The sequence below is a fragment of the Heliconius melpomene genome, chromosome 11 (genome assembly GCF_056956725.1).
Source record: "Heliconius melpomene rosina isolate 202511_hmr_F chromosome 11, ASM5695672v1, whole genome shotgun sequence".
NCBI classification, from domain to species: Eukaryota; Metazoa; Arthropoda; class Insecta; order Lepidoptera; family Nymphalidae; genus Heliconius; species Heliconius melpomene.
Window position 1 is genome coordinate 1203795 of NC_140399.1, and position 60948 is coordinate 1264742.

The 60948-nt window shown below is 33.2% G+C and overlaps 2 protein-coding genes across 2 annotated transcripts; one reads left to right on the forward strand and one right to left on the reverse strand.

The window, feature by feature from the left end:
* Window positions 1-31686: 31686 nt before the first annotated feature.
* LOC146534243 (uncharacterized) lies at window positions 31687-43260 on the forward strand. Its single transcript, XM_085193258.1, has 6 exons — window positions 31687-31842; window positions 39504-39584; window positions 40588-40847; window positions 41038-41083; window positions 41166-41351; window positions 42996-43260. Exons 1-6 carry the CDS (start codon window positions 31687-31689, stop codon window positions 43134-43136), a joined length of 870 nt encoding a protein of 289 aa, XP_085049384.1. The 3' UTR covers window positions 43137-43260.
* A 989-nt stretch (window positions 43261-44249) lies between these two features.
* LOC146534244 (uncharacterized) lies at window positions 44250-47924 on the reverse strand. The gene is made up of 3 exons (XM_085193053.1): window positions 47778-47924; window positions 44876-45028; window positions 44250-44427 (listed from the first exon to the last, which is right to left on the reverse strand). The coding sequence occupies exons 1-3, from the start codon at window positions 47836-47838 to the stop codon at window positions 44294-44296; spliced, it is 348 nt and encodes a 115-aa protein (XP_085049179.1). The 5' UTR covers window positions 47839-47924; the 3' UTR covers window positions 44250-44293.
* Window positions 47925-60948: the final 13024 nt, after the last annotated feature.

Sequence of the window (60948 nt, forward strand, 5' to 3'; positions counted from 1 at the left end):
CCACAAAGACTCATTTATTTAGTATGTAATGAGGCCATCATGGCTCTGCGGTACATCCTCTAAAGTAATTTCATGTAAACGCGGCGATTGCCAGTTCGATTTCCATGTGGAGGAAATAATTATTTTACCTTGGTAACATGACAAATCGTGACTTTGAGATCTCCTGTCCTGAGAATTAAGTGGTGCGTGGTTCCCTGTGTTTACCCTGTATTGTGGGATACAGAGGGAAGATAACTGCAACCCTTCTAATACAAAGACAAACCGAAAATATAATTCATATCAATCTACTTAAAATATACACCACCCACCCATTTAGAACGTAATAGATCACATTCATATCTCAAAATCAACTGGAATTGCGGGTCACATCGTAAAACAGTCCAAATTTTGTCGCTACCTCACCTTAATTGTACCATTACGTCGTTTTCTCTGCTATCTGCGGTTACCTTACTCTAAGAAATTATTTCCATTGCACTTAAAACGGTAAAAGATATCATTAATTTTAACGTTGGCCCAGTTGTCCGAGCAATTGTATGGTTCCTAAACCTCGCTCTGGTACGAGGCAGGTACGAGGTACGAGGCTAAGCGTGGCGTTGATTTACACATGATGATTCCATAATTGAAGAGGAAAGTGAAGAATGGACGTGTCTTAATAAGAAAGGAGTTTCTTAACCGATCAGGATAGGTTACCGGGTGCTTTTGTCTATTCTGCTATGTACAGAATATAGTATGAAGGTAAAAAGTATGCAGTTGAAGAATATAGAATATTCTTCTTTTTACAAAAGAATACTTAAAAAATTAAAGCCATCATAGGGTATGGTCAACGTCCGGCTGGTAATGATTCAGTTACGTTACAGAATGTCTCCTTTTTGGGCGTAGCGCAAAAACCAAGTGTCTCTACACTAGATTCCTCTGCCTATCCCACTACATGCGTGATTCAGCGTGAAAGAGAGAAAAATAAAATACAACAGTACAATGGAAACAATTTCTTTGAAATGATAAAATATGGCTGTTTCAAAGCCTTACGTAGAAGTATTTTCTGGTTTACCACCTTATTTGTTGCGTCTCGCGCTCCTTCACTTTTCCTAACAAAGCTCAGTAAAATATAATTAGTGTCATAATTTCATATTTTTCATTGAAAACTAAATGTGAACTGTTTTTCTTGTTCAATTAAATTTTTTAAATAATATTTGTATACAAAGAATTTGCTTTGTATGAATTCACTTATATTTCCTGATTCTCTCTAGTGCAATAAAAATAGTTAATAGAGATAGAGATAAGTAAGATTGAGATAGAGATAGAGATAAGTAAGTAAGAACAATTAAAGACACAAAAATATATGACCATAAAACCACCTTCTCTTTAAGAAGTCTTCTTCATATAAGTGAACTAAAGTGACATATCCATGTCCCTACCACATTACTCCTAGTTAGATACTAACCAAAACAAATACGGTAAACGTTCATCCTTACCAGCAATATACGTAAGCGCCGATAATTTTTTATACTTACCAAGGTAAAACTGTGCTTATTATTTAAAAGCTTGATAGCTTTAGTAGATTTTCTTTTCTTATTGTAATGATATAATAGTCCAACTCTTGAAAGTTAAAATCATTCATGGACTCAAAGTGGAGCAATAAACTGAATAGAAATGATAATAAAAATGTTTCCTTGTCTTCTCGTCGTATCCTATACATAGAAAGTAGGTAGAGGGTTCGACACCCTAGTGTTCGACACTTCGATCACCTTAAAACACTTTCTCTCGTTCTCCATTTTTTTCAGTGAACTTTACTTTGTTACTAAAGCGAGGAAACAAAGATATTTAACAAGTAATTTCTCCGAGTGGGAATTGAACCCACAACCGTCGCGCTCACATTACGATGGCCTCTAATAACTTTAACCAAACCTATAATCTATATATATAAAAGGACTTGTCCTCACTGACTGAGGTAAGACGCACCCACAGCCCTAACTGCTGGGAGTAGAAACGTTAAATTTGGACAGATGTTTACTTTCGTAATCTGGACATCCACTAAGAAGGGATTTTGAAAAATTTTTACCCTAAAGGGGTGAAATAGGGGTTGAAAGTTAGTATGGAAAAAAATTTAAATCGGCACCGATTCTCATAAAACTTGAAATTCAGACTCTTAAAAGTATTTAATTGAACACGTGTTTCATGGTTTTCTAGAATTCTTTCCATAAGGGTGCAAATAAGGGGTTGAAAGTTTGTATGGAAAAATTCTTAAATCGCCACCGATTTTTATAAAATTTAATATTTAGACTCTTAAAAATATTTAATTGAACATGTGTTTGATGGTTTTCTAGAATTCACCCCCTAAGGGTGCAAATAAGGGGTTGAAAGTTTGTATGGAAAAATCTTTAAATCGCCACCGATTTTTATAAAATTTGAAATTTACTCTTAAAAATATTTCATCGAATACATGTTTCATTATTTATTAAATACGCAAGCGAAGCTGTGCGCGTCCGCTAGTATAATATATGATGTAAACATGTAAATATCTATCCGAGATCTAATATCAGGTTTCAGCAAACATTGAGATTAAGATTGCACCGCTAGCGATAATTTCAGAACTGAAACGGATGTACGGCTTTAGCGGAGAATTTTAATATGTTCCACAATTTCCTTAGCGAGTAGTGAATTTATTAAAGTTAAAAATGTATTTTGAATAGAAAATGTTTTTAGCCAGTGCTAGTCGTGCCGCAGGGGCACAGGTTATGGGTTCGATACCCATTCGAGGGCATACAGCGGCGTTGAGTGCCGATACTTAACACTCCCACTTTGGAGGTATTGTGCCTCCAGAATTCGACGGAAAATGGGGAACGGAGTGAAGCTAAAAAGAAAGTTAGGTTAATGGTGCAGGCTTCCTAAATAGGAAGCCTGTATTCGAATACGCTCTTAATATGTAAGAATAACTATAAACACATAATCAAATAACATTTACTATGTACTTATATGAGAAAATTAAAGTTTTATTCCACTAGAATGCAAGAAAAGTATAGAATTTTCTTATACTATAAAACGCATACATAATGAATATACGACTATTGTTCTTACCTGCATATGTAATAAGAATCTAGATAGAAATTGGTTTTTATGTGAGCCTAGGGATTTACATTTAAATAGACTTTATGGATCGCACGTATGGAGATTGTAAGAAAAATTCTCTAGAATAAGTACTTACTACAGGCTATAAATATATACTGTTTCTAAGGTTAATTTAATATTTTATGATAAACTAGTTATCAGCTGCAACTTTGCTTGCGTAGAATTTAAAACGGAAAATGGTAAATCCCGTTTATTGGCATTTCCGTAAGTATTTCTTGAAATCCTTTCTAGGTGTTCCCTTTCATTGTATAACAAACTTACATACCGTGATCTACTATCTAGTTAAATATGAAAATCAAATATAAAACCAGATCATTTCTTCGCGTGTGAATCGAACTCACAACTTTTAGAAACGCACGCTTGTTCCCTATAAGTGTTAAGCTTATACAACTTTTACAAAAACCCAAATATCTCCCCCCACTTCAGAAACTGAAATGGTAAAAATAGACAACTATTACCACATTATAAATCATTAAAACCGTTTTACCGAACCGTTTTCGCCCTCCCCTTTGAAATAGAGGCAAACTTTGTAATGGCCCGATTCGAAGATATAAATTTGTTTTACGACGTCCAGGGACTGCAGTTGCCACAGATATGAGGCGTTATGACGAATCGCCTAAGAATTTGGTGTTTTGTAATAATATAGTGGATCTTCTTTCGAAATATTTAATGTTCTAAGAATAAAATACTATTAGAAACAGTATAATAATTCTTCTTATAGAATACGGCCTCTAGGCTTGAACAATTCAGCGTAGAGTTAAAAAAAATCATATATTTGAATTTGAAAATTTCTCAGCACAAATAGCCGCTTTCATCATTGTGTCATAAACCCGGAAGGACTTTGCATCTCGAAACTTCATTATCTTCCAATTACCTGCAATGTGAGAATTTATGAAATTCATTAAAACTTGCTTAATTTTATAACAAAATATTAAGACGACCATCGCAAACTTGGAGACGTATTTTGAATATAATAAATATACCTATAGTTAGGCCAGTCTCAAAGTGTGACTGTGAAACCGACTGGTCGTGGGTTCGATATCCACTCGAGGAGATGAAATATTTATTTAAATGTATATTTCCATTTCTTTGCTCTGGTGTCGAGGCAAAAGCGCAGCATTGAATTCTGCCGTTCTGGCGGAAACTGGGGAACGAAAGTAACTTAATAAGAGCGGAATGTCTTAACTCTAGTTACCCTCTGCCTACCACTCTATGTGCAGGATATAACGTGAACTATAAAAATACCTCATATAGATACTAAAACCACTTAAACCAGTCAATAAAGAAGAAAATTACAAGACGACAATACAATTCGCTATATCTTAATCGTACACTCCGTAATTACTGAAAGCGACGCAATTCCAGCATAAAGCTTGGAACGCGGTGTGAATAGAATATAAATTGTTAAGTATCGTTTTCTTTTAAAAAAGGGAATGTATTTTTTTATTATAAATAGTTTTAAGAATTATTTGATCGTTTGGAATGTTTGGTAGATATGTTGGAATTGCAGGTTTGAATTTAAAGTTGATTTGTGTTTTGAAGGTTCCGTACATCAAAAGGTAAAAACGGAACCCTATAAAAAGTTATAGGGTTTAATTTCACAGAAAGCATAAAGATACTTTCTGTGGACCGACCTATGATATTTGGTACCATCCTAAACTCGGTGGACGAGTCCGATTCACACGGAACTAAGCGACGCTTACACGTTATTTTGGCTATGTAATAGCAAGGCCAACAGACGAAACTTGGGAACTTAGTCTTTTGACTCTCCGTTCCTATTGGCACACCTGTTCCTCACTTTCCACAAGCAGGAGGCATTGCGTTTTATGTGATGGAACTCAACGCGTTTTGCCTCGTTACCACAGCTAGGAAATGAAAATATGCAATATTTAATTTCCTCACATAGGAATCGAACCCACTCGTTTACAGTCGCATGCTTGTTCCTGACCTGATCTGACCTCTGTCATAATTCAAAAGAAAAAAGCTCGAGGAGAGTCAATTTATGTATTCCACTGGTAATGCAGTAAATAATTCAAAAACAATTTTCCCCTCTCTTAACCAAATTAAGCTGTCGTCGTAAATAAGTTTTTAATTTTCTCACGTTCGCAAAGTAACGGGGACGTGATTTGTTATTGCTGTGTGACTTCTCCACTGTATTGGAACAAAATAAATATTTAAATATTAATATTTATAAGTAACTACACCTGAGGCCAGTTAAGGCGCTGGGGAACAAGTGTGTGACGGTTTTGGGTTCGATTTCCACCCGAGGAAATTAAATATTTAATATTTTAAAAACGCCACATTGAGATTCGCCACTCAACACGCAATTCCTCCAGAATGAATGAACGGAAGTATAATAGGGGAACGAAGTGTCTTACCACTAAGTTATCTCTGCCTATCCTGCTTAGTGCGGGATACAGCATGAAGCTAAAGATAATAAGTTTCCAAGCTGCATAGCGTAGAAATAAAAATATTAAATATTTCATTTCCTCGAGTGGGAATTGAACCCATGATCTGTCACGTTTATAATCTCATATTTGTACCCATGCGCCACAACTGGCCTCATATAATATTATATTTAAAAAAAATCTAAAAATACTTACAAATTCACAAAAGAGACGATTTTAATAGATAATTTAAGATATTTTTCCAAATAAATAATTCTTCGAACCCTTTTAATGAAACCCCTCATTCCGGCAACTTTGCGGATAACATCAAAAGAAATTAACTTCTTAATAATCTCGAAATGAGATCGTTATAAGTCTATATAATTTTGGTTTTAAAATGCTCAAATAATTTTCATAAATTTTTAATTTTGATATTTCAATGGGAATAAAATATAAAATTATATAACTGTTAATCGTATAACGGTCATAATCAGAAAAGTGGACATTTTCGAATTCGTAACGTAACTGATAAGTAACAACACTGATAATGTTTGTTACGAAACTGATGATATAAGGCATTATACACAACAAAATAACGATATTATATGAATAAAACTATTGTTTTTTTTTACTTAATGAGACACAGATTAAAATTTTAAAGATTCAATCGTTGTATTAACAGATTACAAATGTAAGAAGAAAACATAACAAACTGACAATATTAACAATATAATAATGCTAGTTCGTAACGTAACAAACTTATATTTCTAGTTAGATATCACAAAGTTAATGATAAAATTAAATCCACTTTAAAATATATCAAAATTTGAGTCGTTATCACTGGAATTAAGTTTAATTCTTCGTAAGGGTTTATTCCGCATATCTCCATATTTAATAGGATTGGTCTTTTTAAGACGTTCTCTATATCTTTTATGTTTTTCAGCATTTGACATAGGAGCCATGACGCTTACTGAAAATAAAAATATTTATCAAAAAATAGTAATCATGAAATCACAACTAATTTCAGGAAGAATAAAAAAATGTTTTTAACTAAATCGGTTAAGCTGTTTCTGAGATTAGCGTGCACAAACACATAGACAAACACGCAAACAAGCAAAAAACTTAAAAATCTTTATTTTTGGTTACTTTACGTTATGAAAAGTCACTAATATTTTTTTTCATATGCCAGCAATTTTTATTTCTTATATACATATCTTCCATATACAAGCACCGGTTCGTTACAACTTTATTATAAACATATATAAGAAAACATTAGTAACGTAATTGTGAACTAGGCTTCATATTTTCTCAGTTTCGTTACGTAACGAAATATAACTAAATTGAGAATAAAGTCTGAGAAATTCTAAGCTTTTTAAATATTTGCTCATAAGCCACGTGTTGCATTTGCAAGCACTGAAGTTCTTTTTTGAGATTTTGTAAAAAGAAGCAAATAACATAAACAAGAAAACGAAATTATAGAATACTTACCAAAATAAAAGCCGTTTATAACCCTGAGATGTAATTTCACGCATTCCCTTTTAAACATTTGAACCCCTCTACTGCTGCGAGAACACTACTGGTTGTAGCTACGATAGCATTGACTTTTACAATTATGGTGCCACAATAAAGAATAATATTAAACACCATTCAAAATAATTGCGTTCATAATTTAATTGTACGTTACTAGCCCTGAGTAACGAAAAGACAATATTTTGGGACAAATTTACTTAACTAATATATTTTATTTATTAAATAATGTATCAATAAAAGTACTTCTATTTAATATTATACATAAAGTAAAGTAATATAAACATATCTGAAATCAAATAAAACCATAAACATTCGTAACAAATCAATTCTTAAAAAATAAAGTGGTGAATGGGACACGTAAAATTGTATGGAAGCATTTTGAAAGGTTTTTTGCAACTAACAAAAAATACTATTATTTGCCATAATACATTTAAAATATTACAAAAATCTTTAAGTTAATAAGTAAATTTATCTTAAATGGCAACATATTTCAAATATCTTTAAAATTGTATTTTTAAAACGCATTCAAAGTAGCGGGACAAGAAAAGACACAAAATGTACACTTTTTCTGATTATGACCCATTAATTTTTTAATTTAATATAATTATTATATTTAATATTAATTTACTCGCTCCAGTAAGGAAAAATTCTTGAGGCTTTGCATGTTGAGTATGGTCTCACTTCTTGACAATTCATTTCTAAGGGAAATATCATATAGATTTTGATTACGCTGTGACTACAGTATTAATATAAAATAAAAAACTTTAAATATACGGAACTGTAGAAACCATAAGTTATATAAATAACAATGAGAAAACCAATTACATCGATATCGACCTATTAATTATTATTATATTCATCAGAGCAAGACTTCAATATAATTTAAAACGATAAGAGTTATTATTAAACCTGACTTTAGCGTGGACATAAACATAAAAAATGGATTTTCGGTTCACGTAGGAGTTTGTAGAGATCATAATATCTTAGTGCTTCTACACTCCGTAGATAGGATTTCTGTAAGGAAAGTTAGGGTAACTACATTTCTTTTATCTATCCCGCACATAGCAAAATAGTCTGAGGGAATATGGGAACCTATTAATATATTCTATTTCCCATTTTCTGTTGAATTCTAGAAGGATCGAAGGAATAAAAATATAAAAAAAAATCATTCTTCCAAGTGGGGAACTGAACCTACAACTTTCGCGGTAACAATTTCGTTTTAATTTTCCTAGCCTAGTTGATTTTTTTATGCGTCGTCTGGTGGTCAAATTGTAACGAAGGAGTTTTATATATTAAGATTTCCCGGCTCTGGTAAATTGAAACTAGTCATAGAGTTGAGACACTTCATTGTTCATACGGTGTTATTTATTTCCTTTAAGTAAAGAATAAAGTTTCTTGATACTCGATTATACAATATTTCTCTTAAAACTCTTTTTCACTATTCCGTTAATTGAGAAAAAATACATTTATGCAAATATAGATTTACACTGTATCTCACATATAGCAATATAGACAAAGGGAAACTAGTGTAGAGTCACTCTGTTCTCCATGCACCGGCAAATTTTAAGTCATTGCGTGTTGAGGTGGGGGCTTTGGCTTTGTCATGTTACAAGAATGAAAATAAAAAGTGGTATGCGAATCCATGGGCACTGTGCCCCAACGCCACGATGTATATTATGCCCATTATAATAACACGGAGTAACTATATACATATATTTATTATTACGGTCATCCGTCGTAGAGCCCATTTCCTGGCATTCCGGGACGAAACGTGATTCGACCGTTACGTTAAAATATCTTTTGGCAATTTTTTTTGGGAATAACTCAAGCTAAATATGAGAAATCATTTATTTTGATTTATATCCCTCAGAATTTGCATCAGCTAATTATTTTCTATTAGGTTATTAAATGAATCTACGTAGGAGTATGAGGCTAGTGGTGGACGAGAGATCGATTGTAAATGCGACGTGTTGTGAGCTCAATTCCTACTCGAGGAAATGAAATTTAATATTCTCATTTCTTCGCTGTGTCTCCAGAACTCGGCGGAAACACTAAGTTCCCAGGTTCCCTATTCTATTCCATATTCCTCAAAAAAATTGCGAACTATGACTAGTCTATTAAACAACATGTGGACAAAACTTCTTTAAATTAACCATTCTTGATATAATTTCGATCTACTCAAAAAAACAGAGAAAAGAGAAAAGATAAACAATACTTAATTCAGTTTAATTGACTTGAACTATAAATAAAAAAAACGGATACGATAAAAAAAACCATTTCACAATGTTATCGCAAACGATGCGGGTGGTTTCATATAAATGAAATAACAAGATAAACAAATGTTTATTTATGCTAGTTACATAGTTTAGTGCGGACGTTTTGCAATATGCTGTTATATATTTGTTTTTTTGTTAATTTATTTATTTATGGACAATGCAATGAAAATAATAATAGTAAGTAATATTAGTTTCACGCTTTATCCCGCACACAGCAGGTTACGCAGAGGGAACAGTGATAGACAATTCGTTTGCCACGACGATCTTCTAATAATACGTATTTAATAAGATTTTTTTATAGTGGAGCTTTGGAATAGTGTCTTACTCTAGATGCAATGGTAGTTGGTTCGATTTCCAATAGTGGACATAGAGGTAAAGCTGACACTGAAAGTATAATTGGTATTTTTTTTCTTTTATAGCTACACGCTGTATCCCAAACAAAGCAGGGTAGACAGAAATAACCTGGAAACCTAAAGTTAAGATACTACGTTCCCAAAAAGACACTTCCCACCGAATTCTCTCTCTTTGCCTTCTTACCAGAGTCACACGTTTACACGGCATCTCGATGAAAATGTCTCGAAAGAAAATGTCTTATGTAATTTTTTTTACAGAACTAGAAGTTTACAGCAATGAGTTACCATGCTCTACATATATTGGCGACTGTATAATGGAAAAAGACTGCCCATCAGATCGACTCGTATCTACGAAAGGGTTGTGCCCCACGCAGCAGAAATATGGGGTAGAATGCTGCTATAGATGTAAGTAATGCTAATCTCTTAATCCATGTGTCCATGCAGGGGCACAAGCGAGTGATAGTCAGCGCGACAGGTTGTGGGTTCGATTCCCACTGGAAGAAATGAAATATTTTATATTTTATGTAGCGAGGCAAGGCGCGGCGGTGAGATCCGCTCCTCAACACATAATTCTTCTAGAATTCGAAAGTGGTGAGCGGAGTGTTTTAAAACTAGGCTTTCTTTGCCTATCCTGTTACATACGGGATAGAGCGTGAAGTTGAAAAAAAAAGAAGAAGAAAATCATAAAATCAAATCTCCGCAGCCATCTTCAGCTAACTTCAGAGTGGCCAATATTCGCCTTCCGCACTGCACTCACAGTTTATTCAATTTATATTGCAGACAGTGATCCCGTGTCTAAGTGTTATCGAAGGGGAGGTGAATGTTATCCAAAACCTACCAAATGTCCGGATTTCCTAACAGTTAGAGGACCAGGTGTTTGTTCTGATGACGAAATATGTTGTATTTTAATATAATAAAGTATATGCAATTAAATTTTTCTTTGCTCTTATATCTCTATATGCTCTTATGGAAAACTTAAAAAATTAATGAGAAGACAAGAATGTCAACACTATCTTTTCTATTTCTGCATTTTCTTAAATATATTCACTAAAACAAACTTGTACCAACATTTAGCACAAAATAATCCAATTAAAACCGTAAAACAAACATTCATTCCATTATAATTTCTAGCTGTTGTTAGAAATGATTGCACGCCATTACGTTCCTCCTAATGATCGCACCAAAAACACGATATTGAAGCTTTATTATAAAATTAAAATTATAATAATTTTAATGAACCCATTGTTTTAAAGGGGTCGTGAGACTTTGTTTTATTTGGGTTTATACATTTTGGTATAATTATCGGTTACGTTTACGTTGTGGTCAGTTTCAATGGTTGTTGATCATGACATTGTTAAAATAAAACTAGCCAAGTACGAATCAGACTCAAGCAAGAAGGATTCCGTACCATTATCTTATAAAAAATCACATTTTATTGTACGGGAGCCAGCTTAAATATAAATTTTATTCTGATTTTTTAGTATTTGTTGCTATATCGGGACAAAAAACGCAATAAAATTATCACAATTCACGAGATACAGCCTGGTGACAAACGGATAGATAGATGTACGAATGCACAACGGAATCTTAGTGATAGAGTCCTGATTCACCCTTTAGGCACGGAACTCTAAAATTAATGAATTAATGAATAAGCAGTATGACGCCTTTTTTTCGCAGAGTAGACAAAGAAAATTTAGTGACGTGACACTCTATTCGCTGCTTTTTACAATAAAAGGTTTTAACAATCATGATTGAATGTCTTAATCAATTTTTTTGTTCCGAGAACAACTTCTCCCTTGATTTGCTAATTAGACAAAATAAGCCTACCGGAAATAGTAGGCTCTTTTTACCTACCCTACACCTACAGAAGTATTCATATATTTGTTCATATACGTACGTGAAGAGTTCTTGAACAGACATCAACATTGAAGGCCTCTTATTTAATCTATTAATTAGGGAATATTATTTGCTTTATATTTTGGATCAAATATTATTAAGATGAAATATAAATATTTCGCATGAGAGCAGTGAATACCTATTTTGATTACATTATAAAAAACAGAGGATAATCAGTCTGTACTATACTTATTTTATATTATTGGATTGCTTAATATTTGAGTGTGATGGTTTAATTAGGCTTCCAAACAAGTGAGCTGAATCGTGTGTATGTTTGTCTGCAAATTTCTCTGATACTAAAAGTTATGTCAAGATTATGCCTTTTGATGTGAACAAAATCGGCTCTGATGTTTTTAAGATATGGATATTAATATATTTCTAGAGAGCACATATTTTTTACTATACGAGTAGTATAAGTATATACAGATATTTTGATGTCCGATTAAATCTTTAAATCCACTCTTAGTTTTTATTTACCCAAACATACGTACTACTTTTACAAGTAAAATATAAAATAAATCATATTATTTTTACTTATTTTCTATTCTTATTCGATTACACCCTATATTTATCTTGTTTAAAAGAGAAAATCACTCGAGGTTTTACTTCAATTAACACCGTATACCAATACAAAGCGCAGTTTGTCAAAGTCAACGAAATAAAAAAGTTTCCTTCCAACTCCCTACTATAGTTTTCGTAATTTGTTAGCGTTAACTTTAAAATATTATTTTTAGATTGACTTTGTAGTATGTTAATGTGTATTTTAAAGGGGCCCTATAAGGCTACTCTTGTGTCACAAATCCCAGGCACTGCTTCGAGCTCCTTTCCCTACAACACAATGGGAAACACGAAAAATCCATGGAATCCTAAGAAGTTTCTAGAAGAGTATAAGATATTTTTTTAACTTCTCACTGTACCCCGCACAACGCAGGGAAGTAGAGTGAACGTAGAAACCTAGTTCGAAGAATATTCACTTCGTTCTCCTGAATTTTGGAGACATTGAGTGTTGAGTTAGGAAACTCATCATCACGCTTTGCCTTGTTACGAGAGCGAGAATTGAATAAATGAACCTTTTGCCTACTCTGCAAAGAAAAAAAAAATACTGACATATAAAGCAGAAGAGTTGAGAGATACAGCGTAAAGCTAAAAACAACATATACAAAAAAAACATCGTTACAAAATTAATCCATAGTAATTTTGAAGTATAGAAAGATTTTAATTCGAATAGAAACATTCCTCTTGTTCCTCCGAAGACGCAGTTCTTGATTAATAGAAACTAAGAGATAAAAAACTTTGGCACCAAAAAAGGATCTACGCTAGTTCCAATTTGACCTCGTTAGTGTTTTTTTTATCTTTGACTTCTCGTCTCTTTCCTGTTTAATAGGGCGATACTTTAAATAAGAAAAGTGAGTTACATTGTTAGAGATAATATATTTCTAGAACATATTTTTTTTATTTTTTTGGCATCGTGGCGCAGAGGCAAGGTGATTGCACTGAAAATGAGGTAACGTGTTAGATTTTGTACTCAAATAAATGAGTTATATTATATCCTTGCTCTTATATAACAAAGCAAAATGCATCGTTGAGTTTCGCCATTCAACACGAAAATTGGCAAATGAAAATATAAAACACAATTTCGTAATATTAAATTCAATCTGAGTATATGTGAGATAATTCCAGAGCTAAGAAGAATTCCAGAGGCATTGCGTGTTGAGTGGCGGAACTAAATGCCGCTCTTTACCTCGGCACCAGAGCGAAATGTAAATAAATATTTAATTTCCTCGAATGGGGATCGAACTTACAACCAGTCGCGCTTAAAAGCAATCTTTGTGCCCCTGCATCACGACTGACCTCAATAATAAAAAATAAATACTTTTCAATATATGAACCTCACCTACACCCATCGAAGGTAGAGTACCAAACGATCACTTCAATAAGCAATAATATAATTTTCCATACAATTTTCTTATTAATTTGTTTTCTCAAGAATGTTCGAACACCTCAACCGATCGTATTAAATGTCGTTCGTGACAGCGACAAGTGTTCTCTTAAATCGAATCCGTAAGTAGTTCCTGCGAGATAATTGAAATATCGATAGTACCTACTTCGACTTAACTAATATTTATTGGTTCTATTATTGCTCTGAATGGGAAGAAAATGAGTTGTTTTTATAAAGATAATATTATAGATAAAAAATAAAAAGCTATTTTTATCTTTTATATATATTATCACACTTTTTCTTGAGTAGTAGGGTAGCCACTTGTACTCTAACGTTAAGACATTTCGTTTTCCAATTTTTCAATGACACGATCGCCTCTACGAGTAAAAAATGTATACATGTACCTCATTCCTCTAAGTCCAGATTGAAACACAACTACTGAGGTGACAGTCAAAATTCTTCCCTCTGCAGCACACTAAAAAACCCATTATTAATAAATTAGATATTACATTGTTCTCAATACTGATATGATGTGAAAAATAGCACATAGCTTAACACTAGAAGCGCCGCCGTCCCATTTTTGTCCCAAACGCAAGTTTGATTGTATATAACTTTTTTATTTGTTAATTTATGTTGATGAAATTTTTTTACTATTACCAATTTTACACCTTTATTTAATTAAAAATATAAATAATTTCATACTAGTCATACTTTTTGAAAAAAAATTAGACATACCTAGAACTGCCGCTGGGTCATTTTTGTCCCGCCATTATTATTTTATTATTTGAGGGTATAATTTGACATATTTTCATGCCTCGGGGACGAGGTGGAGGTGAAAGGGCGATGCGGGGACGGAAAAAATTTGAATAGTAGGTTTAGCAGTCAATGCCTAAGTTTTTAGTGTTCTGTAGGTTTTAAGGAAATAAAAAACCCTTATAAGATCATTTTTCTGTCCATCCGTCTGTCTGTGCCTTTATCTCAGGAATGCTTGGACAAATCGAGTTGATATTCATATCGATCTACAATCCCTTGATTTCCTGAAAAAGCGCCCTTAAAAAAAGATATGACCATTTATATAGTAAAAAACGTGTATTTCGACACTATAAAGGGAATCAAATTAATAAGGTACTTTCAGTTAACTTAGAATTATGAAATTTGGCAGCTAGCATCTACATGTAGTACTAGTACAAGAAAAAATAAAAACTATACATTTATGTATAAATCTTAAAAAATAATAGCCTGAAAAGTAGGGTAAAATTGGTGTCAATACGAAATTTTGCCGCTAGTTCAAGTGAGGTATCAGATGAAGGGATGACTAAGTTAGGCTTGAATTTCAGAAAAACACTCGATACCAAATGTGAGCAATTGTAGGGTAGGTAGAGGGAACCTGGGAACCTAGTGCTATGCACTCCGCTGGCATTTTCCGCCGAATTCTGGAGGCATTACTATGCAATGTTATAAATCATCTGTGATGTGTCACTGATGAAGAATATATTAATGCATTACTTGGCCTAATAATAATATTAACTAATTTCAATAACTTAAAATTTTGTAAGAGTTATTCAGTTAGTTGTCACGACCTTAGAACGTATTAGAAATATTTGATTCTTTCTTTATGTTTTGTTTTTTGGTACTTTTATGCTTGTTAAAGAATAAGAATTGATTATTAAAGATGGTCTACATATTTTACGCATTATTTTAATAATATTTTTTTTGTATTATACCAACAATCAACATAATAAGTAGAATGGGACAAATTTGTCACGACGGCGGTTCAAGGGGGGTCTCAATCTTCGGCACTTCTAGTGTTAACCCAAAAAAAACTCTTTTCTGAAAGAAATTTTTCATCATCCAAACGCCAATTACAATCCAAAACAAAAATCAAACTCGCGACACATTCAACCCTAATTTCAACGAACCAAAGGATCTTTGTACAGAATTTAAGTCTAAAGCTGCCTCTGCGTATCTATGCCTCGCAACGAGTAATTACATCCTTGATTTCGAAATGAAGGAAAAAAATGGCTAATGAGACCCATTGAAATGGAACCCACCATCCAACTAATTGTCTACTGCAAAATCCTGCGCGGAAATGTTCGTTACGTACAATTTAGTTGTAAATGGGGAACGCCGTTTTGTTTACTATGTTACTCAGACTAAATAATTGGGATGAATGATGGAATGGGTTTGCTTAACCCTTCTTTGTAATGGTAGTTTGTATACCTCATGTAGCAAGGTAGGCAGAGGGAACCTAGGGTTAAGACACTCTGTTCTCCAGTTACCGACGAATTTGAGTTATTGCACGTTGAGTGGCGGAACTCAAAGGCTTTTGGCCCTGGTGCCAGAGCGAAGAAAATGATAATATTAATAATAAATAATTCATGCCCCCCAATGAGGATCGAATCCAAAATAGTTGCATTGCAGTCACACTCTCGTGCCCCAGCGCCATGGCGGCCTCATAATCTATATATATAAAAGGACTTGTCCTCACTGACTGAGGTAAGACGCACGCACAGCCGTAACCGCTGATGGTAGAAACGTTAAATTTGGACAAAAGTTTACTTTCGTAATCTGGACATCCACTAAGAAGGGATTTTGATAAATTTTAACCCTAAAGGGGTGAAATAGGGGTTCAAAGTTTGTATGGAAAAAAAATTAAATCGGCACCGATTTTTATAAACTTTGAAATTTAGATTTTTGAAAGTATTTAATTGAACACGTGTTTCATCGTTTTCTAGAATTCTTCCCCTAAGGGTGCAAATAAGGGGTTGAAAGTTTGTATGGGAAAATTCTCAAAACGCCACCGATTTTTATAAAATTTGATATTTAGACTCTTAAAAGTAATTGAACATATGTTTCATGGTTTTCTAGAATTCACCCCCTAAGGATGCAAATAAGGGGTTGAAAGTTTGTTTGGAAAAATCTTTAAATCGCCACCGATTTTTATAAAATTTGAAATTTAGACTCTTAAAAATATTTCATTGAACACATGTTTCATGGGTTATTAGAATTCACCCTTAAATACGCAAGCGAAGCTGCGAGCGTCCGCTAGTAAGTAATAAGTTGACTTAATGATTTTTCTGTGACAACCATGTCCATATAGTCTGGTTGTGGACTACAGGACTATTGCTATTTTTGTTGGTTCTTTGTTTCTTTGTTGGGTCACTTTCCGTTCAATTTTCAATAGATTAGTATAACTGAATGATGCGTCTTATTTTACTAGGGCCAGGAAATTAAAATATTTCAAATGTAATCTTTCCCTAAGTGGAAATAAAATATTACGATTTTAAGAATTGTTAACTTTTATAGCTGTTATTTTTTCGAAATCTAATAAAATTCATTCCATATTTCATAAATACCAACAATTTTGCGTATCGAAGGCAGTATTTTCGTTTGAAATTCTCGCTACAAACTGAAAAATTAATACGCAAACCGCACACGTTACCTCTGAAAATGTGAAACGTTAACTAAAAAATCTGAAAACAAAGTACGAAAAGGCTTAAGTAAGTATTTTACATTTTACTTATTTTGTCTTTTGTTAAACAAAATTCGTTAAAAGTATTAAAGATATAAAGAAATAATGAAATGTAATACAAACTTTATGTATTTTTTTTCAGGTTCTTGGAATTAAAGTTATCCAACCAAAATATAATAATACTAGCGGACGCGCGCAGCTTCGCTTGCGTATTTAAGGGTGAATTCTAATAACCCATGAAACATGTGTTCAATAAAATATTTTTAAGAGTCTAAATTTCAAATTTTATAAAAATCGGTGGCGATTTAAAGATTTTTCCATACAAACTTTCAAGCCCTTATTTGCACCCTTAGGGGGTGAATTCTAGAAAACCATGAAACATGTGTTTAATTATATACGTTTAAGAGTCTTAATTTAAAATTTTATAAAAATTGATGCTGATTTAAAAAAAATTCTATACAAACTTTCAACCCCTTATTTGCACCCTTAGGGGGAAAATTTTAGAAAACCATGAAACATGTGTTAATTTAAATTCTTTTAAGAGTCTAAATTTCAAATTTTATATAAATCGGTGGCGATTTAAGAATTTTTCCATACAAACTTTCAACCCCTTATTTGCACCCTTAGGGGAAGAATTCTAGAAAACCATGAAACACGTATTCAATTAAATACTATTAAAAATCAAAATTTCAAATTTTATAAAAATCGGTGCCGATTTAAATTTTTTTCCATACAAACGTTCAACCCTTATTTCACCCCTTTAGGGTTAAAATTTTTCAAAATCCCTTCTTAGTGGATGTCCAGATTACGAAAGTAAACATTTGTCCAAATTTGACGTTTCTACGCACAGCGGTTACGGCTGTGCGTGCGTCTTACCTCAGTCAGTGAGGACAAGTCCTTTTATATATATAGATTATAATATCGGGCCTAGTCGTCTTTTTTAAAACTATAACCATCATATGAGTAGCCAGAGGGAACCTTGTGCCGATACACAAAAAATATATTACGCAGAGTAAAAATCGAACCTGCTACCCTTGCGTTTATATCTAGAAAAACAATATTAAAAATATAATCCTAAATTTCAAAATATAATTATCGATATGAGTATAAATTTTTCAATCTGTTGCATCATAGCGAACAGACTCCGGAAGGAAACGTTGGAATCACGTGAAGTTTTAATGAAAAATTCTTTATTAAAATTTTATTTAAGATAAATCTGTCGGACCGAAGCTGAAGTTGAAACTGGAGCTGTAGCTGTACCATATTTTCATACGTTCCATTAAATTGTTCTTCACGAAAAATTATTTTTTTCACTTTTTTCTTCTATAATGAGGTTATTGCTATTAGAACTCTCTGCTCTATGTCTTGGTTCGATGGCGAGAAAATCAAACCAACAACAGAAAGTAACCAGCTGAGCTATGACAAGCAATATAATAATTATTTATTTATTCTTTATTATAATAAATTACAGGTGACTTTACGTATTTGATGAGAAAACGTTTGATGTTATTCAAAAGGCAATATTTCTGAGAAGTAAAACGGTCTTAACATTTAGTTTTAATAGAACACCCTGTAGCTCGTTATTTGTTTTAACAGTTATAAAATTACAAACACAAATTATGAGTTGCGTATTTGAAGAATGCTTTAAGTGGATATATAATAATGCTGAATTATAAATTTTAATAACCGCTGCGGGACGAAAGCTTCTTAATGGGAACGGAGTGTTTTAACTCTATGTTCCCAGATCCCAAAAACATCTCTTAAGAATATTAAAAACCACAAGTAAAGACGTGAACAGAAACATATATCTAATATAATATATATATAACATAACATATATATCTAATATAACATATATATATGTATTTCTAACATAACATAGAATTCTGCATTGCATACCGTTTGTGTATTTAATTAACAATATGTTAGATTGATTACTAGAGATAGGGCAATTATTGTTGGTATCTATTTGATACAGGAAGTAAAGCACGTCAACTATCAGGGTGGGTGCTCACCAGCTGGGTGATATTTTGAGACCATGGGTGCCCAATGGATAATGTCTGACTAAAAATGGAATAGTTGTAGATTTGAGTCCTACTCGAGAAGTGATTATATCAAAAATAACAAAAACATAAAAAAAAGATTTTTAACGGAAAGATTTAAAACTTGCAAACTATAAAGTATTGATAAAATCCGAAATCTCACCAATTCTCTTTATATTTATCACATTTTTTACATTTGTATTTATCCAAACATTTATTTGTGGCTTTGCCTCTGTAGATACGGTTGTGTATGAAATAACACATTCTAAGTGACCGATTGCTGTGACAGATAACTTTCATCTCTAAACCCACAATTCGATGGGTTACATCAAAACAATTATTCTGATGTAAAGCCCTATCTATACAAATTGGCCAAAGAAGTGTTGAACCGTATAACACAAAAATAACTCTTCTAAGCGAAGGGGTAGCTCCAGAGATTGGCACGTCCAACGAAACACATTTTTCAGGTTTATAATATTAGTGTTGAGACCAATGATGGTGCAGGGGCACAAGCGTGCGACTATAAATACGACAGGTTGTGGATGCAATTCCCACTCGAGAGATTAAAATATTTAATAATGTCGGAGTCTTGAAACGCTAGGTTCCCAGGTTCCCTCTGCCTACTCAGAGATAAAACCCTCAAGAATAAACTTTTATTTAGGTTAAGTCCAAGTTTAAAATTACAAAACACTTCACATTAAAGTACTTAATTCAAGTCCACATTGTTGATGACTTTATTAAGCTAACTATAGACAATAGCTTTGAAAGTCTTGAAATACTTGAGCCTAAAACTTAGAGTACTAGAATAATAATATAAGGAATATAAGTCGAATCAGCTTTCAATTTACTATAATATAAACCCCACATAGTATTTAAAAGTAGGCTCAGTGGTTTCAGAGTTTGCGTAAACATGAAAAAGAAAACTCTTAATATCTTCTCTATTTTCTTAGCAACCTAAAACCTGAACTACCTTTCACAATACGAGTACAAGCACACATCAACCATCCCCAATTGAATTCAACGCGAGCGAAAACAAAACAACATTCATTCCGTAATGAATAATACTCTATTTACTCCGTTCCGAAACCTAACCCTAATTGTTACCTGTGCTCATTTGCGTCTTCACATTTATGAAAGGAACCTTATTTTCAGGTTGTAGAGTCTAAATTGCCACATAAATATAATTTTCCAGAGCAACCTTTATCAGTCTTACTCAGCAAGGCGTTATTTGTTCTACCAGTGTAATGGTGTCAGCATGATTTATCATCTTAATATAAGCCTTCTAATTGACTAAGGTGTAACGGCTCAGTGGTTTCTGAGTTTGCGTTTTCTTTACATATGCAAAAATCTTTTAGTGGCATTTTTCTCCGTTTTAGGGTACAGCTAATAAGCAGAGAATATCGGTTTATCAGCTATAGTGTATTTTACATGAAGCATATTAGTCAAAGGGGACTTTGGTTAGAAACACCCCTTTAACCACGCCTCGAAATATATTAAATATTCCACTTCCTCGAGTGGGAATCGAATCCGCAACCTGTTGGGTTTACAGCCACACGTTTGTGTATCTGCTCTCCGATTGGCCAAATCAAAAATCGAACCTACTACTAGCTAATATGTTAAATGGAAACATTACTCAATCTCGTATCACTATTATTTAAGACTTAAATATCTATACTGTAAAAATATTGCTGCAAGTGCTGTACTAATGAATTAACACTGCTTGTACAGACGCACCTACCTCAATCTATTGTAAAATGAACTCTAAATATATAGCTTTATGGTCCATAATGTCCGAATCAATTTAGTTGAAAACTGTCTCAAAGTATAAGCCTGACTTAAGGGGGTGTTCCAACTTGAAATAATACACTCTCGAAAGTTTGTCTCCCCCCAGGAGTTTATGCAACATGCTTTATAGTGAGCTCTACTTTTTTTTTAGTTTTAGTGGAGCAATTCTTGTAGTTGCGACATATTCGAGCATATTTTATAATGAAAACGGAGAATTTAGTAATAAATCACGTAGTCTTTTTTAAAAATATCAATTATGAAGTATGTTTCATTAGTTTTTTTTAGTACAATAAATTATTTAATTTGAAAAAAATGCTGAATGGCCACTGGGGTGCAGTGTCTGACGGTAAAAACGACATTTATGAGTTTGACTCCCACTAGGAGAACTGAATTATTTTCAATTTCTCACTCTGATTAGAAAACATGGGGGGTGGAACTCAACAACACCGTTGAGTTCCACCCCTCATTACGCAATGTCTCGGAAGTTAAGCGGAAAATAGAGAGCGGAGTGTCATAACGTTAGGTTTCTTTTGCGGGATACATAAGTTTATGGGCGACATAGAATACCTCAGTGATAAGATGTTATCTTCTGGTTACTTTTGACAATACAAGCTCATGCTTGATCTTTTTTAAGTTAATTTTCACCAATCGCTTAACGATCTACTAAAGTAAGAAATTTTAAGATTTGAAACCACAACTACTAATTTCGAATCCACAACTGCTATACCATATGCAATTCACATATTTAAACTTCAGAAATATAAAGAAAATGTATGAAAAACGCAAGAGCTTAGATAGCGAGTTGCAAATTTAGTTTTTACTGCAACCGATCGTTTGATATTGGCATATAAATCACACAGCACTTCTTTTATTCTGCAGATGACTGAAACGTACTCACTGTAGAAATTTAATAAAATATCGCTTGAACTAGTTCAAAAGAAATTTCTTGAATATAGTTTTTTTCTTAGGTTACATTTATATTTTTAAACTTTTTTTTAGCTTTTGACAAGATAGGCAGAGGGAACCTGAGAACCTAGTGTTAAGAACTGTCTCAAACTAAAAGCCTGACTTAACGGAAGTGTCTTAAAGGGAAAGGCACTCCTTCATACTTCGGTTCCTGACATTCCGTGTTGAATAAAAAAATTTTGACACCAGAAGAAACAATATTGACACCAGAGCGAAGAAATGGAAATATAAACGTAAATAAATATTTTACTCGTTCGAGTGGGGATCGAACCCACAATCTCTGCGTTGCAGTCACACCCTTGTCAATTTTGCCATTAAAAGAAATATATTTTTCGGACTACTAATTTCAAAAATATCTTCCGTACTCAAACCAAAATTTAACAAGAAAACGACAATAGAACAATATATTTTGCGACAATTTAAACCAAAACCCATTAAAATTCATACCCATCTACATCTAAATAGGGCATATCTTAATACTTTTCACACATGCCCATATATGGAGTTAAGACAGTAATATAATAATCCTCTTATTTCCAAACACGTCACGCATCACGCACGGGATGTACTGAGATTAGGCTGTATCTTATCGTATCTTACTCCTATAGTAGCAATTTGTGTTGGATCACTTTGAACGGGAATAAATAATTCGTTCATTTATAAGATTATATCGCTACTTTTTAAAATGTTATTACTCACTACAGAGTATTTTTTTTTTAGGAAATTGGATTTTTATTGGAAATTTGTTTCTGATTTCTTCTGTTGCTCATGTTTTTCAAAGAAACTATAACTAAATCAAGCAATAAAGGAACGCAATAAGAGAAATTGTAAGTAGCGGATAGGGGACAATATCCAAATAAGTAGGTACCTTTAAGTGTAAGGAATTTTAAGCGGGATGAACGGACATTGTTTTTTAAAATACATATATTAAAGTCGACCATAATAAAACTGCCCCAAAAGGGTTTCAAATATTAAAAAATAACAATCGTAAGGCAAGGGTTATAGTAGACCCGTAGGTATATAGTATTTAGAAATAGGTATTATCATTTTTTTTCATCATCTTCATCATAATTTCAATTCATTTCCAAGTATAACATGTATCTTTAGCTACTACATGATAACATAAATCGTTTTTAAACTAAATAATAGTTGATATATTGTCTAAACCTAGCACGTTAACACTCCTGGGAAATAGCTTCAAACTGATGCTGCGAACTTGTTGTGAAGTGAACATGCCCCAGGGCACGTTTGCTTCATAATATAATACATTAATTTTCTTAGATATTTTGTTTGAAATAAGAATTTATAGTATTAGAAAACTAGTAAAGGCCAGTCGTGGGGCAGGGGCATAAAGGGGGGCTGTAAACAGTTTGTGGTTTCGATTCCCACTAAATTAAATTATATATTAAATATTTTCATTTTGCCTGCTCTGGTGTGTCTTAATAGGATCGGAGTATCTTATACTAGGTTTCCAGCTGCCCCTGTCTATCCCGCTATGTGCGGGATACACCGTGAAGCTATGCATCACGTTTATAGTCGCACGCTTGTACTCTTGCGTATGCCTATTTCAATTTCGGGCGGAATGCAGAAAACGTATTGTCTTGACACGAGAATCTCTCTTTCCTAATCTTTCTATCCTGCATGTAGCAGAGTGCCTAGTGTTAAGATTCTCCACTCTCCATTTTCTACCGAATTCTAGAGGCATTGCGTGTTGAGTGGCGGTACCTAACGCGAAGATTTACTTTCATACCAAAGTGGCTGGCTTGGAAGTGTAAAATAAAAAAAATAAATAAATAAATCTACACTAGCCGTATTTAGAAATAATAATTTCACACATTCTAGCAAAAATAAATTAAATCTCGATGCAGTCTAAAGTATAGTAATTATCTACTGAATCAACGTTTCATATTAAAAATGTTAGAGTTTACTCGCTGTCAGCACCGTGTGTTGATACCATAGACTTAGTTATAGAATAGAATAAAACATAGTACTAAATTATATACTCTTATCGCTTATATATAGCTTATGTAAGCTGAAGAGTTTGTCCGATTAAAGAGCTAATCTCGGGAACTGCTTTTAAGAATTGAAAATATATTTTCGTGTTTTTTATGTCTCGTGGCCATTTGAAACATATTTATATGCTTATTATTTTTGAAACCATAATGGCGCACTGCTTTTTCTCTGGGAATTACTTTCATCTGCCGTCTCTAACAAGGCATAGCGCGGTGTCTCGAATTTAAATAGAAATTGGAAAAAAGAAGAACAGAATGATACCAACCGATAAAAGTCGACGAAAAGTAGGGAACGGAGTGTTTAGACACTAGGTTTCCTCTGCCTACCCTGCTGAAGAAGAAAATAGTGAAGCTGTAAATAAAATAAGTAACTTAAAATAGCTCAGTCCAAATATTTTTACACCAGCGCTGCCTTTACCAGAGACGGACATATAATTGATGGATGAATGTGATTTGTTACTAGACTGTCGTACGTACGTGTTCTGCAATTGGAAATAGATTGGGGCCATTAGTGTTTTACTATATGAAGAGGATAGCAAGTATGGGTAACATATTGCAGGTTCAATTTAATAAAGTGTTTTAGAGCTTAATATTAGTAGCGGAAATCGACATCGACTTTGTCTACTAAGCTAGAAAGAATAAAATGAAAAATTCGCGTTTTATTCCATTCCCGCGCGGCTATATATTCTCCATTCTTCACTTTATATTCAAAAAAGAAGTTAAATAAAAACAGACAAAAGTAAAATAACCTGTTATTGTTGTTCTCAAACCTCTTTTCCCCTACATCACGTAGCTTAACCGCTACATTTCACGACAAACTTCAGTGTAGCAGAAATAAAATCAACTTTCTCGAGCGTCCCCGGTATTGAATATCGGCGACTTCAGCGTCTCCAATTGTATTATCTAGAAGTTTCGATTCTGCACCAAACGGCTTCCTTGAATAAAGGCACTTATCTAACAAACTTTGAAAAATACTGTAGACTGCTTGTGACAATATTTTGAGTTAGTAAGATTTTATCCTTTTGGATTTTTTTCTATATGTTATTTCTTTTTATAGTCCCTATGAGGTTAATGGTGCAATGAGACATCGTCAGATTACAAACACGATGTGGATTCGATTTCCGTTTGGAGAAACAATTATGTTTAAACTAATTTCATTTTTACACACAATGCCACAAAATTCTGCGGAAAGTAAAGGGATCTTTATGGGAACGGCGTGCCTTAACACTAGATTCCCAGGTTCCCTCTGCCTAGCCTATCCTTATGACGATACAGCGTGAAGCTAAAAAAAAATCTCTATCTCTGTCTCGTATTTATTTTTACTTAAACATATACGCAAATATATGTAACTAGCGGACGCGCGCAGCTTCGCTTGCGTATTTAAGGGTGAATTCTAATAACTCATGAAAAATGTGTTCAATGAAATATTTTTAAGAGTCTAAATTTCAAATTTTATAAAAATCGGTGGCGATTTAAAGATTCTTCCATATAAACTTTCAACTCCTTATTTGCACCCTTAGGGGGTAAATTCTAGAAAACCATGAAACATATGTTCAATTAAATATTTTTAAGAGTATAAATATCAAATTTTATAAAAATCGGTGGCGATTTAAGAATTTTCCCATACAAACTTTCAACCCCCTATTTGCACCCTTAGGGGGTCAATTCTAGAAAACCATGAAACATGTCTTTAATTATATACGTTTAAGAGTCTGAATTTCAAATTTTATAAAAATTGGTGACGATTTAAAAAAACCTATACAAACTTTCAACCCCTTATTTGCACCCTTAGGGGGAGAATTCTAGAAAACGATGAAACACGTGTTCAATTAAATACTTTTAAAAATCTAAATTTCAAATTTTATAAAAATCGGTGCCGATTTAAATTTTTTTCCATACAAACTTTGAACCAATATTTCACCCCTTTAAGGTTAAAATTTTTCAAAGTCCCTTCTTAGTCGATGTCCAGATTACGAAAAGGCTGTGCGTGCGTCTTACCTCAGTCAGTGAGGACAAGTCCTTTTATATATATAGATGACAGAACCTATTAAGGTGGCGTTAAGTTCCGCCACTCAACCCAACTCACTTTCGTCTCGACGATTACAAAAAGTGTGGAACTGAATGTCTAAACAACAAAAAATTAAAAACGCAACTATAAATAATCCTACCCCAATAATACACTTATCTCTACTTAACACCAACACAGCTTAGCCATATAACACAAATCTTAACCCCCCCAAAGGGTAATTCATAAAATCGAATCCCACACTACGTTCCTTATCAAAGCAAGGTTTCCTTAGCAACATCACGTATCGCGACCTGAATAACTCAAAACGCCTTTGTAACTGGACATAAATAAGAATTTTAGCTACCGCGTCGTCAATCCCCGCACTATCATATAAGGCGGGATTTATCGCACCCCTTGATTACGATTTACATGGCGGCGTAACTCATAAGCGGAAGCGGGAAATGGCTTATAATATTTTATTTAGCTTTATACGCCGAATTCAGGAACGGCTGAATTCAACGCCGCGCTTTTATCTCGTTACCGGTGCGAGGAAAATGAGTATATTTCATTTCCTCAAAAGTAAAACCGAACCCACAACCTGTCCCAATAGGCTTTAATTAAAGCTGGACTATTTTGGTTATAATATATTACTTTAGTATAACTGGAATATAACAGGACAACGGCGTTGCGAAATGCGAATTACCTGCGGAGTGCCTTAACACTAGGTTCCCGGGTTCAATGTGCCTACCCTGCTATGAGTGGGCTACAGCGTGAAAGTACAAAAAAAAATTACAGGACATCATTATGTTAACCAGAACTGCTTACATCTATATATATTTAAGTATATGTCAAAGAAAAACGAAGACCCATAAAATACGATTTACTTAAAATTTATATACAAAAAGATTTCTAAGAGCCAACGATTTATTTCCAGCTCTATCCTGTATCGTTACTTGGACCACACTACAGCTTGATAAGGAAAGATATAGGAATGTTTTTATGTGAGGCGCGACTTGAATGCCTTACGATTTACGAAACATTTTTTTTTTTCATCGTTTCTTCTAACACATAAAAACACATGAAATGTGTTTACTGGATTTAATAAGAATTTTCAATTAAATTTTTTTATCTTACTATACTATATTTTCATTTATTCGACCGAGTTCCACTAAATTGAAACTCAAAGTTAATACACTACTATTTGTTTATTATCGTATTAAATCAATTTCAGAAAATCGACCCTATTTAATTATGAAATTCCTTTTATTATATCCCTGGGCTGGATATTAATATGTCAATCAATAAAAATTGTTTTCATATACGAAAATTGCACAATTTATATTATGAACGATTAATAGCTTATTTATGCATTAAGAATATTATTATTTCTGATATTAATTGGCATTTTTGCAGTTAAGGAATATTTGTGCTAGAGTCCTACCATAACCAACAAGTTATTGCAACATAAAAAAAATACTCAGCCTAGATGGCAAAGATTCCGTCAACTTAGATGGAATTTTAAGAAAAAATGGAGAAAGTTTTTATTTTTTTTAGCGTTTGAAGATGGATCGTGTCCGATGGAACATAATAAAATACATTATTAATAAATTAATGTAAATGTAAATAATTTATTTTTAAAACATGTGTGTTACATTCTTAATACTATTTAATTTCGCACCAAGGCAAAAGTTTGGCATGTCTTCCGCCACTCAACACGTGTCGTGCTTCGAAAAATTCGTCAGAAAGTGAGTAACGGAGTGTGTTAACACTAGGTTTCCTCCGCCTACACTGCTATATACGGGATATAGCGTGAAGCTGATTTATTTATTTCTTTAAAAAAAATTACGCACCAAAAATCGACTAAACTGCTAAAATATATATACGCCGATGCACTATGGGACGCTTCCTATAAAAGCGTGCCGAAAATGGTCGAAACAAAAGTCGTAATTTTAAAGTTCTGTTGATTGTTCTATATACTAGAATAGACTATCTTATCAATACAACAAGATTTTTATTTTTGATAGCAGTTTAAAGTATCCAAAATGACCTTCAAACAATACACTTCGATATTTCCCTATTTTCCATACTGCATATAGCGATATTTAAGAGTTAGTTTCTTAATAAATTTCTATTGTAACTATATTTATGTTATACATTTTTATAAAGCTCATTGTTTCTTCTTTAAGAAAATATAATTAGTGTATAAAAAAAACCTATATTTAAAAAGATATCTTAAAATTTTTAGAAGTGTTATATTTTAACATTTTCATATTTTCAATTGGAGTTTTCACTGTTGCCGCTGGCTGCCGCTGCCGAGAAAACTATATTTATATATACTACAACTATTCAAGAATTAGGGGAAAGAATAAAATTTTGCGCATATTTGCGCCATTTTGATTTAGAGCAAAAAAACCAAAATGTAGTAAAATTTAAATTTTTGATATTTCATGAATACTGCTTTTATTTTAAATAGTTGGCGTCCTATTTAGTTCTTTTTTGTTCTATAAGTAGAAAAAAACTATTAGAATGTTAATTTTAACATGAAAAATAATAATATGTCTATTTTTGAAAGAGCATATTTGTTTTGAAATTGACATTTTTTGTGGTCATTCCAACCATGAAAATAATAAAATTATCATTTTTTATGTGAATAAACAATATTATGTGAATACAAAATAAAATATTTAATTAATTTGATGTAGTTTTGCTCAAAACACTTTTTTGGACAAGTATAAAAAGACCAATTATAACTAGTTGCTTTCATTAGAGTAATCGGACTTTTCCGCATTGTTTCTAATACTGTTAACTTATTAAAAGATATACATATATTTTGTGCAACATGAGTGAATTCGCTTGCAGTAGACGTAACTTATGCACTTTTATAATTGAGGGGAGAAATCCTTCTGAAATAGAAAACTTTTAAAAAGAGAACTTCAATTTGTCGTCATCAGACGTACAAACTATAATGAACAACATTCAAAATTTCTTTTTATATAATTCTTCAAGCTATGTCATCAGGACTTGGTGTGAATGTCGAAAAATTCGATCAATATACACTTAATACAGCGCAATTGTATGTTAACAAATGTAACAAGTATTACGTACCTTCTTCGGTGCATAAAATTCTTATACATGGAGTTCAAATTATACAGTACTATGCAATTCTTCCTATTGGGCAACTTTCTGAAGACGCTCAGGAAGCAAGACATAAGGATTACAAAAGTATCTAACGAACTGTTTGACGAAGCTAAAGAACTTCTGCAAGTCACTGAATAAATTCCTTGTTTACGTCACAATTTTTATTAAAATTATTTTTATATTACATATGATACATCAGTTTTTTGTTTAACAGCCTAGATTTAGTATACTTAAGTTACTTTTAATGATTTAAAAATAATATTAATTTTTAAACATCTTAATAAGCTCTTATTTATGACAATTTCTAACTTAGATTTTTTTTTATTAAATAACTCATGACTTTTATTAATATCTATTTTATGTATAGCAAATATATTCAAGTATATATATATGCAAAATTTCAACACTTTGCGATGAAAACTGAATGAGTTACGGATTTTTGACACGAAGCGCGTCATTCTGTCCCACTGTGCGATGCCACGCATTATTTAGGAAAATTCCTAAGGAACTAATTTCGTTGGAGTGGCTCAGTAAAAATTCCACACCGTCTGTCTATACAGTGCGCGTGCTACGTCACTGTACACTTGATATCATTTTAATTAAAGTGAAAATTCTTTGAGAAATGGGAATTCTTGTATATTATACTCATTTTGTATTGGAATATATAAAATTGAGCACTTTGATCCTGTTTCTGATTTGGTTATATTTAAGTCTATTTGTGGTAAGTCTAGTTTAAGTACCTCCAAAATTCAGTGGAAAGTAGGGAACGGAAGTATCTTAATGGTAACGAAGTGTCTTATCAATAGATTCCCATTTTGCATTTGCCTTAGCCTATGCGCGGGATACAGCGAAAAACTAAAAAAAAATGCATATATACCCAAGCTTGCTCATACAATATAATGGATTAGTTAAAATTAAACATCAACAATTAAGCAATTGAAGGTACAAGCGGTTATGATATAAACTTTTTACAGCCTCGTAATAAGCGGAATATGGAAATCCTTTGGCAAAGAGACAGAACGAAGTTTTTAATAGCTGGAACGGTCTGTTCGTACAATTTGAGGACATTGTAGCGAAACGGGCGCGCGGCCAGATAAAAACTTATTAGTTCATTTTTGTAATGTAATATACATTTTTGTGTTTTTTGTATTGAGAAATGGTTAATTTTGTGTTGATTTGGTTATTATTTGTTTTGTACATAATTATGAAATATTGGATTGAATCCTGAAGAATTCTTAATTTAATTTGTATTCTTAATAAACGATTCCTATTTTATTAGTGTTTCTAATATAATTCCATGTGGGTAAAAGTACGGAGCAGGCTTACCTTAATAGGAACCGAGGGTTTTAACACTAGGTTCCCAGGTAGCTTTTCTCTACCGTGAAAATGTATTTAGTTATAAAATGTATTGTTTTAAATAAGTACATAGTTTATTATCTAATACAAATTTTCTTTTGTTTTTATTTGTTTGTCTATTGAAAGAGACCTTTCAAACAATTTTCTAATAAAATATAACTAGACAGTGTTTTTCGTTATTCCAATTAAAGTAAGTAATATATATCGCTACAAATTGTTATCCACTTAATTCGTGCATAAATTTAAACCTAATTGAAAGTCTTTGTAACATATTCTGTCCTCAAAATTTACTGAGACATTCGTCTCGTTTCGTATTTCAGATGAAAATCTTCATTATATGTTATAACATAAGGTTGATTTTGATACTTTGGACATATATTTGAATGTTGGCTTGTTACTTTGAGAACAATGAACTTTCTAACATCTTCGATGTGAGAGTGTCATATGGTAATTAAATTTTCACATACGTCTTTATTTAATAGCTCACTTGTTGGAAAAGGTTCTAGAATGTGAGTTTATGTTAGTAAAGCCTTAGTAATAGAGTCGTTTAGGCTTATTGTGGATATAAATGAAATAGTCAAATTACTTATTTTTTTAAATTTAAACTATAATATTTTGCATAAATATGCTGCTAGGCTACACAGAGGTAACTTAGTGTAAAAGCACTCCGTTCCGTATTCCGTTATCATCTGTTCCGTTCCACCGTGGGTTATATCTATATATATAAAAGGACTTGTCCTCACTGACTGAGGTAAGACGCACGCACAGCCGTAACCGCTGTGCGTAGAAACGTTAAATTTGGACAAAAGTTTACTTTCGTAATCTGGACATCCACAAAGAAGGGATTTTGAAAAATCTTAACCCTAAAGGGGTGAAACTAAATAAACTTAAATTGCGGACCTCTGCACTCATTCTGTATGTAATGAATTATAAACACATGTTAATGCTTATAATTTTTAAATTTTTGATAACAAGAAAGAAGGAGCAAGGAGGAAGAAGGAAACCAGTCTCATCACATACTGCGGAATTTTAGAAACAGCGTGTTGAGTAACGGAAATCAACGCAGCCCTTCGTCTACCAGAGTGGGGTAATAAAAATAAATAATTATAATGTATAATAATAAAATAATATACTGAGTTTTAAAGATTTTCATGTCCTACAACACCTTCAGATTTACTTCTACGAAACAATTAATTTAATTAAGAAATTAGCAACTCTTTATAATATATATATATATATATTAGTAACAATTAGAAAGATAAGATAAGATAAGATATCGCAGATATAGAGAACCTCCACCGACTTTTACGTCGTATAAAATACTAGCAAATATATTTTAATATTGTAATCAATTTAGCTGTCAGAAGTGTCATATGACCTAAAAATCATAATTCCTAATAATGGACGATACCTTAAGTTTTAATGAAGATACGAAGAAGACATTATCCACAACTGAAGTAGCAGCAGGAAGGCAGTTTGGAGTTCAAAGCGATGCTTCATTGGTTGCCAGTGCTTCAAGAGTGTCTTTTCAACAGAATCTTCATGTGCTGTCTACGGTTTGTATCAAATAAAATTATATTATTTTAAATTCATGCGGTATCTTGCCGAGTATACCGAGGGAAAGGTATTGTTAAGACTCTCCGTTATTCATGAACCACCTAATTCGGAACATTGCGTTTTAAGTGGCGGAACTCAACGCCGTACTTTGTCTTGTTACCAAAGCGAAGAAATGAAAATAATTTATTTCCCCTTTCCCTCTAGGGGAAACAAATTATTTTCTTTCTGTCGCTGCGCTACAATAGCTTTAAATATTTTTTATGAGATAAGTAAAGAGAACCTTACATTAATATCCTCGATTTTCATTTTCATACTCACTTTAGTAAATCTATGTACTTTATATTTATAAATTTAATATTAAAGGAACTCTTCTAAGTTGTTGTCGAACTATGAAAGAGATCTTTTCTTACATTTAATTTAGTTACATTTAAATTTGTAGCTAAAAGTATATATAAATTTTATACCCAGCAAAAATAGTATTTTTTGCTTATTTCAAGAATAAATATTTTAAATTTTATTTTTTCACTTTAATAGAAGAAAACGATAACAGCAGAGCCACTGATACCAGCAACTCTAGTACAAAAGTTGTCTTACTTTTCAATGTACATATGTACCGTTGGCAAATTGGAGATCTTGTGTAAGCAACAAAACAATGTGAACAGGTATTTCATCAATTTGAAATATTACTTATTTTTTAATTTATACTTTTACTTTATTTCAATGGTCCTAAATATAAAAGGCATATCCAAAAGTGTGAAATAACACTTTAAAAATGTAAAAAAAACGTTAGTTCTTCTGCTTCTCTTCAATCTCTAATTTGTGTTCGTATGAGATGAAAGGTAATAGAGCTTAATATAGTATAAAATGTAAAAAAAAATCTATATCGTTAGTTACTAGATATAAACCCCCCAGACATGATTAGCTACCCGTTTTGAGAGTGTTCAAGTAAAACTATTAAGATCTCTTTCTCTCTCTCTCTCTATCTATTCTTCTCTTTTTACAGATTTTTCTGGCTTTACATTGCAAATGTACTATGCAAAAGTCTACCAATGACATATGTTTATTTATTTTTAAGCGCATACGCTCCAGATAATCATTTATATATTTCCAAAATGGTACCACTGTGTTATGGTAAGTTATCATTGAATGTTCAAATAAAATTTTGAGGGTAGTTTATATATAACTTTCTCAACCCAGAATAGAAACTACTTAGTTTACTTAGAATGATCATTCTATGGATTACTCGCATTCCACCTCGTTCCTTTTAATGTGCATTACTCTCCTTATTTTCTACCTTAAAAAAACAAAGTGATTCTATTTTATTACTTTCGAATAAACGCAAAGTAAAACGTACATAACAGGGCGCATCATATGCCTATCCTGCAAAATAAAAAGAAGAGAAAAAAGAGAGAAAAGTTAAAATTTTAATAAGACTACACATCCACCGGGTCAATCATTACTAAGCATATGTCTCATATATGCAGGTACCAACTGGATATTTGCTATCACGGGGGTATTTCAAGTAATAGTTATGCTGAATGCAAGTTCTATATATTTCGTTTATTTTATCATGGGCGTCTATGACAAGGTGCCTTGGAAAAGGTAACAATAGCATATTTTGTGGACTTTTTACAACGCAATTGTTATTTGTCTGATTCTTAACCGAGGAAATGGTTGCTCAAGCCTGTGACTATAAACGTGACAGATTGTGGATTCGATTCTCCTTCAGGAAAAGGAATATTACATATTTTCATTTCCTCGCTCTAGTATTCAGTTTCGCCACTCAACACGTAAAAATCTCCAGAATTTAGCGGGCATTGGGGTCCCCCAATGGGTGGTCACTTCCGTCCGAAAGTGAGAAATTAATGGGAACGGAGTGCTTGAATATTAGGTTCTCGAGTTCCCTCTGCCTATCTTGCTATATGCAGGATACAGCGTAAAGCTTATATTATACTAGCGGACGCGCGCAGCTTCGCATGCTTATTTGCACCCTTAGGGGTGAATTCTAATAAACCATGAAACACGTCTTCAATAAAATATTTTTAAGAATCTCAATTTCAAATTTTATAAAAATCGGTGGCGATTTAAAGATTTTTCCATACAAACTTTCAACCCCTTATTGGCACTCTTAAGGGGTAAATTCTAAAAAACCGTGAAACACGTGTTCAATTAAATATTTTTCAGAGTCTGAATTTTCAATTTTATAAAAATCGGTGCCTATTTATTTTTTTCTCAATACAAACTTTCAACCCCTATTTCACCCCTTTAGGGTTAAAATTTTTCAAAATCCCTTCTTAGTGGATGTCCAGATTACGAAAGTAAAGTAGTAAAGTATATTATAGTTTTATAAGTAACTTTCAAGAGTTGACACCGTCGTAGTGATGATAACATTCACCAAATATCGCAGGTCTGAACTCTATCCGGTCCACACAAATATTTTCATTTTAAATATTTGGATATCCTGGTCTGATCAAGCACCAAGTGCGTTGGTTTCTGCCTGTTGTGTTTCTTATTCAGGCACAGTGGTCACAACGTCTTTTCTTCCTACTACTAACTTTGCCCAAAAAAAATATTTTTAGTTAATTTTAATCTTTATATAGATGATCTCATCCACTCTTGTTGCAGCAAATCAAAGAAAGAAAAAATAAAATAATAATAAACGCTCCTCCGAGTGTTTCTGTTGTGTAATTCACATTACGCAAGATACCATCCTGAAGTTTTGGTCTTTATTTTCTAGATGTAATTCAAAAATTTCAAATATAAGCGGAATGACGTATAATTGCTATAATTTGGTCGAATTTGCTAAAAAGTGCAATAACGCTGATATAATTTACGATACCTACTTTTATTCAACTCCAGAGGAAAACTTCTCTCTTGCGCAAATTGAATACTTTGAGTAAGTTTCCAATTGTGATACTTTTAACATTTTTAAACCATTTCTACACAATGTATATAAAATTATTTTTAGATGTGTAAAACATTGACGTAGCACGACTTGAAAAAGTACGTCTTTGAAACCGTTCAGCGGTCTAATCAAGCTGAATCGAGCCAAGCTATATAATTATGATACTTGCTATTCTTAATACATCTCTGTCTTGCATCTTTTTTAACCGACTTCTGTAAGAAAAGGAGGTTATCAATTCGACTGTATGTTTTTTTTAACCGACTTCTGTAAGAAAAGGAGGTTATCAATTCGACTGTATTTTTATTTTTTATTTTCTTTTTTATGTTTGTTACCTCATAACTTTTGACTGGGTGAACCGATTTTGATATTTTTTTTATTTGAAAGGTATAGCTTCCCGAATGGTCCCATTTTTTTTTTGGTCCATGTCTGACAATGGTATCCATGAGAAAATCACGTAAGTCTTAAATTTGCATTAAGCATGTGCGCGACTAATAGACGAATAACTCAATGTCGCGCCAACCGATTTTGATGATTCTTTTTTTATTTGAAAGGATACACTTCAAGGATAATTTGGTGAAAGTTTGGTTAGGTTCCAATTATGGAATCCGGTGAAAATTGAGAAAGTTTGTTTTTTGGTAAAAAATTGATTATACTGTAATAGTTACAAGCAAAAACTTTTTAACTCGATGTCAGAAGTGAGATTCCTGATCGTTACATTTCTTTTCAACCAACCTCAAAAAAGAGGATGTTCTCATTTTCAACCAACTTCAAAAAAGGTAGATTCCTAATTCGCCCGAGTACTTTTTATGTATGTTCCTGTCAATATACCAAAATGTTACTTTGTACAATAAATTAATTTTTAACAAAAACAAAAACCGACTTCTAATAACGAACTAAAAAGTGAAAAATAATTATACAAAGATTTTATAATTTTGAAGTCGGTGTCAAGCTAATGCTACAACACCTTTAGTACAATATCTAATTACTAAGCCTGTTTGTTTTACTTGGCGCCGACTTCAAAATTATAAAATCTTTGTATAATTATTTTTCACTTTTAATAAAAATAATACCTAATTAAATGAAGTTTTATATAGGGCAATCACAACCACTCGTTGAGAACCACTACCACCACCATCACCACTCGTTTAAGAAGCATCATTTTAAGATCTCCCCCATCACTTAAAATCATAAAATAAATTAATTTTTAACAAAAACAAAAACCGACTTCTAATAACGAACTAAAAAGTGAAAAATAATTATACAAAGATTTTATAATTTTGAAGTCGGTGTCAAGCTAATGCTACAACACCTTTAGTACAATATCTAATTACTAAGCCTGTTTGTTTTACTTGGCGCCGACTTCAAAATTATAAAATCTTTATATAATTATTTTTCACTTAGTTCGTTGTTAGAAGTCGGTTTTTCTTTTTGTTAAAAATTAATTTATTATTATGCAGAGAAGTAAGCAGAGTGTAGTGATGTCTTTGCCTATCTTATTAATACTGGGTTGTTAAAATCAATTAATATCTTACAACGAAAGACATTTTTAATAATTTAGAAAAAATCTTTTATTACTATTGTAAATGTTATCTTGCTTATCCTACTTAATAAATGTAAGAGTGTGTTAGGATATCCATCATCCATCCGTACATTCCACTCATTGCAAAAAATACAGGATTAGAGGATGAAACTACAGTAGCACGTGCAACGTGGCCATATAATCTCAGGCGCATCAGACGCTCTTATATTTCTTATTCGCCTCAATTAGCATCCTTGCCTTCATCAAGCGGTTGAAGGCAAGGATGCTAATTGAGGCGAAGCGGTTCATCACGCGTGATTCGCGAGCCGTTACTTATAATATATTATTTTAAAGAGTATATTTACTTCCAGCTCTCTCATAGGTTACATTGAGTCAAATGTATGGGTGGCGTTATATGTTATTACTACACTTGTAATTATATTGGCGCTCTTAACCTATCGTCAATTATATAAAGAGTTTATTTGGAAGGTTAGTTATAGTTTTTTATTGTAATATTTCCTTTAAATATAATAAATAAGTAATGATAATCATTGAATGTAATATTCAGTCTTTCGAGTCGAAATTGAATCGGCAACCATCGCGTTTAAAGTTAGATATTATCGCACTACATTACAATGATCTCACTTCGGCTATTATTTTTAATTTAACAGATTTTAAGATAATAATAAACACAGTAATATAATAAATAGGTGCTTTTCTACTCTCACATGGCGTTATGCGCTCTCTTGTTGGGTATATTTATTCACGTTGTGATAGCGTATGAAAATAAACCAGTAAAAAATATTAAATCTACTGACACAAAGACGAGTGAGTTTTTAATGGTAAGGGAGTATTTTTTTGTTAGTTACGTAAAGTGGAAAATTACAGTTAAAAGTATAATATACAATCGTCATCATTATCATCATCATCATCATATCGCGTTTCGAAGACCTTTGTTGGACATAGACCTCCTCCAAGGATCTCCGCACTTCTTCCGGATCGCGGCCGATGCTCTAGAACCTTTCCACCCCAACAGTCTTTGGTTCACTTCGCTACGTTTCTCACCCACTGCCACTTCAGCTAAGCAATGTCGATAACGTTTATTCTCGTACGGATGTCTTCATTTCTGATTCTATAACGTAGGGAAATACAAAGCTCTCTCTATTGCGCACTGTGTTACACTGAGCCTTCACAAGGCTACATAATTGGCGGCCACGACTCGGTACCGTATGTCATTACTGCTAACACACACAGGTGAAGAAGACGAAGGCGAAGACTTTCGTCTTGAGACATTAGACGCAAATATTTCGTTGTAGCTTCCCGTACGCTACCCATCCGAGCTGGGCTCGACGAGAGATCTCTCTCTATAGAGATATATGTGATGATCAACAACCTCCAGGGTAGTGTTCCCATCACTAACTGGTCTTCAAGTATTGTGTTCATGTCTTCCACAGTCTCAGCCTGTCTCTCGTTAGTTTCTCATGTTTCATCATGTAAATAGTAGTTTAAAATTATGCATTATTATGAACTAGTTCAAGCAATTTAAGATACTCTGATGTTGTTTTGTCATTTTATATCGTTCTTCATATCTTTTTTAATAGAAATAGAGTATAAATAGTAGTAAAAATAAAAAAAATGCAATATAAAAAATAACAGCAGTAATAGTAATTAATCCTATATCTTATAAAACAAAGTCGCTTTTTGTGTCTGTCTGAACTTTCTAACTCTTCTTCTTCTAAACCACCCAACGGATTTGGATGCGGTTTTCACCATTAGGTCGAGTATTTCCCAGGGAAGGTTTATATATAGTTTATTATTTGTACATTCTTATGTAAATTAACATAAATACGATAAATGTGTATAAGGTCCTACCCGCTGAGAGACTTTCGCGCATGTGCTGCCTTAATGGTAAGTACTACATGAAAATAATGTACTGGAGTATTGTTCCACTTTATAAGATCTACAAAAAAGTCCGCGATGGCATATTCGTATCTTTTAAGAATAACGTGTAGTGATCATATTTCTGTCTAAAAATAGTAATTTCAATATATTTTTTATTGTGAGGGATATTTTTCCATAATGGTATTAATCCTTATCCTTTAAAATACTTTATTAAATTTCTACGTTAAACGAAGATAAAATTTGCTTTTTAAACTATTTCGAAATTGCGAATAGTTTTAGAGAAAAACGCATTTAATTATTGACACATCACGCCGTTCACACATCAACTGTATCGAGTCAAGTTTCACTTATCCCTTACTCTCAGCATATAAATAAGTATATTAGTTACGTTGGCCATTTAATGTAGATCAAAACTGTCTTTTCTGTTTTTCATTTTAATAAGTACTTTAGAAGTTGTTACAATATCAAAAAATCCTTGCTACGAAACGCGCCTCGCGACGTTATGCTTATACAAGCGAGTCCGCCGCGCCCGCCTGCCTTACACGCATCGGTGGTTCAGTGGTAGAATGCTCGCCTGCCACGCGGGCAGCCCGGGTTCAATTCCCGGCCGATGCATTCTATTTAATTTTCGTCACAGGCAGCCACGTAGTGCTTGCTTTTCATCAGGGACAGAATACTCTCTTCAGCATTAACCACAAGCTCGAAAAAAAAAACCCGCCTGCCTTTATAACTACGAAGATTTAGATGCGTTTGCACGTATTGGATAATTCGAATTGAATGTATTATTTAATGTCATTTAACTATCTAAAAAAAGTAATTTAAATATATTTTAATAAGTACTTGAAAAGATTAGTATCACAGATATAAAATTACGGTACCTACTAAAAAATCCTTGCTGTGTAAAATAATTGGAAAATCCTTATTGAAACTACGAAAATGCGGGTTGCATTAGGGTTTAATTAATTTTCACATTATCTTAAGTGATTTGCAAACATACATTATATGAATAATCCAGTAGTAAAAGCGGGCGAGGCCGCAATAGGGTCGCTAGTAGATAATATGTGAAAGTATACCGCACCTAACAATAGAACGGTGAAGGACTGTAGAAATAAACAAAAACATCTGATCAGATGTTTTGTGAAGATCATCATCTTTATTGTAGAGATAAGATGTAAGTCAATGTATCATTGATAATTAAATGGATAATTTTTGTTGCGGAATTTGTACATAAACTTTACTTAATTTAAAGAACCCAATGTTAAACATTGGGTAATTGTCACTTCACCAAAGTGCCATTTTGGCGTTAGACTCTTAATAATTTCGCATTTTCCTAGAACGCTGATTTTGATCTTCTCGCTGAGTCTATGACTGCTCCACCTATTGTACACGTAATAAATTCAAGAAGCGTTAATCAAGTAAGTTTAATTCTTGTTATCAATTTAGAAGCTTTCATAAATAATTTATTTTCTAAATTTACTTAATTCGTTCTTATGTTAAGTAGCAGAATAAACAACAAAAACATAGCCACAAATTCTCAGTGAAAATTGGTATCTAGGCATATCACAAACGAAGGTTTACTAATATTATTAAGACATTAAATAAGGCTTGCTCTGCTTTTTTATATAATTTAAAAAATAATGCTTTACAGATACAGCCAAGTTTCGGAAGCGGAATCATAACGACTGCGAATGCTGCTATGTATATTTTCAAAGCTCTTACTTCTTATTTGATGGAAACACACTGTGAACGTTTTGTGAATGTCCCTATTATTTATTGGCACTATGGTTATTATTATAGAAAATATTTGAAGATTTTCTAATAAATCTTTTTGGAAAAAGAGTTCGTAATTACTTATTGTATTTATTCTGTCCAAGTTGTGCTGAACGATACGGTCCACTGTAATCACATACAGGCTTGCCGGAAGATTCCGCCCGCGGCTCCGCCTGCTTGGATTACACGATTATTCATTTAATACACTGAATTACTTTAGTGTTCTAATATTTTTGTCTCTTAACCTAATAAATGCACCCAGTAAGAGTTCTTCTGCTATATCTTACATATACAGACACCGATCAGTTATGTTTTTATTGTAAGTATAGATTAAAATATTGAATTTTAGACAAATCGTCCGCTTTCTACATCTGGCCAATTTACTTTGCAACAATATATTTTGGTGATTTCTTTGTTCTAATATTCTTCGCAGTCAATGCTGTTGTGGATTATTGTGTTTGCGTAAGTATACTGAGAGGATATATACGTATACCTAAAAAAAAATTTTTTTTTTTTTAGTTTCTCAATAATTTCATTATTATGTATAACTTGGTTCTATTTTGCGGTTCATTTTCTCTAATGACGCTTCACTATTTATAAAAACTAAGATTAAGAAGAATTTAAAACATAAAATATTATTTTTTTCAGTTACTAACATTGCACTGCATAGTGGAAACTATTCGAAATGAATGGAAGTGGATGAGGCCGTGGTGCATCATTGTGTTTATATTAATTGCTTTTATTATTGATCATTTTTCTAAATATACAATGGTAAAGCGGCATTCACGTCTTAGCTTTCTATTCTGCCTCGGGCTCTTCTTCCGTTTTAATTCTTCGGCGTTTTCCTTGGCATCAGAGCGAAGAAATGAAAATATTAATAGGATTGAACTCACAACCGTCGCGTTATAGTCACACTCTGCCTCTCGTGCCTCTGTGCCACGACAGCGACATAATGCTGTTGTGAGAGGCCCGAGGAAGTTTGATCAGATCTTTTCCCTGTGCATGATCACGCAAGTCTTAGGCGTAAAGCAAAAAAAAACCGTTTTTGTGGACTTCGTAAAGGTTAGAAGTGTGTGAAATAAATTATGGGAGACAAAGTGAGCCGACTCTTGTTGCAGGATGTAATACAGAAATCATTCATCCTGTGTGCAATTTGGAGCTAGCATATCGCTTTGGTTTGACATCCAATCGAGTGTCAAACAAAGTTGCACTATTATTAAATTAAGGAAAAATTTCAGATAGCAGAAATTTGTTTCATAACATGGACAGGATTTTGCACACTGGTTGAAGCAGTTACAATATTCTGGATGTACCCTCTCAGCAGATTTGTTGATGATATAACGTTCCATTGCGGCTCACCGCCTACAAAATTAAGGGTTTTGAGTTTTAGAATTTTACCAATATTTTATTTAGTGAGTTTTATATGTTTCTGCTTTTTCTGATCTGAACACTGAATACCTAGTTTTATATCACAAATCAAACTTGAAATTAATACGAAAGCCTTGATGGACATGTTCGACTCGCACTTGATGGGTTTTTTCTTATTTTATATTAACATACATAAAAAAGATTCCGACGAATTGAGAACTTTCTTTTTTTAAAAGTCGGTTACAGTCGAATGATTTTAATTCCCAGGATTAAAAACATTCGCGGCGCAGGGGTACAAAGTGTTACTGTAAACGTGATGAAGGTTAACATACTAACTAAGTTTTTACTTAACAACATCAAAAGTATCGAAATATGGCCGTCACTTATTTTTTTTTATTATTTACTCATTTTTCAATGGAGAGTAAACAACAGAGTGATTTATGTCTGGATTATTTGTATAGCTATTACACTGCAACAAAAACGTTACTTTCAGATCAAAATCTATGTAATGTTCACCAGATTTTTAAAGTTTGAAGATTTTGGAGTCGTAGATTATACATTCTTCAATAATCCTCAAAATACATATATAGCCCAATCTACCTTATTTTTATTAGGCATAGTGTTTGCCATATACAAATACGTTTATAAACAAAAAAAGGTATATATACCAATTTAATTTCTGTAGTCTTACGTTCTTGGTAATCTTTGCGTCTAAAACTAGAAATTCTTTTTGTGTATGCACCATCCATCCAAATTTCATGTTCCTTGATCTTACCAGTGTTGGATGCATCCACAGAAAATAAGTTCAGGATTTATAAAATAAGGAAGCTCTGGCCTCAAGCTCTTCTGATATCAATAAGGTTCTTAAAGAAGGCCCTAAAGCCATACACACTTGGGTGGCATGTCTCAGGCACTGTTACGATTTTCGTACTTTGCATTGCGTTGAACTTTCATATAGTATTAAATTCTATGAAGTTTCTTCTTTAGTAGTAAAAATTATTAAAAAATATTATTATTAAAAATTAAATTTTTGATACATATATTTGCAGGATTGGACTCAATTATTTAAACCTTTACCTGAGTGGGGTCCAAAAGACTTTATCAGCAGACAACTAAGGAAACAATTTAATTCAAATGAGGTAGGTTAGGTTTTAAATGTTGGTAATTTTTTTATTTTTTTCACGCTTCCACACACAGCAGATAGGAAGAGGGAAGCTAGTATTAAGACACTCCGTCCTCCATTTTCTGCCGAAGACTGGAGGCATTGCAAATTGAATGATAACACCCAACGCCGCTTTGCGTCAGTGCCAGAACGAAGAAATGAAAATATTGAATATTTCATTTCCTCGAGTGGGAATCAAACCCCCAATTTGTCGCGTTTACAGTCATATTTTGTGTCCCGCGAACGTGACTAGCCTCAAAATGTTGGTTCATTGGTAATTGATTGGAAGAAAGGTTTTAATTAGCTTCGATAAATAGAGGATCTCAGACAGTAGAGGTGAGGGACCCTCAAATTTTAGGGGGGCATATTTTATTTTAAACCTAAACTTAGTTGCAATTCCCAGGCACTGATTCGAGCTTCTTTCCCTATTACTCCAGAATAAATTCATGGAAAGCTCAGCAGTTTCTTCTCTTTTTTTAACCGACTTCTGTAAAAGGAAAAAGTTATCATTTTTTTTTTATTTTAGTTCATAGCATCTCAAGCACCCAGGGACTTAAGCAGACACTTGATCAATAAAGCTGAACTAAGATCTTACAAAGTAGATGTACGTTATAGTAGCAATTCTCGTTCAACTTGGACGAAGATGAATAATGAGAAAATAGATTAAAATAATTGTTTATATCACTGTATATATACGAATATTATGAATATTGTCTTTTATTCTGAAAATATCTAAATATGTTGGTATAAAATATAGTATAAAACAGTATATGTGTGTGTTTTATTTTATTTTTTCGGTGTAAAGTTGATGTCTCGTGGTAGCACTCCAGTCTATTAATTGATTTTCTCATATAACGCTCGCAATTCCATTTTTATAAACTATAATTTGTTAAAATATTTTTTTTAATTAAAAAAATATTATTACTTTTACTATAATAAATAATACTCAACTCTAACTATATCATTTTGACATAATAAGGACACGTAAAACCCCTGACGTTACAGATAAGGGAATGTAACCCTAATAAGCAATATCTCCAATATTGGATTAATGGGCTTTCCCAATTTTCTCCCGGAAATTCCACCCTTATTAACATTTACATGGAAAAATAAATGAAATTCCGCTTCTAAATATATGGAAGCTAAAACATTTTTTAATTTCAACATAATTTGGTAATTAAAATGTTATATATGTCATCTTATATGTTTGTTAATTGTTGATTCAATTAGAGCACGACGGTGCTGCCTCTGGGTGTAAATGCGAGGGTTGTAGATTCATTTCCCATTCGGGTGGAGTGAGTGATTTTGAGTTTCCTCACTCTGGTAATAAGACATTGAAATCCTCCATTTCAAACAATATCCTGAAAATTGGGTGGAAAATCGGGAACGAAGGATGTTAAAACTGTTTCCTCACCCAACCCTTTTATCTTTTAATAACAATTCGATTGATGCCCTATTTAGATCACCTCCAACTCCTCTGTAATATGTTCATCTCAACAATATTAGCACAAAAATGAGGGACAAGAAGTAAATCAGAGTTTATCGTATTATTTTATTATTTATTTGTTCATCCAAGCGGTAATATGATATTAGATTTGATGTGACGGTTACTTTAACATGTTTATTGCCTCTTTTGTCTATTAAGGTTCATATATGATTCGTCGAATACTAACAATATTCACAAATTATTTTTAAGTAATTAAGAGAGAGAATATAGTGAGAAACCACTTTCACGATTTCCTCTCATTCTTACGGCTCCAAAGGAAATTAAAAAAAATGATTATATTAAATTTTTATTAAGAGAGAATTAACAGTTATGTAAGTTTAAAAAGCCATTATACAGCATTTCTTATCACCACAGTCGGTAGCACCATCGAATACTAGGCTCGGATTGCAGAAGTCTTCGGGTTTGGTACAGATTCCGCCGTGTTTAACACAACGCGTCTCTCTCATTGATACTGAAATAATATTTGTAACAAGTGTTATGTAAAATAGGCTTGAGTTATTTTTTTCCAGCCTCACGCTGTTTCCCGCATGTAGCAAGGTAGGTAGAGGGAGCCTAGTGTTAAGGCACTACGCTCCCCACTTTCCGCCGATTTCTGGAGGAATTTCGTGTTCAGTTTCTTTGCTCACCTTTCACACTCCTGCACCAGAGCGAAGAAATGAAAATTTTAAATATTTAATTTCCTCGAGTGGGAATCGAACCCACAATCTATCGCGGTTGCAGTTGCACGCTTGTAGCCCTGCGCTATGACTGGCCTAAGTAGAGTAAGAGACGGATGACGAGAGACGGAAGACGGTAGATAGGTAACAAACGGACGAAAAGAAAAGTTTCATATTTACAATATATCTTTTAAAAGGTTTCTATATTTTTTATTGGGTTAGTCTGTTATTAAAATATTTTACCTCCATGACAACAATCAATCCCTTGTTTCTTCTGAGTAGGACAAAGCCCTTGTCTCTCTGCAAGATGACCCTTAGGGCAGTCAACTGCTACCGTACAAATACCACCTGCTTCTACGCACGGGGTTTCTTGTATTATAGAATCGATGATTCTAACTGAAATCATTAAAATATATAATTTAGGTAATGTTATGATATTCAGGCCTTCTAGGCGTAGTTTTAACAAAGTTGAAAAGTTTTAAAAAATAATTGTTATTAACTCGATTTCAATTCTAGGGAATGAATGGGCAAACAGTGAGTTGCGGAGTGTTCTAGCACTAGATTTAATATGCTTAATCTGCGATATGTGTATATCACAAAGCGTTAAAACGATTGTATTTCTTTGATAATAATAATACTTCATTAGAAAAACCTCAAGATTATCTTTTTAATCAGTTGCAAATCCAATGAGACCAAATAAACATATAAACCTCGAATGTATTAAATGTATCGCCATAGTCCAATGCGAATTCTAATAAATATTTACTCTATATTCAACTTGGCTCTTATTAAAAGTGAATAAAGTTTAAATTGTTATTGCGTATTTTTCTCAGCCACTAATATAAGGAGCGATGACTCGAGCAGACAAAGACGATTGAATAATGATCGCTTTCCTTATTAATAGGATCGATAAAATATATCTTCATAGATGTATGCTATTGTTGTATTGTTTATGTGTGTATGTATGTGAACACGTTGGGTTTATTAGTTTGTTGATATCTACTAAACTAAACGCATAAATATCAAAAAGGAGTTACTAATGCGACGGTAGTTGCTTCGATTCCTATTCTGGGGAATGATGTATTTAACATTTTCATTTCCTAGCTCTGGTAACGAGATAAAGCGCAGAGTTTAAATCCACTCTTCAACACGCAATGCCTCAAGAATTCGGCGTAAAGTGGAGAACGTAAGTTTTAAAGGGGAACGGAATGTATTAACATTAGGTTCCCAGGATTCTTCTGCCTACCCAGCAGGGTAACAATGTGCAGATATATCGTGATCAATCATGGTTTTGCAGATTAGCCCGGACAAACAGACAAACAAATATTTTAGAATAATTTCTTTGTGTTTTATGTGAAGTTAATTAACTATATGCTTTGAAAAATTACAGTCTGAAATCACAAACAGATATTCATTGAGCTATACGACTTTCTACTGAAATTTATAATACAATCCAAGAGGTCGCAGAATACTTGGAACAGTTTCTTTATCAAAGCTTGTTTTGTATTGTCTAGTATTATTCCTTTGTATAGATATTTTAAAGAATCTTTTATGATATTTCATATTAATTATTATATATGAAGTACTAGAAAGTGAAGAACTAGTATCATAAAATAGTTATAATTATCTCAGGCGGAGGCTACGTTTCCCACTTTCTTCCGTATTCTAGAGGCATTTCGTGGTGAGTGGCGGAATTCAACACCAGTTTTTGCCTTGATACGAGAGCCAAGAAATGATAATATAAATTATTTCCTTTCCTGGAGTGGGATTCGAACCCACTACTTGTCGTGTTTGCATTTACACACTTGTGCCCCTGCGCCACGACTGGCCTCTGTAATATTATATCCAGATGAGTATTTACAATATAAAACTTGAATAAAAAAGTAAAATTGGCAAGATAATGAAAATACCTTCAGGATAGAACTACAAAGTAACGTTTGTAATTTTGTTATGATTATTATGAGTTTTTGTGAATTTCTGTATAATTTTTGATACAATGTGGTAAAGATCAGAGATAAATAATACAAAAAAACATGAAGCTGATGAACAACAACAACGACACGACAACACGAGACATAGGTATCGTTAAGCGTGTTGAGTGGCGGAACTTAACGCCGCGAAATGTCAATGATCCCTTGAGTGGAGATAGAACCCACAAACATTTTGCCTTTACAATCAGACATAGTCCCACTGCGCTGCTGCAATAATTATAGTTTTAGTTACCGTGAAATAAATGTCATGGTTTTTACTGAACGATAAATATTGTATAATAATATGTTATTATTATTGAATCATGTAAACATTAATTGCCACAAAATATTAATTGCCTTCCTTGGTGTATCGAATTTGTATATTGTTCTTAATATTTAAAAGTTTTTTAATTCACGCTGTATCCCGCACATAGCAGGGTAGGCAGAAGGAACCTGGAAACATTGTATTAAGACACTGCGTTCTCCACTTTCTGTCGAATTTTGAGGCAGTGCGTGTTGAATGGTGAAAGACAACGCCGCGTTTTGCCTTGTTATCAGAATAAGAATATGAAAATATTAAATATTTTATTTTTCATTTCATTGAATTGGAAATTACTCATTCTCCCAAATGGAAATCGAACTTGCAAACCCGTCGTAGAGACGCTATTTGGCACCACGGCCCATTAAGGATTTCCCGAAACCTCTAAGGAAACAAAAATTCAAGTATTTTTTTACATTATTAAGGCTATGCTAATAAAGACCGGGAACTCGTTTCTAGTATTTTACCAAGCTGTCAAATAAACTGATATTGAATTATTTAATTTTTATTTTTGTCGTAATTAAAGAACCATTATAAAATAATCTACAATCGATTAAAATAACTTTAGAAACAAATGTAGTATAAAAGAACTCAGTGTCGTTAGCTATTTGACATTAAAATTAGAAAAATATATTATTATTTATTTTAGCATAGCAGAGTAGGCAGGGAGAACCTAGTGTAAATAACGGTAGTTTTCGCTTTGATTCGAGACCTTGACGGTTAAGTAGCGGAATTCAACGTCGCGTTTTATTGCCAAAACGAGGAAATTAAATTTATTCATTGCTCTGAGTGAGAATCGAACCCAAGACAGTCAACTCTATACCGGCAAGAATAAAAAAAATAAAGAAAAACTCACAGTCTTCTTCATTTCCACAAACCAAATGCAATATAACACAAGTAATAACAAACAACTTCATAGTAGCGTCTGCGCGTGCGCCGGTCTCAGTACAGAATGACGAGTTAAACGATTTATGTAACTTGAATTTTTATTGTTTCTATATACAATGTATAGAGATGTTTTTTTTTTGATTCACTTCTTTCTTATATTAATGAAATTTAGTAAAACGCCATTATGGTACAGCATCTACTTTGAGTGCGATGGTTGTGGGTTCAATTACGACTTCGGGAAATTATTTATTTACGTTTCCTCTCTCTGGTAATAAGACAAAACGCGGCGTTGATATCGCCATTCAAAAAGTAATGTCTTTAATCTACCCTACAGTAAGCAGGGTATTCGCTCCGCACTCGAGAGAGTGTCCAGACTTCGACAATACAAGAATTGTGAGTAGAGGAACTGAACGCCGCGTTACATCTAACCAGAACAAGTAAAAAAATATCCTCAGTGGAACTCGAAGCCACAACCATCAGTTTTACAGTCGCATGCAGACCACCACGCCGCAAGGGCCTCGAAGATTAATTGACTTTATTGGTTTGTCGCAATACAGAAGTCTCTACTTACTTCATGAATATAGGTTCGAATTTCATTGGCGTAATTGAAAGGTGAATTTGTCACTTAGAATTGAAATGACCTTGGCATTTATATAAATGCAGTATTACATAACATTGCACAGTATTTATACAATAATCACAAAATAGTTAAGAAAAATTAAGCGCAGCGTTGAGTTCCGTGATTCAACAAGCTTCGAACATTAGATAATAGGGAGTGGAATATTTTAACACTGAAGTCCTCAAAGACTCAAAGCCTCCCCTGGGAACTACCCTGGGAAACGGTATTATGCTAAAATGTGATGAAAGTGAATATTTGGACAAGGCAAAAATTGAATACAATTTGCGAATGGAACTTAACGTTTGTTTCCAACCGTGTAAATATAATAATTCCATTCTAGGGATCGATCTCTTTGTCTAAGCTAAGTCTGAAGCTAAGAGAAAACTAAAAAACACACTTAAAAGTAACTGCGATGATGGCTATCGAGGTCCGAAGTTCTCTTTAATGGATACCTTAAAATTAAATGTATTTTTTTACTCATCACAAGCTCGTCCACAAATAACAATATAAGTATGTCAGTCCCTTCATTTTGAGAAAATTATTGTCCTTAAATTACTCTTTTAAGGTTAAATAAATTATTTTAACGGACATTTATTTATATTTTTCTTATTGAATATTGTTTGTTGTTCATACATGGCTATATTTTTAAACTTGACATACATTTTAGCGACAGCATTTTAGTTTTGTTATGTAATATTGCACTGATGACACCATTTTTACTGATTCATTCTTATTTTATTTCTGGTAAAATTAAGTACGGTGTTAGGCTATGCCATAATGTATTCCATAGCAGAGTAGCCAGAAAGAATGGAGCTTCAAATGCTTAAAGTATCTACGTACCTCTCTCACCTCGTGCACTTTCTCTACCTCTTTATATATGCCTTTCTAGGGAATGTCTTGTTTTTGACTTTTTCAACTGAGATCTTCCTCTGTCTCCCATAACATTTATTCTTGCTTGTTGAACAAAAGTTAGATATTCATATATCATTTTAAATTTCCATCAATTGCATTGTTCCTTTTATCCTTTTCAATATACAACTTCTTAATTATAATACAAGAACGAACAGAAAAACAAATGTACAGTCTATTTCTTATTACTAAACCAAGTCATCGCTATAGCCCGTACTAGATAAAAGACACTAAAATATATTGACCACCTTAGCGAAGTCTATAGAATATCCATATAAAATTACCGAATGAAATATCCGTCATCAAACCGAGGGCACCTGGGATGCCGTCGTAATTACTGTACAGTCGTCCACACAAGTACATACTTACCTTTAAGTATATACTTCACCTTTTGTAAATCAGGGAGTGGGAAATGGAATGTCGTAACACTAGGTTCCTGGTTCCTCCTACACTATGAAGAAAGAACCAGGGAAACAACGGTTGTCGTTGAAATAAATGTAGTGAAATTAATAATTTTAATATAAGCTTTTTCCAGGGTGACGATCGAATCCACTACCATTGCGTTCAGAGAAGCTATCCCACTGAGCACCGACGGCCTCTACCAAGTAGAATATTCTATAAGTACTTCTATACTTTGGTTGCCGCATGTATTTAATCCTTTATTGTGATGGATACTGTCTCCAGAATCACCTGAACATTATGATTAATGATTTGTTTTCTTAGATGAGAGTGAGACAGTTGTTTGTATAGGCGACGGTCAGATAAGAATATATTATACTTACATATAGATAGGCCGTGGTGGTATAGTGCTTATTGTAAATGCGACGGTCGTGTATTCAATTCCTACACCAGGGAATAATAATTTTTAATATTTTAATTTCTTCGCTTTGGTAACAAGGCATCACGCGGCGTTTACTTCCGCTATTTAACATGCAATTCCTCGAGAAGTTAACAGAAAGAAGGAGGGCTTAAGAAGAAATGAAATTTCTTAACATTATGTTTACTCTGCCTACGTTGCCATATACGGGATACTAGGTGAAGCTACAAAAAAAAAACAATCTTGCAAAGTGGTTTCTTTTTTTCGAAATCGGTTAAAAAGGCAAAAGACAAATATAATATAAAACACGATATCGATTATCGAAAATGTTCTACCAGTATGAAACAGGAGTGAATTAAAATGACTCACTCATTATTATCTACGACGAGGGTCTGATGGTAGAACCAGATGGCAATCCCGACAATTACTTTAACGTTTTAGAATTGGTAGTATTGCTTTCCACTAAAGTGAAATGCAAAATTAAAGGCAATTGGTTAATTTTCTTTACGAAGATATTTTTAACCAACGTAGAGTTTTATATGTTTATATGTTTTTTTATTTATATTTTATTTTCATCTTCACGATCTATCCCGTAAGGTACAAGGTAGGCAGAGGAACGCTTGCCTCGACACTAGAGCGAAGAAATGAAAACAATGAATATTTAATTTCCTTGATTGGAAATCGAACCGACGACCTGTCGCGTTTATAAACACACGCTTGTTGCAAGTACTCATATGCCACGACTGGCCTCAAAATATTATATAAATATTTGTATTTATTATACGAATTGAATTTTAGTACAGAGTTTTCTAGGTAACCTACTATTGGTATTAATTAAAAGTTTATTATTATACCTTTTTTGATTGTTTACCTTAGAATAATATAGGCCATCCATTGTGGTTATCGTGGCCGAGTAGTGTTAATGAATTATTTAAGTTTTCCTGATCTGTGATGAGATAGAACACAGCGTTAAGTTTCGCCATTAAATCAGCGGAAAGTATAAAACGGTTTGTTCTGACACTTAATTCTATTTGAACTAAACAAAATATGATAAATACATTACTTTTACTCTATTATTGTAAAAAAAACAAGAAAAACTAATAATTAGAATCTCTTTTCTTTATAATTTTTTAGGTGGTTAGTTAATAAATCAACAATAATAATAATTTTAACCTTCTCTCTATAGCATGTAGCCGCAGCAGAGTACGAAGAGGAAACTTAATTTATTACACTCCGTTCCCCTTCTACCGCACCTATTTCGAGAAATCGCCTGATGAGTAGCGGATCTCAACGCTTTGTTTTCTTACCAGAATAAGAAAATGAAAATAACTTATTCCTTCTAGTGGGAATTGAATTCAAAACTATCGTTCTACCATCAGATGCAGTTCACATAAAAATATTATGAATATTAAAATTCCTTTAAATATAAGTTGAAACTCTCTAGTCATAATTCTATCACTGTATTTCCACGATCGCTTCACAGCAAGTATTCATAATAAAGTAAAGATTTACTTATCGATTTTCACTTCCATTTGCTTCTTCATTTATAATTTAAATATTACTAAAGGATATTGGTAATGTATAATAATGCCGGTTTGCATACATTATTTTAGCTTCTCATTGTACCACCCACATAGTAGATTAGACAGACGAAACCTGGAAACTTAATGTTAACACACTCTGTTAGTCATTAAGACTTTTCCGTCCCCGACTTTCCACCGAATTTTCCGCAAATGCCGCACTTTGTCTACCAGAGTGGGGACTCTCTGTTTTTTAATCTGGACATGTTTCCAACAGAAGTGGAAATCGAACCTAAAGTAGACGTACTCGTAATAAATAGTTACAACTATAATTATGAAGTTTTCAAGTTTATTACCCTTTAAGCTCCACTCCCTTCAAGTTTGACACACTCGCCCTATATAACTTAAATATTGTTTACTCACGTAATGGAGTGGGTTACATTGTTAGTGAACTAACACTAAAATTACTATGCACCAGAATCATAACTGTTAATTATAGGTTACTAGCGGACGCGCGCAGCTTCGCTTGCGTATTTAAGGATGAATTCTAATAACCCATGAAACATGTGTTCAATGAAATATTTTTAAGAGTCTAAATTTCAAATTTTATAAAAATCGGTGGCGATTTAAAGATTTTTCCATACAAACTTTTAACCCCTTATTTGCACCCTTAGGGGGTGAATTCTAGAAAACCATGAAAAATATGTTCAATTAAATATTTTTAAGAGTCTAAATATCAAATTTTATAAAAATCGGTGGCGTTTTAAGAATTTTCCCATACAAACTTTCAACCCCTTATTTGCACCCTTAGGGGGAGAATTCTAGAAAACTATGAAATACGTGTTCAATGAAATACTTTTGAAAATCTAAATTTCAAATTTTATAAAAATTGGTGCCGATTTTTTTTTTTCCATACAAATTTTGAACCCCTATTTCACCCCTTTAGGGTAAAAATTTTTCAAAATCCCTTCTTAGTGGATGTCCAGATTACGAAAGTAAACATCTGTCCAAATTTCACGTTTCTACGCACAGCGGTTACGGCTGTGCGTGCGTCTTACCTCAGTCAGTGAGGACAAGTCCTTTTATATATATAGATATAATACGTGTAGTTTTCCATATATTTCTTGCCTTTTGAAGCTAGATAGAACCTAATTAAGCCAATCTTTTAATTTTCTGCTTATTTTAGCAATATTAATATAGGCAATTGGCAGGAATTCAGCGTTCGTGTGATTAGAGAATCAACTAACTAAATGCAACGTTAAGCTCCGTAATTCAGTAAGCATTGTCTCGTCGTGCTGAAGTTAGAGTGTTTTGACACTGAGGTCCCTTCGTCTGCTCCCTCCTCCCTGCTATATGCGGGATTATGCGTGAAGATAATAAAAAATATATAAATAAGTATATCAGCTACATGTAATACAAAATATTATAATATTATTAAATAATTTGAAATCAATTTACTAATACCCACGCTCGTTTCGTATATATTTAACAATTCCTTTGTCTTGTTCTTGGTAATATATAATATGGGTGTGACGTCATACTATATATTAACTTATTCTATCTATTCTTGTCGTAGCTAGGGGCGAACTGTCTTACTAGAATTTAGTTGGAATATTAATTTATGTATATACAATATTTAGAAGTAATTATGAAGAAACTTATTGATGAGCGTTTGTAAGATGAGGAAATCTTTTTTTAAAGGTTGGCAGAAGGACCCTAGTGTTAAGACATTCCACTCCCGCTCCCATAGCAGAATAATTGCAGGCAGGGAACCTTAAGCACTACTTTTTCCATGCACTGCTCAATTTTGAAAATAGTGGAAAATTGTGAAAATACCAAGTGGTAATCGAACCTGCTGTATCACGCTACAATTGTCGCGTTTACATGAACATGTATAATAAAATTTTTAATTAAATCATATTTGTTCTTTTGTTATTTCTTACTTAATAATAATTGCTACCTATGATGCAATTTTACTATAGAAATTAGAAAATGCAGCAAAAAAATCGAGAGGTTATCAATATGTATAAAAGGCAAACATAACTAAAAAAAACTAAATCGTACGTAATGAACTGAAAACGTTTAAACCTTAAGCAATAAAAAACTATTTCACGAGTGAAAATTCCCACCATGTATGTTGAGATTAGGAAATTCGAATTTTCTACGAAAATACCGATTGCAGATAAATGAATTGATTTTCCCAACTGACCAGAACGTAAAGGCTTCTGTAAACTTAAAAGGATATAAATATATGCATATTTTCTTTATTTTCGGTGAATCGATCTGTTCTTTCCTTCTTTCTGTCAAATTTTTAAAACATTGTGGGTTGAGCGGTGGTTGTCTATTTATACGGTGCGGGATTCAGCGTGAAGCTAGAAAAAAAGAGTATTTATCAATACCTTACTGTACGGAAATTGTATCAGAGTTGTAAACGTGCAAATTGATAATGTAATGCGTTTAATATGCACGTCTTGTGAGAACTTTTCAACTCCACTAGGCACAACGTGTTCACACAGAGACTGATGTGACACTTATTATCGTAATAATAATAATCAGCTTCACGCTTTATCCTGCACACAGCATCGTAGGCAGAGGGAATATAGTGTTGTTCCCCACTTTCCGCCGCAATTAGAGACAGTCAAGTCACTCGAAGTATACACTGAGTGTACCGTTGTGTTAGTGTCGTAGTCTATTCTTACCTTTAGTCATTTCAATTTGACCACCCAAGCACAACCGCAGGCTAAACCTAGTTAAAACTTATATTTATAAAACTCCCAGGCTAGTTTGCGGCGCGCCTAAGCCAACCCTTCTCATTAAAGCGCGCCGGACGTCTGACCGCAGCCTGTAATAGTTTCACTTGCATCTGGCTTTCTTTACTCTGTCTGTCGACAAGTGTTCAAACTATAATTTGTATGGGAAGTTTTGAAAAACATGATTATAATTCTGCATAAAAAAAGCGTGAAGTTGTTTTTTTTTTATAACAGAACCAAAGCTAAATTTATAGTAAAACGTGAGGACCGTATTATTGAATTGGGTCAGTAAAGTGACCCCAAATTACTTAACGACAGAACCCTTCAACTGTCATTAACAATCTGAAAAAGTTCGTCCTAAATCGCCTCAAATTCGAAACTCACTGTCGAAACGGTTTTTGTCAATCCTTCCAATTGATTTTCAAAGAGTTTTTGCTATTACAAATGTGGAACTGGGAAATGTGTTGGTTGCTTTGAAGCCATCGTCTGGTTGTTGCTTGTTTGTTAGTTTTGGGTTCGATTCCCACTGGGTAGAATTTTCATTTAATATAAATATCTCGAATGCTTGAGCGGAAAACGGGTAACGAATGCTTCAATTACGTTTCTCCATTGGTACTTAGGTTCCACTTTACTATATATAGAAGGGAAACAAACAAAATTAAATTAATTAATTACAAAACAAAATCACACAACCTTCTGCTCCTTCTGATTCTGTATTTAACAAAAAAAATATAAATATCGCTAAATAATCGATTTCTACTCGAGCAAACGAAATATTTAATATTTTAATTTAATTCGCTTTGATAAAGAGGGAAACCACCGTTGAGTGCCGCCACTCAACACATAATGAAATGAACCTTCAGAAATCGGCGGAAAGTGAGCAACTGAAGTGTGTTAATGGTAACAGACTTAAATTAACACTGGGTTCCCGAATCATTCTTTCTGGCCTCCAATGTGCACTATACAGCCTGAAGCTAAAGAAAAATATTCGAACCCAGTACCTGATGGGCTACAAAGTCTAACGTAAGATATTCAAAAATAAATGAAAATTATTAAAATATATTACAGTTCGGTACTCACAAACACTCTACACTCGTTATCTTTCCGCTTCATAGTGCTTCAGGTGCTGCATGTATCACTTTTACATTTGCTCTTCACTTGCCTATGCTGAATTTTTTAAGAAAAAATATTTTATATCGTATTTACGCCGACGCCACGTAATGGGAAAGAATATGAGATTGATTCTTTTTGCCTTCATACTGTATCCCCCATATAGTGGGGTAGGCAGATGCATCGTGGGAACCTAGTCTTAAACCACCACGTTCCCTCAGCACGTTTGTTATAGATTCAAATTTAACTCCAAAATCGTAAATATAATAATACTAGCGGCCCGTTCGCGGTGACACCCGCGTGAACTATGTTATTATTAATTTCTGTCTCCATGGCTACGTCCTAGTGACGTCTATCCAAAATTTGAGACTCCTAGCATTTGTAGTAACGAAGTTTCATACAAACTTTCAACCCCAAAAACAACCCCTTAGAAGTCGAATATTGCAAATTCCCGTCTTAGCGAGCACCTACGTCCTATAAGTAACTCCTATGCAAAATTTGAGATTTCTAGCACTTGTAGTTTCTGAGATTTCGTGATGAGTGAGTGACCTTTCGATTTTATATATATAGATTAACGATATCGATCAAAAGAATCTCATGTCACAGTTCAGTTTAAGCAAAATGTGGCGTTAGGTTCCGCGATCAAGCTTAGAGATGAAATACTTAGTAACTACATCTGGACCATCCGACCGAAATCAAATTGCTTAATAATTCTAAAATATTTCCCCAAATGAGAATCAAACTCTGAAACATTGTATACACAACTCTTTTTAATGCGTCACATAAGGAAAAGCAAACATAATTATACCTTAACGAGGAAGCTTTTCCTCATTACATCTTTATTTTACTTCCAATTTTGACTTAAAAGCCACAATTCCCATTTTCAAAGATAATTAATGAGAGCTTAAGGATGAAATTACATACACGTTATTCAAAAATGCCGTATTATAATTGTGTTACTTGGTAAAGATGCCAATGCTGTGTTTTAAGGGTTCCGTACCCAACGGGTGAAACCTATTACTAAGACTTCGTTATCTGTCTGTCCGTCTAACTTTATCTTATGAACTGTGAAAGATAGACTCGTGAATGTATTTTCACGGGGATGTATTCTGTTGCCGCTATAATAACAAAAATAGAATTAAATTAATTTCTAAGGAGGCTCACATATAACACATAATGGTACGGAGGCCTTCATGAATGTGTTGGACTAGCACTTCTAGCACAATTATAAACCACTTATACAAAATATATAAATAAAAAAAAACATTTAAAAATTGTTTAAAACAATTCACAGCAAAACTTGAAATAAATATCTCAAAATAAATTATATTAATATATACAAATACAACACGTTATATGAAATACTAATTTGTCTGGTTCAGTACTACATTAGCTATGGGGATCGTTTATCTTCATCAAATCCCGTGGGGTCCCGATATCTCGGATATCCGGGGCAAGGCCACTAAAAACTTTTATCCAGATAATCCCTAACCAAACTGTGTTTTATTTAATTCATTGAACGATATTAAAGATTTGCACGTTTTAATATGGTACAAAAGAGACAGCGCTTGTTCGTAAAGACGACGGTTGCGGGTTCCGTTCCGACTCGTGGGAATGTAGTATTTAAATTTTTTTGCTCTGATAACAAGACGAAATGCAGCTCGTAATGTCTCAAGAATTGGACGTAAAGATCTGAATGGCGAGCATGCGGGGTAGAACGTGAAGATAACAAAAAAGTTGAATGATCAGATTTCTTCTCGCGGGGGGCTTTTGATGCTCATGACATCCATGTAGGTACCTTCATCTGTTTACACCCTTAGCCGACTTGGCTTGAACCTAATACTCTCCAAAGTTCTCAATAGATCAGTTTATTGGGGTTAGTGGTGTAAGTAAGTAGTGGTGTGGTCTAAGAAAAAACGCCATTCAACAAGCGTGGGTTCGAATCCTACTATATATTTATTTAGTTTTACACAATGACCCGCATGCAACAGATTAGGCAGAGTGTAGTGTCAAGATACACCGTCTGCTTTTCTCCCGAACTCGATACACTGCGTATTGATTAGCGGAGATCAACGCATTAATTTTGTTTACCAGAACAGATAAATTAAAATAATTATTTCATTTTCTCGAGTAGCAATCGAACCAGTCGCGTTAACATTCACACTTTACACCCCTGCCACGACTAACCTCCAGTTCTAATATAAATTGCTAAAATATCCAAAAAGTAAATAAAGGTAGCAAAGAAAGCCTCATTACAGTTTCATCGGCCATGTTTTAACCGTTCTCGTTCACTGTGAAAGGAGGCATTCATTTTATTTCGGCACACAGATAAATTCGATGCATATTTTATCATCAGAAAAAGAACGAACAATTTTGTATGTAACCTGTGCGGGGACCGTGAAAAGATCAAGCTTTGGAAGCTATCCAAGCTCATTTATATACTCGTATATAAATAAATATATATATGTAGATAGGTGTGTATGTAGGCATGTACCTACATTATAGTTAAATTGTAACGAAGTCTTGTTTTATTTATATCTTTTATTTGTGTCAGGATATCTTTGGAAATAAAGCGGTTTCAATGATTTTTTTAAAATTAGTTAAAATTTATTATTTTTTATAAAATTCTAGTGACCCACGCGTATTTTATAATCTAAGTATTATTCTAATATATGTTTAAGCTATATTAATATATAATTTCATCTAAATAATAAAATTAGGTTTTAGGTAAAAATTAAGTATTTTCATAATATCTGGTAAATGATGGATTGAACCCACAACCATCGCGATTACAGTCGTACGCCGTCCCAACGTCACTATGGCTATGCAATTTTAAGTATATACATGCATATATATGCATTTATAAACAATCCTGCCCCTTGACCCGACCCCTCTTTTTCTGTCAGGGGTTAGAAAACATTGCTGATATAATAGGTAAGATAATAAATCCACGGGGTTATTTTACGCGTTGGGTTTTTCCTCCATTTGTTTTACTCTTAAATGTTAGAATTTTTTTTCGCTTTTACAAGACTTTCCTTAATGGCTTAAATTATCATTAAGATAATGAGTTCGAGAAATAATTCTCTTTTAGAAGAGAGAAAAGAATATTTTTTTTTTGTTTACAACTACATCATCTATTCTTATCATTACAAAGCTGAAGAGTTGTCAGGACACTCCGTTCCCCATTTTAAGTCGAATTCTGGAGGCATTGCATTAGTAAGGCAATGAAGGCTGATTTTAAATGAAAATTTCTTAAGAAATCTTTTATCCAGAATGGCTATAGGTTATATAACAACACCCTATAACCAATGGAAATGAAATAATAATAAATATTTCTGAGAAAATGGAAGAACTCGAGAATTTACAAGAGCATTTACATATAAAGAAATCGGTGAGTCCCAGTCCAACATGTTTCGATAGCATCAGCTTACTAAAATGTTTTCCTCACAAAATACTCGTATATATTCCTGTGGCTGTCTTTCTGTACAGCTTCAAAGTACAAAAACGCCATTTGTCTAGTAAAAAAAAATACAAGGAATTGTCAAAAGTAACAGAAAAATAAGTGAATAACAAAAAACAAAGGAATTTAGCTCTAATAATTTCCATAGATAATAACCAAAATCAATAATCAATTTATCAACGAAACAATCACTCTTCAAGTAAATTACACAAAATGACCCAGAATCACAACACGTCGTTTAATAACAATCCATTAGGCATTATGACACTTGGAGTGAAATCCGAAATCCGATATTTCAGTCGCAAGCCGTTTGATTTATATATAAAACTCACCAGGTGGACTCGGAAATATATTTTTCAGTACCAATTCCCACCCTGAAAACCATCAATCTTCATCGGCCTCATATTTTTGATACTAATTGGTTTAGGATTTAGGAGTGGGCGTCGGTATATGTATAATACATAACATACAATAATATTCATACTTGAGGCCTGTGAAAAAATGAGATTGCATCGACATGATGATTTTGAGTTCAATCCCCACTTAGGGGAATAAATTGTTATCTTATCCGTAAGACAAACTACGGCGTTGAATTGCGGACGAAGCCGCAAAATAAAAGATATATTGCAAAAATAGTATCACCAGATCCAATCTACCCACCATGAAATGTGGAAAAGATAAAAAAAACAAAATAGAAGCCTTACCTAATCCTTACCAATTCCATCTACAAGATGACGCTACGGAAATCCCAGATTTGTTCCAGGATAACTTCAGAGGGGGCTGAAAAATTGCTTCACTGTATTGAAACACAACCATCCATCATTTTAAAGGCCCCACGGTGTACAAGTATCTACGCTTTAAATACAGAATCGTGACATGGCGTTTTAAAATATTGTATGGATTATGTCAGTGTTATTGATTTTAAATAAAATTTACGTTCCTAGGAAATATTTTTTTCGATTCACATTGAGAACTGCGTAGTGCAGGCAGAGGAACCCTAGTGTTAAGACACTCCACTGCCTATTGTAGAAGAAGTAGCATCACAACGAGAGACTGTAAAAGCAATTTCTGTGGATAATAAAATTTTACATGAAATGTTAAAATTCTAACATATTTTCTTAAAAATGTTAAAATTGTAATATATAACAAGAATGATAAAATTTTATAAAAAAAATAACCCTAAGAAACCCAAAACCATGAACATCAACTCAAAAACAATAATCTTTTAGTTACTCTAAACTTTTTATACTAAAAATCATAATACTATAAGATTCATAAAATCTGTGCCATAACCAATTCAGTTTAAATGAAGTTAACTAACTATGATATGTGAAGATGCGTAAATCTGGCCAGCCCAGTTGGCTCAAGAGTATTGGCCACTTTCCAAATTCAATAATGTTTGGGCTCAAGACAGGATATAACTAGGGAATTTCAAATGTATTAATATGACAAGAAACTAAGCTAGGTTTGTTATTAGTCAATTATTGTAGTATTACCTACAAAATTTGTGGAGGTCAGTACCCGGGAACCTAGTGTTAAGACACTCCGTTCCCATTAAGACACTTCCGTTCCCCACTTTCCGCCAAATTAAAGAGGCATTCCGTATTGACTGGCGAAACGCAACACCGTGATTTGCCTATTAGAGCGAAGAATCGAACCCACAACCTGTTTAATCTATATAATTAACTAACGGACGCGCGCAGCTTCGCTTGCGTATTTAGGGGGAATTCTAATAACCCATGAAACATGTGTTCAATGAAATATTTTTAAGAGTCTAAATTTCAAATTTTATAAAATTCGGTGGCGATTTAAGAATTTTTCCATACAAACTTTCAACCCCTTATTTGCACCCTTAGGGGGAGAATTCTAGAAAACGACGAAACACGTGTTCAATTAAATACTTTTAAAATTCTAAATTTCAATTTTTTTAATCTAATTTTTTGATTTAATTTTT

Bases quoted from the DNA above. Each gene is read 5' to 3' on its own strand.
- LOC146534244 (XM_085193053.1), bottom strand. From the start codon at position 47,838: ATGAAGTTGTTTGTTATTACTTGTGTTATATTGCATTTGGTTTGTGGA. The intron at 45,029-47,777 runs GTGAGTTTTTCT...TAATGATTTCAG, and splicing joins TTGTGGAAATGAAGAAGACT to TTAGAATCATCGATTCTATA. The intron at 44,428-44,875 runs GTAAAATATTTT...ATATTATTTCAG, and splicing joins GATTGATTGTTGTCATGGAG to TATCAATGAGAGAGACGCGT.
- LOC146534243 (XM_085193258.1), top strand. From the start codon at position 31,687: ATGGACGATACCTTAAGTTTTAATGAAGATACGAAGAAGACATTATCC. The intron at 31,843-39,503 runs GTTTGTATCAAA...GCATTTTCCTAG, and splicing joins ATCTTCATGTGCTGTCTACG to AACGCTGATTTTGATCTTCT. The intron at 40,848-41,037 runs GTCACACTCTGC...TGGGAGACAAAG, and splicing joins CTCACAACCGTCGCGTTATA to TGAGCCGACTCTTGTTGCAG.